The sequence below is a fragment of the Pan paniscus genome, chromosome 3 (assembly GCF_029289425.2).
Source record: "Pan paniscus chromosome 3, NHGRI_mPanPan1-v2.0_pri, whole genome shotgun sequence".
NCBI lineage: Eukaryota > Metazoa > Chordata > Mammalia > Primates > Hominidae > Pan > Pan paniscus.
Genome location: NC_073252.2, coordinates 18695671 through 18767759, shown reverse-complemented (window position 1 = coordinate 18767759; position 72089 = coordinate 18695671).

The window sequence follows — 72089 nt, the reverse complement described above, 5'->3', positions numbered from 1 at the left end:
TAGAAGAAATAATTCTGCTCTTTAGAGACTTTAACCTTTCTCACCAAGCTTCCTAAGGGTGAGACCAATTATATAATTTGTAATTGGAGTAAGATCCCTCCTAAATATGGAAATATCGTAAAAAAAATTTATTCTGCCTTTACATGATTTTGGCCTTGCCTTCATCCTCCATTCCCCTAGCTGTCCACACAGCCCCACAATTCAGTGGATGTCCCAGGTCCCTACCTGACACTAAAGCTCAACTAGCTTCTCTTTCCCCTAACAAAGCCTCTCTGTCTGGCCAAGCCTGGTCCTCCTCACACATCCAGAATCAGAAAATGCTCCAACGGAAACACGTGTCATCTCACATTGAAATAATTATCTCTCTCTGGAATTGTGGCTCATTTGTTCCTTGATTCTTTCTCTGCTCTTGATGTTTTTAAAGTTTTTTTAATTAAAATTATTTTGGACTTTTTCCAGTTGATATATTGGGGCCTTAAGCTGCCACTACTAACCACGTTGTACACAGAAATGGAAATATACACACACAAAAAGTGAGCACCCAGTGTTAAAGAGTTGAACTTTAATCCATGGGTGACTAAATGACTGCTTCTCCCCAGTGGCCTTCTGACCACCTGGAGTGCTTGTTAACAATAATGTTTCCTACGCCCCCTTCCAATCGTATTAAGCAAGAGTTTTCTTTTTCTTTTCTTCTTCTTTTTTTTGTTTTTTTTTGTTTTTTTTGACGGAGTTTCACCCTTGTTGCCCAGGCTGGAGTGCAATGGCGCAATCTCAGCTCACTGCAACCTCCGCCTCCCGGGTTCAAGTGATTCTCCTGCCTCCCACCTTCCGAGTAGCTACGATTACAGGTACCCACCACAATGCCCGGCTACTTTTTTGTATTTTTAGTAGAGATGGGGTTTCACCATTTGGCCAGGCTGTTCTCAAACTCCTGACCTTAGGTGATCCACCCTCCTCAGCCTCCCAAAATGCTGGGATTACAGACGTGAGCCACTGCGCCCAGTCATGAGCAAGTGTTTTCAAAAAAATAACATACATATTTTTCATGAACTTCTGAAATAACTCATATGCTCTATGATATCCAAGAGATCTGCACTACCAGCACAACATTGGACTATAAGTAAACTAAGAAGATGAACCTTTTATTTGGTCTCATATACACAGCATTTTTCACAGCTACAGACATGTGTAGCTCACACTTCCTGCTGGATTACTATATACCATGCACTTTTCTGAGCTCTTTACTAGATTTAACCCACTTGAAATTCATAACAACCCTATGAGATAGGTTCTATTATCATTCCCAATTCTCAAATTTAAAAAACTGGGGAACAGAGAGGGTAACTTGCACAAAGCTGAGTGATTCAGTGGGAGAGAAGAAATATGATGTAAGTAGCCAAAAAATGTGAAAAAGAGAAATGCAAATCAAAACCACAATGAGATACCATCTCACACCAGTCAGAATTGGCTATTATCAAAAAGTCAAAAAATAACAGATATTAGTGAGGCTGCAGAGAAAAGGGAATGCTTATACACTGTTGCTGGGAATGTAAATTAGTTCAACCACTGTGGAAAGCAGTTCGGAGATTTCTCAAAGAATTTGAAACAGAGCTAGCATTCAGCCCAGCAATCCCATTACTGGGTATATACATAAAAGAAAATAGATCATTATACCAAAAAGACACATGTACTTTTATGTTCATCGTCATGCTATTCACAATGGCAAAGACATGGAATCAACCTAGGTGCCCACCAACAGTGGACTGAAGAAAGAAAATGTAGTACGTATACACCATGGAATATTACTCAGCCATAAAAAGGAATAAATTCATGTTCTTTGCAGCAACATGAATGGAGCTGGAGGCTGTAACCCTAAGCGAAATAATGTAGGAACAGAAAACCAAATATTTCATGTTCTCATTGATAAGCAGGAACTAACCATTGAATACACATGGACATAAACATGGGAATAATAGACACTGTGTACTGCTAGAGGGGTGAGAGAGGCAGAAGAGCATGGGTTGAAAAATTAACTCTTGAGAATTATGCTTACAACTTGAGTACAATATACCCATGTAACAAACCTACACAGGTACGCCCTATAACTAAAATAAAAGCAGAAAATTCTTTTTTTTTCAAGTTATTTAGGGGCATCATCTGAAACATTTCAATAGAAAGTCTTTGGAATAAATATTGAATGCATCTAATTCTGTAACTTCAACTATCTTTACACTACAACAACTCATATTTCTATCTCATACCCATTAAGTCTTTTCATCAAATTTTTAAAATGATGAAACTTTGGTATAAAGGTTGATTGAATTCAGGTTAGTAATGCTGTAAGAGCTTTTGTAAGAGACCACCATTTAATTAACACATCAGATAAAGCAATGATACTTCTCATTTCCTCCATTAACTACAGAGCTATTATTGCCTGTGGCACCCTCACCCAGAGTCAATAGTCTACTGTCTAACATACCCATATACTTCTCCCATTATTTGAATGGTACATTTATCAGAAGTCTGTTCAACTGCTTCCCATTATAGTTGTAATTGTTGTTGTAAATTACTTAATTTAGTCGTTGGTTTTATATAAACCAATAAAGCAAGTATGAAAAGAGGAAAGATAATAAAAAGTTTGCTATAGAAACAACTATAAAAAATTGGGAGAAAATTGTCAAAATCCTGAAGATTAAGAATTCAAATTGCTTTCATCAATATCTTAGGTTCTTGGTCCACTTTAAAGAAAAGAAAAAATCTCAATGCATGATTAGTATCCTATCTGAAGGCTCATGTATTCAGAAATGGCTTGGACATTTATCAATGTTTAGTGAATAAATATACTTCATTTATTTTATGTTCAAGAAAAATGTTTAAAGTTTATGTCTTAGCCCACTTGAACTGCTATAACAGAATACCATAGGTAGGGTAGTTTATAAAAAACAAAACAGAATACCATAGGTAGGGTAGTTTATAAAAAATAAACAATGCAGGATCAAGGAGCCAGCAGGTAAGAAGTCTCTCATTCATAGATCGCTGCCTTCTCATTGTGTCCTCACCTGGTAAGGGATCTCTCTGGGGTCTCTTTCATAAGAGCACTAATCCCATTCATGAGAGATCTGCCCTCATGGCCTAATCACCTACCAAAGGCTTTACCTCCTAATGTCATCAACTTGGGGGTTAGGATGAATTTGTGGAGGTGGCAAAAGCATTTAGTCTTAGCAGTGTAGGTTTGTTAAATAATTTCTGCTTAAACCTAATTCAAGTGTCACTCAAATGTCGCCTTATCAGTGAGGACTTACTGGATTGCCCAGACAAATTGTAATCCCTTTTCCTCCCTGGAACTCTGTATTCCTTTTAGCTTGCTTTACTTAGTCTCTAACTCTTATCAATAACTCACACTACCTATTCATATTTATTTGCTCACATTTTGTTGTTTATAGTATATTTCCTGTGGTAGGCAGAATAATGTTCCCCCAAAGGGGTCCACAACCTAACCTCTGGAACATGGGAATATATTACCTCACATGGAAAAAGGGACTTGGCACTTGTGATTATGCTTAAGGACCCTTAGATGGGGAAATTATCCTAGAGTATCATGGTGGACCCAACTAAATCTTATGTCCTTCAAAGAATCTTTTCTGATTGAGATCAGAGTCAGAAAGAAATGTGGTAACAGAAGAATGGTCAAGGAGACACCAAGTTGCTGACTTTGATGACAGAAGAAGGGACTATGAGCCAAGGAATAGGAGCAGCCTCTAAAAAATGGAAAAGGCAAGGAAACGGACTCTCCCCTAGAGCTTCTAGAAAAGAAGACAACCCTGCTGATTTTAGCCCAGTGAGATGCATGTTGGACTTTTGACTTATAGAACTGGAAGATAATAAACTTGCATTATTTTAAGCCACTAAGGTGGTAGGCATTTGTTCCAGCAGCCACAAAAACTAACATATGTACCTTCACAAGAATGAGCCCCATGAAGGCAATATCAGTGTTACATTTTTAGGCTTTACTACTAAAACTTAGCACAATCCTTGATTCACAGAAAATATTCAATAAATATATGTTAAATGGATGAATGAATGAAGACACTGATTAACCAATAAATCATCTCCTTCTAGTTCTGATATCGTCGCATATGATACATTATTACTGAAATAATACCAACAATGATACCACTTATTGAGTGCCTTTTCTTAGTCATTCATGTGCACTCATTTCTTCATTTACTCATCACAGCAAATGTTAGGTATATTATCTCCACTTTCCACAGAAGCAGTCTGGAACTCAAAGGCACAAAGCAACTTGACTAGGTCTACTTGGCTAAAATGCTGAGAGTCTTCCATTAAGATACTACTTATAAGAATAATCAAATTGATCTTTCTAATTTATTTTCAGTAAAGCAAAAGTTAATTAAAAAGACAACCAAATGCAACATACATGAATGGTGGCCTTGAAATGTAAGAAGGGCTACTTATTTAATAAGTATATAGCAAAGCCATTCATGTTCAAGGCCACAGAGTTTGTGTACATAGTTATGAAAGTGAAATAACATGTTCAATAATCACATGATTTGGGTGTCTTGAAGCACAGCAATTAGGCACCCTGTCTAATTGGGTTTCCAATTAGAACTCCACATGTAAGTTAATGGACTGCACCTGCCCCTCACCCAAGAGGTCAGCTTACACACAGGTAAGCATAAACTTCCAGAGACTTCACGTCCCAAGCAATGGCTACTGGTTGATCCCTCTGCTCTCAGCTATACACCACACACAATGTGAAGCTCACTGTCCCCTGAATCCAACACACTCCTTTACACCCCTGCCTTTGCTGAGAGCACTTCATATACCTAAAACACACTTCCCTCCCACTAGCCAACTTCTCACATGAAAACCTCTACTTAGCTAAATATCCATCTCATATACTACCAACATCTAAAATTTCATCATTAGTGTGCTCTATTTTTATCTTAAGACTTCCTGACCATTCTAAAAATGTAAATCCTGCTGGGAGTGGCGATCTTTCCATTTTTGTATGTTTTATATACCATACCATGAATGACTTTGAAGATTTTTCCTAAGAAGGAGATTATACTAGAATATAGAAGTTTAGGTGTCATGAAAAACTGCAGACATTGGGATCTCAGAAAAACTGTTACAGGCAACAAAGCCAGGAAAACAAGCCTGGCCCTGAAAGGTGGGCCCAGGCCAAGGTAGCCTTGGTATTGGAATAATATTGACAATTATTAGAGGGAGTGAGAGAGAATCACCCATGTGATGCAGGTGTGGCTGAAATAACATGGAATTTGCAGTCATATTTGGCTTTGGTGGTCATTTCAGCCATTTCCTGACTCTATGGCTGTTAGTAAATTACTTAACTTCTCTAAGCCTCAGTTTTCTCATCTGTCAAATTAATGATATAATAGCTACTACACTTGATAAAATGAATAAACAGGACAAGATCATTGCCCTTGAGGATTTCACAGAGTTAAAATACACCTTTAAGGATTAAGGAAACTTAAATATTTGGAAAAGACTCAACTTCCCTAAAAAAAAAAGAAATTGACTAATCTCTGGTAAATCTCTAAAGTGGATTCTCACACTCTCAGTTAAATGATGCATTATTTTAATCGAAATAGGAAAACCATTAATGACATGAGATGTTCACTGTGTTTTTCTAAAAGTGGTTTAAAAATAATATGGATGATATAGTCCTATATTATCAAATATATATAAACCTACCTATAGTCACTGTATTAGCTAGAACAAAATCTGGCACATAATGATCACTAGTTGTTGAATAAATAGCTGGTGGATGCATATATAAATGGAGAGCAAGAGAGAATGATGAAAATGTTCATTATGATTACCACTTGGCAGTGCATTTTTGTCATAATTTTCTTGTATTGTTGTTCTCATCTGCGTTTTCCAAACTGACTGTGTATGCACATATATACACATACATACACATATATATGATCTTTAAAATAATTAAACTGTTTTCAATTGTCTTTAAAAGAAATTTAAAATTGTACTTAAATGTATTAGCAAGTTAGTAGAATATTTTCAGTTAAACTAAGAGAAGTTAGCAAATCAAGAAGCACAAGGACAAACTTATGTCATAAATTTCCTTAGAAGGTCATAGAGGGTGGAGAATTTGCAGTTTGAGCTTCCAGCTCTACACAGGAGGTTTTCAGTGAAATCTTCTGGGGCTTTCTTGTGCTTAGAAAGTTAAGCAAGTCCTTGGCGTTGAGAGCGGAATCAGGCATAGAACATTAAGTTATCTTTTGATTTTCCTACTATACCTCATTTCTAAACTATGAATGAGTATTCAAACTACATCACAGAATTGTCTGAGAATCCAAGGAGAGAATTCATTCATTCATTCATTCACCTGACAAATATTAAATCCATGCTATTTATCTTGTCTTATTATAGATCTAAACCAAAGTGCAAAAATGTCTGCCAACTTGAAGCTAACACTCCAAACTGGGGAGACAGGCCACGAACATAATAAATAAGTAAATTACAAAGTACATCATAAGGTAATAAGTGTTATGGAGAAATGAAAAAGGGGAAAAGAAGTGGTAAGTGATGAGAAAGATGGAGTTGCAATGTTCAAAGAAGGTCCCAAAGAGGAGTCACTAATGTAACATTAACACAGTCTCGAAGGGGGTTAAGAAGTTAATATCTACAGGTGAGTATCTAAAGGAAGAGCATTCCAAGCAGAGAAAACATACATGGAAAATCACCTCCAAAATTGAAAACTGTTAAGCAAATATATATAGAAGTAACCTGAAGTAACATTTAAACCTAAATATATCGGCGAAGTAATAAACCAGGATCTCAAAGTGGTTCAGTAACCCATAATGCCCCAGTTGTGCAGCTAGTTGCATGACAGAAACCCAGTCTTACATGACTCCATATTTCCATCCGGCTTTTTCCACCAAAACCTAATTATTACATTCTCTCTACATTTATTGTGTAAAACTCATTCTTCCTCTTTTGATGGAGATTTGAGCATTATACGCCCACATCTCTAAGTAGGGGAAAGAATGTATTCAATGTATTCAGATAAATAACATCTGTTTTTTTCCTTTACGTTCTGGGATAGCTGTGCAGAACGGGCAGGTTTGTTACACAGATTTATATGTGCCATGGTGGTTTGCTGCACCTGTCAACCCGTCATCTAGGTTTTAAGCCCCATGTGCATTCGGTATTTGTCCTAATGCTCTCCTTCCACTTGCCCCCCAACTCCCACAGACCTCAGTGTGTGATGCTCCCCTCCCTGTGTCCACGTGTTCTCATTGTTCAACTCCCACTTATGAGTGACAATATGCAGTGCCTGGGTTTCTGTTCCTGTGTTAGTTTGCTGCGAATGATGGTTTCCAGCTTCATCCATGTCCCTGCAAAGCACATGAACTCATTCTTTTTTATGGCTGCATAGTATTCCATGGTGTTTATGTGCCACATTTCTTTTATCCAGCCTATCATTGAAGGGCATTTGGGTTGGTTCCAAGTCTTTGCTATTGTAAATAGTGCTGCAATAAACATACATGTGCATGTGCCTTTATAGTAGAATGATTTATAATCCTTTGGGCATAGACCCAGTAATGGGATTGCTGGGTCAAATGGTATTTCTCGTCCTAGATCCTTGAGGAATCACCACACTGTCTTGCATAATGATTTAACTAATTTACGCTCCCACCAACAGTGAAAAAGCCTTCCTATCTCTCCACATCCTCTCCAGCATCTGTTGTTTTCTGATTTTTTAATGATCCCCATTCTAACTGGTATGAGATGGTATCACACTGTGGTTTTGATTTGCGTTTCTCTAATGACCAGTGATAGTGAGCTTTTTTTCATGTTTCTTGGCCAATAAATGTGTTCTTTTGAGAAGTGTCTGTTCATATCCTTTGCCCACTTTTTGATGGGGTTGTTTTTTTCTTTCTTGTAAATTTCTTTAAGTTCTTTATAGATTCTGGACCTACAAAGACCTTTGTCAGATGGATAGATTGCAAAAATTTTCTCCCATTCTGTAGGGTAACTGTTCACTCTGATGATAGTTTCTTTTGCTATATAGAAGCTCTTCCATTTAATTAGATCCCATTTGTCAATTTTGGCTTTTGTTGCAATTACTTTTGGTGTTTTAGTCATGAAGTCTTTGCCCATGCCTATGTCCTGAACGGTACTGCCTAGGTTTTCTTCTAGGATTGTTATGGTTTGAGGTTTTACATTTAAGTCTTTAATCCATCTTGAGTTGATTTTTGTATAAGGTGTAGGGAAGGGGTCCAGCTTCTGTTTTCTGCATACAGTTAGCCACTTTTCCCAGCACAATTTATTAAATAGGAATCCTTTCCCCATTGTTTGTTTTTGTCAGGTTTGTCAAAGATCAGATGGTTGTAGATGTGTGGCATTATTTCTGAGGCCTCTGTTCTGTTTCATTTGTCTATATATCTGTTTTGGTACCAATACCATGCTGTTTTGGTTACTGTAGCCTTGTAGTATAGTTTGGAGTCAGACAGCATGACGCTTCCAGCTTTGTTCTTTTTGCTTAGGATCGTCTTGGATATACAGACCCTTTTTTGGTTCCATATGAAATTTAAAGTGGTTTTTTTCTAATTCTGTGAAGAAAGTCAGTGGTAGCTTGATGGGAATAGCATTGAATCTATAAATTACTTTGGGCAGTATAACCATTTTCACGATATTGATTCTTCCTATCCATGAGCAGGGAATGTTTTTTCAATTGTTTGCTTTCTCCCTGATTTCTTTGAGCAGTGGTTTGTAGTTCTCCTCAAAGAGGTCCTTCACATCCCTTGTAAGTTGTATTCCTAGGTATTTAATTCTCTTTGGAGCAATTGTGAATGGGAGTTCACTCATGATTCGGCTCTCTGTTTGTCTGTTTGTCTATTATTGGTGTATAGGAATGCTTGTGATTTTTGCACATTGATTTTGTATCCTGAGACTTTGCTGAGGTTGCTTATCAGCTTAAGGAGTTTTGGGGCTGAGATGATGGGGTTTTCTAAATGTACCATTGTGTCATCTGCAAACAAAGACAATTTTACTTCCTCTATTTCTATTTGAACATGCTTTATTTCTTTCTTTTGCCTGATTGCCCTGGCCAGACCTTCCAATAGTAAGTTGAATAGGAGTGGTGAGAGAGGGCGTCTTCGTCTTGTGCTGGTTTTCAAAGGGAATGCTTCCAGCTTTTGCCCATTCAGTATGATATTGACTGTGAGCTTGTCATAAATAGCTCTTATTATTTTGAGATATGTTTCACCAATACCTAGCTTATTGAGAGTTTTTAGCATGAAGGGATGTTGAATTTTATCAAAGGCATTTTATGCATCTATTGAGATAATCATGTGGTTATGTCATTGGTTCTGTTTATGTGATGGATTGCATTTATTGATTTGCATATGTTGAACCAACTTTGCATCCCAGATATGAAGCCTACTTAATCGTGGTGGATAAGATTTTTGATGTGCTGCTGGCTGGCTTTGGTTTGCCAGTATTTTATTGAGGATTTTCAGATCAATGTTCATCACGGATACTGGCCTGAAATTTTGTTTGTGTGTGTGTCTCTGCTGGGTTTTAGTATCAGGATGATGCTAGCCTCATAAAATGAGTTAGCGAGGAGTCCTTCTTTTTCCATTATTTGAAATAGTTTCAGACAGAATGGTACCAACTCCTCTTTGTACTTCTGGTATAATTTGGCTGTGAATTCATCTGGTAGTGGGCTTTTTTTGGTTGGTAGGCTATTAATTACTGCCTCAATTTCAGAATTTGTTATTGGTCTATTCAGGGATTCGACTTCTTCCTGGCTTAGTCTTGGGAGGGTGTATGTGTCCAGGAATTTATCCATTTATTCTAGATTTTCCAGTTTATTTGCATAAAGGTGTTTTTAGTAATTTCTAACAGTAGTTTGTATTTCTGTGGGATCAGTGGCAATATCCCCTTTATCATTTTTTTGTGTGTCTATTTGATTCTTCTCTCTTTTCTTCTTTATTAGTCTGGCTAGCAGTCTATCTACTGTGTTAATCTTTAAAAAACCAGCTCCTGGATTCATTGATTTTTTAAAGGGTTATCTGTGTCTCTATCTCCTTCACTTCTGCTCTGATCTTAGTTCTTTCTTGTCTTCTGCTAGCTTTTGGATTTATTTGCCCTTGCTTCTCTAGTTCTTTTCATTGTGATGTAAAGGTGTTGTTTAGATCTCTCCTGCTTTTTCTTGTGGGCATTTAGTGCTATAAATTTTCCTCTAAACACTGCTTTAGCTGTGTCCCAGAGATTCTGGTACATTTCTATTTGTTCTCATTGGTTTCAAATAACTTCTTTATTTCTGCCTTAATTTTGTGATTTACCCAGTAGTCATTCAGGAGCAGGTTATTTAGTTTCCATGTAGTTTTGGGTGAGTTTCTTAATCCTGAGTTCTAATGTGATAGCACTAAGAGACTGTTTCTTATGATTTCAGTTCTTTTGCATTTGCTGAGGAGTGGTCAATTTTAGAATAAGTGCGATGAGGTCCTGAGAAGAATGTATATTCTGTTGATTTGGGGTGGAGAGTTCTGTAGATGTCTATTAAGTCTGCTTGGTTGAGAGCTGAGTTCAAGTCCTGAATATCCTTGTTGACTTTCTGTCTTGTTGATCTGTTGATACTATTGACAATGGGTTATTAAAGTCTCCCACTATCATTCTGTGGGAGTCTAAGTCTCTTTTTAGGTCTCTAAGAGCTTGTTTTATGAATCTGGGTGCTCCTGTTTTGAGTGCATATATATTTAGGATAGCTAGCTCTTTTTGTAGCATTGATGCCTTTACCATCATGTAATGTTCTTTTTTTTCTTTATTATTATTATTATTATTATTATTATACTTTAAGTTTTAGGGTACATGTGCACAATGTGCAGGTTTGTTACATACGTATACATGTGCCATGTTGGTGTGCTGCACCCATTAACTCGTCATTTAACATTACGTATATCTCCTAATGCTATCCCTCCCCCTCCCCCTCCCCCACCCCACAACAGTCCCCAGTGTATGATGTTCCCCTTCCTGTGTCCATGTGTTCTCACTGTTCAATTCCCACCTATGAGTGAGAACATGAGGTGTTTGGTTTTTGTCCTTGCGATAGTTTGCTGAGAATGATGGTTTCCAATTTCATCCATGTCCCTACAAAGGACATGAACTCATCATTTTTTATGGCTGCATAGTATTCCATGGTGTATATGTCCCATATTTTCTTAATCCAGTCTATCATTGTTGGACATTTGGCTTGGTTCCAAGTCTTTGCTATTGTGAATAGTGCCACAATAAACATAACATGTGCATGTGTCTTTATAGCAGCATGATTTATAATCCTTTGGGTATATACCCAGTAATGGGATGGCTGGGTCAAATGGTATTTCTAGTTCTAGATCCCTGAGGAATCACCACACTGACTTCCACAATGGTTGAACTAGTTTACAGTCCTACCAACAGTGTAAAAGTGTTCCTATTTCTCCACATCCTCTCCAGCACCTGTTGTTTCCTGACTTTTTAATGATCGCCATTCTAACTGGTGTGAGATGGTATCTCATTGCGGTTTTGATTTGCATTTCTCTGATAGGCCCCCAATCTCTTCTGGCTTGTAGGGTTTCAGCTGAGATGTCTGCTGTTAGCCTGAAGGTGATCACTTTGAAGGTGACCTGAGTTTTTTCTCTACCTGCCTTTAACATTCTTCCTTTCACTTTGACCTTGGAAAATCTGATGATTATGTGTTTGGGGATGATCTTCTTGTGTACCATCTTTCAGGAGTTCTTTACATTTCCTAAATTTGACCGTTGGCCTCTCTAGCAAGGTTGGCAAGGTTTTCATGGATGATATCCTGAAATATACTTTCCAAGTCGTTTGCTTTCTCCTCATCCCTTTAATGGATGCCAATGACTTGTAGATTTGTCCTCTTCACATAGTCCCATACTTCTCAGAGGTTTTGTTCAATCCTTATTCTTATTTTTTCTTTATTTTTGTTTCTTTTATTTCAGAGAACCAGTCTTCAGGTTCTGAGATTCTTTCCTCAGCTTGGTTTATTCTGCTGTTAATACTTGTGATTGCATTGTGAAATTCTTGTATTGGATTATTCCGCTCTGTCAGAGCCATTATGTTTCCTTTTTTATATGGACTATTTCATCCTTTAGCTCCTGTATCACTTTATTGTAATTCTTATTTTCCTTGGATTGGGTTTTGCCATCTTCTCGAATCTCGATGGTGTTTGTTCCTATCTGTATTCTGAATTCTATTTCTGCCATTGCAGCCAGTTTGGTCTGGTTAAGAACTCTTGTTGGAGAGCTGATGTGGCCATTTGGAGGATGTACGACACTGACCATTTGAGTTACTGGAGTTATTCCATTGGTTCCCTCTCATCTCTCTGTGTGGGTGTTCTTTTAACTGTGGTATAGATGTAATAAAGTCAGTAGACTTGTTTTCACTGGGCCGAGGCTTTGTGTAGGGTCTTTATTTGAAGCTGACTTCTTGTCTCTGGTTTCAGAGGGGGATAGGTCAGTGAGTTATTTTTGGTGTTGACGCTTTGGGGTGTGATCCAGCAGGTGGCACTTAGGTTATTGGTCAGTTGGTAGACTCTTGCTTGGTTGTGTGGTTGCCCTATGTTTCCTCACAGTTACAGTCATTTTCCCTCTCAATGCTCTGAAAGTGTGGGTTCCTCTTCTCCTTAAGTTCTGGCTGTAAATTGTGAGATGCACTCTTGGGCTGCCCACTGCATCTCTGGAGTGATCTCAGTGTTTATGCTCCTTCCCCAACTTACAGGCAGGAGAAGAAGAGATCTTAGTAGTGGTTGTTGCTGAGGGTCATTTGCTTGTGCCCTGGGGACTCTACCTCAGAGAGAAGCAGGTAAGCAATTGCTCAGTGCAATCAGCCCAGGATGGAGGGTGTGTGCTGCGGACTCAAGCCGAGGGTTTTCTGTCTAGTGATGAGTAGTTTGTGTGTGTGCATGTGAAGGGGGGTGCGACATGTATAGGATCTATGGGAGATGAACTAGTCTCCTCTCATTGGGTCAAGAAATGAAGGGCATCCAAATAGGAAGAGAGGAAGTCAAACTATCTCTGTTTGCAGATGACATAATTCTATATCTAGAAAATCCCATGGTCTTGGTCCACAAGCTCCTCCAGCTGATAAACAACTTCAGCAAAGTTTCAGGATACAAAATAAATATAAAAAATCACTAGCATTTCTATACACAAACAATAACCAAACTGAGAGCTAAATCAGAAAAGCAATCCCATTCACAATTACCACAAAAAAAATAAAATCCCTAGGTATACAACTAACCGGGGGGATGAAAGAGCTCTACAATGAGAATTACACTGCTTAAAGAAATCAGGGAAGACACAAACAAATGGAAAAACATCCCATGCTCATGGATAGAATCAATATCATTAAAATGGCCATACTGCCCAAAGTAATTTACAGTTTCAATGCTATTCCTATCAAACTATCAAGGACATTCTTCCCAGAACTAGAAAAATATATTTTATAATTTATATGGAATCACAAAAGGGCCCGAATAACCAAGGCATCCCTAAGCAAAAAGAACAAAGCTGAGACATCACAATACCTGACTTCAAACTACACTACAAGGCTACAGTAACCAAAACAGCATGGTACTGGTACAAAAACAAGCACATAGACCAATGAAACAGAAGAAGGATCCCAGAAATAAGACTGCATACCTATGACCATCTGATCTTTGAAAAAGCTGACAAAAACAAGCAATGAGGAAAAGACTCCCTATTGAACAAATGATGCTGGGATAACTGGCTAGCCATATGCAGAAGATTGAAGCTCGACCTCTTCCTTACACCATACACAAAAATCAACTCAAGATGAATTAAAGACTTAAATGTAAATCCACAACTATAAAAACCCTAGAAGACAACCTAAGCAATACCATACTGGACATAGGAATGGGCAAAGATTTCATGACAAAGACACCAAAAGCAAACACAACAAAAGCAAAAATTGACAAGTGGGACCTGAAGAAAATAACTATCAACAGAGTGAGCAGACAACCTACAAAATGGGAGAAAATTTTTGCAAAATATGCATCCAACAAAGGTCTGATATCCAGAGTCTACAAGGAACTTAAGCAAATTTACAAGAGAACAACAACCCCATTTAAAAGTGGGCAAAGGACATGAATGGATACTTCTCAAAAGAAGACATACATGCAGCCAACAAGCAAATGAAAAAAAAAGCTCAATATCACTAATAATTAGAGAAATGCAAATCAAAACCACAGTGAGATATCATCTCATACCAGTCAGAATGGCTTTTATTAAAACGTCAAAAAATTACAGACACTAGAGAGGTTGCAGAGAAAAGGGAATGCTTATACACTGTTGATGGGAGTGTAAATTTGATCAACTATTGTGGAAAGCAGTATGGTGATTCTTCAAAGAGCTAAAAGCAGAACAACCACTTGACCCAGCAACTCCATTACTGGGAATATACCCAGAGGAATATATAAAATTCTATCATAAAGACACATACAAACATATGTTCATTGCATGATATGGTTTGGCTGTGTCCCCACCAAAATCTCATCTTGAATTCCAGCTCCCACAATCTCCACATGTCATGGGAGGCACCCGGTGAAAAGTAATTGTATTATTGGGGAGGGTTTTTCCTGTGCTGTTCTCGTGATAGTCAACAGGTCTCACGAGAACTGATGGTTTTATAAGAGGGAGTTCTCCTGCACACTCCCTCTTACCTGTCGCCATTTAAGACATGATTTTGCCCCTCCTTTGCCTTCTGCCATGATTATGTGGCCTCCCCAGCCATATGGAAATGTGAGTTAATTAAATTTCTTTTTCTTTATAAATTACCCAGTCTTGGGTATGTCTTTTTTAGCAGCATGAGAACAGACTAATATATTGCAGCACTACTCACAATAGCTAAGACATGGAATCAACCTAAATGCCCATCAATGACCAACTGGATAAAGAAAATGTGGTATAAATCCACCATGGAATACTATGCAGCCATAAAAATAATGAGATCATATCTGTTGCAGGAACATGAATGGAGCTGCAGGCTATTATCCTTAGCAAATTAATGCCAGAACAGAAAATCAAATACTGCATGTTCTCACTTATAAGTGGGAGCTAAATGATAAGAACTTATCAACACAAAGAAGGAAATAATAGACACTGGGGTCAACTTGATGGGGGAGGGTGAGAGGAGAGGGAGAAGCACAAAAGGTAACTATTGGATACTGGGCTTGATACCTGTGTGATGAAATAAAATGTACAACAAACCCCTGTGACACCTGTTTACCTATATAACAAACCTTGATATGTAACCCCAAACCTAAAATAAAAGTTAAAAAAGCAAAGTTCTATTGGATAGAACTGATGGAGAATTCGTAAAAGTTAGCATAATCCCTCACATAGAGTAGATGCTCAATAAGTATTTTTAAATCATTGGATTAAGCTGGATCCAGAATAAGTAGGAAAGATAGTTGGGGGATTTGCTTGTAGGAAGCAAATATCTGCCACTGAAACTTTAGCAAATCTATTTATAATTGAGACTATGTCAACAGATTTGGTAATAAATCTTTCTCCCTGAGTTGTTAATTTATGGTATTTGTGGAATCTCATTATTGTTCCTGTTGTTATTTTTATAACTTAGAACTTCCATTTCTTTGAAAATAAAGGCAGAGCAAGAAAATATGTTCAGCCACATGCTGTCCTTATGTCTTTCTTGTATCAAGAATCCTGTATGTGTTCCTTCCATAGAAAGACCATAGGATATCTATCTTCTATCTAATGTCAGGCAAGTCTACATCCAGTTGCTATTCCTCTTGCCTACCTTACAGGGTTGTTGTGAAAAGTAAGTAAATAAACATGTGAAACTTCTTTGAAAACCATAATGGTCATTTTATAAAAATTATTCTTGTAATTTTTTCAGGGGCAGTCAAGTTGCTTATAAATCACCTGTTGGAGGTTGGTATGGCTCAAAATATTAAAAGTCTTTCCCAAGCTAATAATTAACTTACCTGCTCTGTTGCTTATTTCATTGAAACACCTGTCTGTTCTGTTAATGTTTAAAATCATTTGGAATACATCATTTATGTTTGTTTGGTTCTAATGAAAACACTGGAGCCCAGGTCCATTATCCTGTCTCCTGTCACCTGCTCCTGGCTCTTTCTACCTCTGCTTGAGTTTCAGAATTGTGCTTGTCCTCACCCTGCCACATCTTTAGGAACAAAGTTTTGGGTCTGGAGGTGAACAAAGCTATCTATATACAAAAGAAAATATCACTTTTTAAAGTATTCATTTGACAAGAAACAATAGCAAGAGAAAAGGGAGAAATTTTATCATCACTTCCATAACATCAGCCCCAATATTATTATGCTGATGGAGTTATCATTATTATTAGTATGCTTAATTATTCTATTTAGATCTCATCTTGATACATCTGATATATTTATATTTAAATTTTGTATTAATCTTACCCTTTGGTATTTTCAAAGCAATGCATAGTTAACTTAGCATTTTCACATTTATTATCTCATCTGAATCTCTTAGCTACCTTCTGAGTTTGGTATGGCAAGTACTTCTATCTCATTTCTTCTCTAGGCTCAGAGGGGAGAAGAGATTTGCTCAAGGTCACATGACTGGTAAATGTTAGAGCTGGGACCCAAATTCCACAGATGTTAACCAGGCAGATTTCAAATCACTCATTGTGTGGAAATCAGTACACATATCTTGTTTTCATTTGCCTTAAAGCTTTCAGTGTTACCTCTTAATTAAGTCTCTGTTAATGTTTTCTGTTATAAATCTTATAAACTTATAGAAGCATTAACTTCAAAAAATATTTTTAAAAATATATTCTCTAGATCACCCACTCTACATGCTAACCATAGATTGTAAAATAGCCTGAAAATACCAACTAGGAAGAGGAAGCTCACAAAGTCTCCCTTCAATAGAGGTTAAAAAAAAAACAAAAAAAAAAACCTTCACAGAAACATGAAATCAAATCAGTCCCTAGTGTAAAAGTATGTTTTGCTATAAAGATTTTTTTTCTATTCACGCTAAAAAGATTAAAATACTGTAGACAAGATAAATTTTCAGGAAATGGAAGTAAGGTCACTAACAGACACTGCACAGAAATGCCACAAGCCCCACTGGCACACACACAAAATGCAATTATTCATAAGGTTGACTTTTTAACACCTTCTCATTGATTGTTGTAGGAAAGCAGCCTTTTGGCCACAACACGTAACACCACAAATAAGCTGATCTGGGGAGGAGTTGTACTCTGACAAAATTCTTTTTGCCTTCTGTAGCTCCAAAAAGATGGAATGTGAAAAGTGGGCAGAACTCCTACTCACTAATGGGATGAAACAATGTAACAAAGTAGGCAGAGCATGGGATTTGGACTCAGAAAAACTGGCTCTTACAACAATTAAAAATTGAACTGTTTTAGTACTCATAACCAAGTATAGCTATACAAATGAATAAACAGACAGCAAAATATTTGAAGGTTGAGAAAACGGGTTTGGTCGACCGAATTAATCTCCTGTTGAACAAACTCTCTAAAACTATATCTTGACTCTCTTGCAATGGTGCTTAAAACTTTTTTTGTTCCAATCTAGAATGAAACAGCTTGTAATCTGAACAATAAAATAGTTTAGCTCAGCAACTCCTTAGCAGAGATGGATCTATAAATATATCATCAATATAGTTAGAACCTGGTTATTAATATTCCTCCAGAGGAAGTTTCTCTCTATTATTTTGCTACGCACAAAGGTATTTTCCCATGACTTTAACTGATCAACATTTTGAAGATTTTGTTTGAAATGCTCGAGGATATTTTCAAGGGTTTCTCATGTTCTTATCAAAATTAGAGTTGCCTGCTAACTAATGACTTGGGTACTGTTAATTGCAACAAGAACGCATACTTTTAAAGGTGTAGGATTGTCAGAAACCTGGGATTGAGTGCTAGTCTTGAAATTAATTGCCCCATAGTATTTTGCTTTTACAGCCAACTGGACTACTAAGAACAGTTATAAGAGCAGACTGTAGGCTTAGCTAACCTCAACCTGGGGTGACTGCCACAGTGACACCATTGTGATTGGAATTAAATATACAATGGCCTGCTTTTCTCATTCCAAAAGTTGGGTTATTGCCATATTTAACCCACACACGGAATTCCTCCACTCCTCCCACTTCATTCATTGTCCCTCCACCCCGATTTTGTATGCATTCACCTCCTCCAATAAAATTATAAATTAGAATTTAGACAGAAGAACAACACTATATTTTGCTTATCTTTGCCTATATACATTTCAGTCCTTTGTAAATAGTGTTTGTATTAAATGCTTGTTAAATAAATAAATGAATGGCATATTTCTGTGATCTTGAATAACTCATTCTTTACCCCTATACCTTAGTTGCCCTGTATATTTAAGTAAAGGTATAGAGATTGGAGATATGGTGTAAAAGTAAAGTTATTTTTTTAAGCCATTAAGTTTTAATCAAGTAATTTTAAATGCATATGTTGCCTAAAATGACTTATTTTTATTTTTATTTTTTTAGCACCCATCAGTAGTTTTTCAGTTTGCTACATCTGACCACTCCACTGCTTCTGAGGAAACAGCTCCTTTTGGTCCTTGTTCTATTCACTAGTCAAAAATATTTACTAAATATTTTCTATTTGATATGTTTTGTTGTATCTGTGTACCTGGAGCATACATTATACTAGGGAGGAGTCAGTCAGTAAGAAGTAAAAATCTAAAATAAAGCTTAGTATACAAATCATAAGGTAATTTTTGATAGTGATAAGTACTATAGGGAAATTATCAGTTTTCCTCTAGAAACTTTGTAGTTCTAGTTTTCAAATTTAGGTATTTGATGCATTTTGAGTTAATTTTAGGATATGTTGTGATGTGTGAATCAAAGTTTTGGGTTTTGTTTGTTTGCATATGAATATTCAATTTTTCCAGCACCATTTGTTGAAATGACTATTCTTCCAGCACTGAACTGCCTTTGAAAATATGTCAAAAAATTGTGGTCTATATATGTCTATGGGTAAATTTTAGATTCTGTCCTCTATTCAATTATCTGATCATCTATTTTGATGCCAATAATTTTTTATTGTAACTTCATAAGTCTTAAAATTGGGTGCTGTTAAACTTCCAACCTCGTTTTCCCTTTTCAAAGCTGTTGTGGCTATTCTAGATTTGTTGCATTTACACATGAATCTTAGAATCAGCTTGTTGATTTCTACAAAAAATAAATCCTGTTGGGATTGCATTACATTTATAGATCACTTTGGGGAGAATTGATGTCTTCTCCTGCCATAGAGATCTGTGGAACTTTGAACTTGAGAAAAATGATTTAGGGTATCTGGCAGAAAAAATATCTAAGTGGCAAAGCGTTCAAAAGGAAGCAGAGCATGAAAGTTTCGAAAATTGGCAGCCTGATGATGTGATAGAATATAAAAGCCCATTTTCTAGGAAAAAATTCAAGCCTGCTGCAGAAATTTGCATAAGCAACTGGGAGCCAAATATTAATCACCAAGACAATGGGGAAAATGTGCCCAGGGTATGTCAGAGACCTTCACAGCAGCCCCTCTCATCACAGGCTTGGAGGCCTAGGAGGGAAAAATGGTTTTGTGGGCTGGGCCAAGGGCATCTTGCTCTGTGAAGCCTGGGGACATGATGCCCTTTGCCCCAGCTGCTTCAGCTCCCACTGTGGCTAAAAGTGGCCAAGGTACAGCTCCGGTCATTGCTTCAGAGGGTGCAAGCCCCAAGCCTAGGTGGCTTCCATATAGTGTTAAGCCCATGGGTGCACAGGAGTCAAGAATTGAGGTTTGGGAACCTCTGCCTAGATTTCAGAGGATGTATGGAAACACCTGGATGTTCAGGAGTTTGTTGCAGGGGTGGAGCCCTCATGGAGAACATCTGGTAGGGCAGTTCAGAAGGGAAATGTGGGGTTGGAGCCCCCACACAGAGTCCCCACTGGGGCACTGCCTAGTGGAGCTGTGAGAAGAGGGCCACCATCCTCCAGACCCCAGAATGGTAGATCCACCAACAGCTTGCATCATGCAGCTGGAAAAGCCACAGCCCATGAAAGCAGCTGGGATGTGGGCTGTACCCTGCAAAGCCACAGGGGTGGAGCTGCCAAAGGCTGTGGGAGTCTGCCTCTTGCATCAGTATGACCTGGATGTGAGACATGGAATCAAAGGAGATCATTTGGGAACTTTAAGGTATAATGACTATGCTTTTGGATTTCAGACTTGCATGGGGCCTGTAACCCCTTTGTTTTGGCCAATTTATCCCATTTGGAATGGGTATATTTACCCAATGCCTGTACTCCCATTGTATCTAGGAAGTAACTAACTTGTTTTTGACTTTGCAGGCTCACAGGCAGAAGGGACTTGCCTTGTCTCAGATGAGACTTTGGACTTGGACTTTTGGGTTAATGCTAGAACAAGTTAAGACTTTGGGGGACTGTTGGAAGGGCATGATTGTGTTTTGAAATGTGAAGACATGAGATTTGAGAGGGGCAGAATTACATGGTTTGGCTGTGTCCCCACCCAAATCTCACCTTGACTTGTAATCCCCATAATCCCCATGAGTCAAGGGCAGGACAAGGTAGAGGTAATTCGATCATGGGGGTGGTTTCCCCCATGCTGTTCTCATGATAACGACTGAGTCTGATGAGATTTGATGGTTTTATAAGCATCTGTCATTACCAGAACTAGAACTAGAATATCTAAAATAATTTTGAAAAAGAATAAAGTAGGAAAAATTAGTCTGCTCAGTATCAAGACATTAGTTAGCCACACTAATCCAGATTGTGTGATATTGATGGAGGAACAGATACATAGATCAATACAACAGAATCCAGAATCCAGAGATCAGTGCAGTTGACTTTATAATGTTACAAAAGCAATTCAGGGGAGGAAACAGCCTTTTCAACAAATGACACTGAAGAAACTGGACATGCATAGGTCAAAACAATGAACTCCAACCTAAGCCTTACATCTTACACAAAATTTAACTCAAAATGGATTACAGAATTAAATGGAAACACACTTGTACCTTCAAACATTTTTATAATACTCCACTCCCCAGCCTTTGCCAACTGACATTTGCTTATCTTCAAATACCATTGCTGCAAAGGGGCTTTCATGAATTAATTTGTTTAAATGAAACCTTCTCTCTACCCTCATTGATTTCTGTCATGGCATCTGTTGATTTTTCCTATAGCTTTTCTCTCTCTCTCTCTCTCTGACACAGTCTTACACTGTCACTCAGGCTAGAGTGCAATGGTGTAATCGTGGCTCACTGCAGACTCGAACTCCCAGGCTTAAGCGATCCTCCCACCTCAGCTTCTTGAGTAGCTAGGATTACATGCATGAGCCACCATGGCTGGCTAATTTTTTAATTTTTTGTAGATATGGGGTGTCATGATGCTGCCCAAGCTGGTTTCGAACTTCTGGCCTTAAGCAATTCTCCCACTTCAGCCTCCCAAAGTGCTAAGATTACAGGATTTATCTCTTGATCCATTATTATTTAGTTTTATTAAATGTGTATTTACTTGATTACTGTTTGACTTTCTCACCAGGCTCTAAGTCTCACATCTACAAGAACCGTGTCTATTTTTTTTCAGGAATGTGTTTCCATCATCTGCCATTATGCTAGGAACATAGTGTATGTGCCAAGAAATATCTTTAGACAAAATAAATGAATCAATCTCAGATGGTCAAGGAGGACCTTGTAAAAAGAGTCAGAAGTCCAATTGTGAGGAAAGAACTCTGGGGTTTTCAACTGAGTTTGGTTACCTGGTTCCCACATTTAATAATTCAGTTAAAGTAAATGAGTAAATTATTTAAACTCTCTGAGCCTCCAAGGATTTATAGGTAATGAATGAAATAATAAATATAAAGTTTACATGGTATGCATTAGATAAAATGTTGGCTTCCTTCCTGAGACAGGTTGACTTCTTTTTGACCCCTAAATACAACAGAATGAATATCTGAGCAAAACTCTTTAAATTCGTAAATTCATTTGGAATGCACACAACAGCTTCATTTGAGAACATCTGTGGTTATTTGCAAAGGAGAATTATTAGCCCCAAAACAGAACTAAAAGAAATGATTTTTCCTAAATTACATGATACTTGATAGGCATAAGGAAGATAGTAATTTTAAATGGCCCACTTCTCTTTAAATTACACACATCTTTGTCTTCAGCACAGCAGTTTTTGGTTTCTTATGTCTATCTTGGGGAGAATGATGACATAGGTCAGGGGAAGGAAGATACTGCCAAACAACCACATTCCACCTGCTCCCTGAAAAAAAAAAAAGTATGTCTTTAAAGTGTCTTGATAGCCTTTATTGTCAGTAAATCCTCATCAGGATTTCATTCCTTCTGGGTGATTCCTCTCTAAAGAGAATAATAGTGGCCTTTGAACTGACTGACAAAGGATTTAATGAACCATTTCTGACCTGTTCCACAGAAGTAAACCTTGCTCAGTGGACTTGGAAAGAACGTCATTTCTTTGTGTTCAATGTCAAATACCCAGGGCTTGGTAAAATGTTAGCCATATGGTAGGTGATTCACAAATATTTATTGGATGCACAAATAAGCAAATCAAGAGAACCTGGGTTGCAGAATCAGATTGTCAACTCAGTAAAGACCCAGAAGGTGACAGTAAGAAGGGGCTATCAATAAAGACTATTCTAACCTTGTTATTTAGCATTTTACCTATTCTCCCATGTATAATAGACCTAAAAAGAGGTCTCTGTTTAAAATGTTCCAGATATGAGAAGCCAACTTCAGGCAAGCCATTTCATCTGCATCCCATTTAAATCACTAGTATATATTTTTTCCTCCATAACTCGAAGTCGGCCTTCCTTTAACTCTTATCCATAGACCCTAATTCTGACCTCTCTTCCACAAATAGCTTATCAAAAGTTTCAAGGAAGCTATTAAGCTCCTGATATTCTAAGGTTAATTTAAACACCCAACAGCCTACTAAAAAGGGAAAGGCTTTTTAAAAGTAGCTTCTGGATAAAGACATCAGGATTCATACTCAGTGAACACAAGCTGGCAAATAAAAAATCTCAGGATGGTGGTGAGAAACCAGTATTTAACTTTACCTTTTAATAAATGTTTTGTTTTAGATGTACTGAATTGTGAAAAGAGTGCAGAGTTCCCATATACCCACACAACCAGATCTCACATTATAAATATTTTATATTAATACATTACATTTGTCATAATTAATGAACCAATATTAATACATTATTATTAACTTTGGTTTTCATGCCATCAAGTATTGAAAAAGGGCAGGTTTTTTCCTAATTTTTTATGGCCACCTGTATTGGCCCCTAAATTCACAGGAATGGAGAGAAAGGCAAAAAGTCAGTTTTTTAATTCTTATTTAAAAAATAAAAATAGACTGGGCGCGGTGGCTCACGCCTGTAATCCCAGCACTTTGGGAAGCTGAGATGGGAGGATCACTTGAGGTCAGGAGTTGGAGACCAGACTGGCCAACATGGCGAACCTTGTCTTTACTAAAAATACAAAATTTAGCCAGGCATGGTGGCCTGCACCTGTAATTCCAGTTACTTGGGAGGCTGAGGCATGAGAATCACTTGAAGCTGGGAGACAGAAGTTGCAGTGAATTGAGATTGAGCCACTGCACACCAGCCTGGATGATGGAGTGAGACTCTCTCAAAAAAAGGTAAAATAAAACATTATGGACTGTGCTTATAAGCCAGAAGACTTTTATTTTAAACTCACAATTAGGCCAATAACACAGCTCGGTTTATAGCACATTGTCATTTATTTTGCTTTGCAAGGGAAAGAGAAAAATTATTTATAATTTTTCTCTTTCTCCATCCCCATTCCCATTTCTTCCATTCTCCAGCTCTCATTATAATACATAATATATTCCAATCCAACTTTATAAACTTATTTAGATATGTGCATATGCTTGTAACACATTATTTTTGTTGGGGGTTGTTATAATTTTACTCAAATGGTACATCATACTGACTGTAAATTATATTATTTCAACAATCTTCCTCAACACTATGTTATTTTAGATCATTCTCTATGTAAATCTATAAAGAGGAAATTTCAGCATTATATATATATGTACACATATGTACATTTTTTTCAAACATATTTAGAGGCATGTATATACACACATACATATGCATATGCACATATATATATATACATACATATATAGTCAATCCTTATTTGCAGTTTTTATGTTCTAAAAAGCCACTGTGGATACTGAATTAGTAAATACTTACTCATTACTTTTAGAGGAAGTACAGGGTTAGGTTCCTGTAAGTCTCTGGTCACAATATTTTTATCAATTGATCAATACATAACCTTGTATTATGTATATTTCTGTTTAAAGACATTTTAATATATATTGTTGATTCATCAACATTGAACTCACAGTCAACGGCAAGTCTGAACCACACATATCTAACACACTTATTTTTTTCTATAAGGCACATCACAGCCTTCTTCTACTTAGGAATGCCAGACAGCATTATGCTTCAGGGCAGCTTTAAACAGCAAAAAGAAATGCAAATCAAAACCACAATGAGATACCATTTCACACCAGTTAGAATGGCGATCATTAAAAAATCAGGAAACAACAGGTGCTGGAGAGGATGTGGAGAAATAGGAACACTTTTACACTGTTGGTGGGACTGTAAACTAGTTCAACCGTTGTGGAAGTCAGTGTGGTGATTCCTCAGGGATCTAGAACTAGAAATACCATTTGACCCAGCAATACCAAAGGATTATAAATCATGCTGCTATAAAGACACATGCACACGTTATGTTTATTGTAGCACTATTCACGATAGCAAAGACTTGGAACCAACCCAAATGTCCAACAATGATAGACTGGATTAAGAAAATGTGGCACATATACACCATGGAATACTATGCAGCCATAGAAAATGATGAGTTCATGTCCTTTGTAGGGACATGGATGAAGCTGGAAACCATCATTCTCAGCAAACTATCGCAAGGACAAAAAACCAAACACCGCATGTTCTCACTCATAGGTGGGAACTGAACAATGAGAACACATGGACACAGGTAGGGGAACATCATACACTGGGGACTGTTGTGGGGTGGGGGAAGGGGGGAGGGATAGCATTAGGATTTATACCTAATGCTAAATGACGAGTTAATGTGTGCAGCACACCAACATGGTACATGTATACGTATGTAACAAACCTGCACATTGTGCACATGTACCCTAAACTTAAAGCATAATAAAAAATTTTAAAAAATAAACAGCAAAATCAACATAAAGAACAGAAATGCAATAAATGTGGCACTGAATAGGCCACGAAAAGGACACTTGTTTATCTTATGAGAGACAAAACACAAAGAATGTGGCCATGTTCGACCTCAGCTGGGAATATCCACATTGAACAACTCAAAGCTTTCCCTTCTCAGCAAATGTCATGTCCATAATGACTATGAAAGTGCCAAGAGTATTGATTTGGGGAATACTAATAAATTTTAGCAAGTAGACAAATTTACAAATATGGAATCCATAAATAGTGAAGAACAACTGTACATTTACATATATAATTATTTTTGAAGCTGCCTAGTTTTCTATTGTATGCATATGCCACATGTTATATATCCATTTTGCTAGGATGACCAATTGAAGGATTGCTTCCAACTCTGCTACCAAAAGTGACTACTGCAATAACCATTTTTGCACATTTATCCTTACAGACCTGTGTGAGAGGTTTTCTGTATACAGATGAAGAGATTATCCGCGTACTGATTTCCACCGAGCACTACTGGCTGGTCCTTTCAAATGACTACATCAATTTGCACTCCCACCAACCTCAGGATACCCATTTCTCCCACATTTTGCTAGAGCTGATACTACCTGACTTTCTAATGTTTAATAAATCTTTGGGTGCAGGAGAGTGTTTCTTGATTTTAACTTGCATTCTCTAAATACCTGTCAAGATCTCTTCACATTCTTATTAAATCAGCATCCACCGTTCTGCAATAGTTTAATCCTATCGTTTACTCTTCTGTTGAATGTCTTGCATTTATCTTGCTGATTTCCAGGCAATTCATGTATACACTAAATATTGATGCCTTTAAAATTTTATAGACATTGCAAATATCTTCTGCTAGTCACCTATCTCCACTAAATTTTGTCTATGTATAATTTACTGAAGAAAAAAATTGAAAAGTAGATGTAATCACATTTGTCATTTTTTTGTCTTTATGTTTGAACTTGAGGATCTTGTTTTAAATATCCTTCCCTATCCTGAGGTCACATTGTCCTAAATTTTCTTAAATTGTTAGGTATTTTCTTTTATTTTATATCATATTTATTTTGTTTTTCATATTTAGTAATTGTAAATAATTTTAATATAATAGATGATAAGTATCCAACCTAATGTTTTTAAAGTAGAGTAGCCAACTATCTTCACATATTTGCATTTTTATTAATTACCAATTTGTTTAAACATGAGTTTGTTTCTGAGCTGTCTATTCTGTTTCTTTTGTCTATTTGCCTGTTGCTGCAGCAATACTTCATTGTTTTGTTACTATATATATTTTGGATTATTTATTAGTATGTGAGACTGGCTCCCTCTATTTTATTCTAATTTTTCAAAATTGTTTTATCCATTTGAGGAAGTTGATTCTTCCATATACAGTTTTAAAGTAATTTTCCAAGTCACTCCTCCCCCCCCAATTATGCTGGAATTTTGGTTAGAATTGCTTTGGATTTATTAATATAGAGAAAATTTATGTTTACAATGCAAAATTATTTTCTCAGGAATGAGGTATATTTCATTTTTAGATTTTTCTTTTAGATCCTTTCAAGTAACTTTAACATTGTCTCCATAAAGTTTTTAGTAGACTTTGTTAGACAACCCCTAGATACCCCACAATTTTTATTGCTTTTATAAATGATATTCAGTCTACATTTCCTAGTTGGTTATTAAGAAATCCTATTAATCTGTTTTGCTGATTGTTGATCCAGTATTTTCGTTGCCATTATATTATTGATCTTAGCAGTTTAATGACTTTCTTACATTTTGTAAGTTTGTTATCTCTCAATAAATAATTTAAAACATTTACCTCTTTTTTCCCATTTTCATACTTTATGTGTCTTCTTATTCTATATAGCTCTAGTCAGGATCTGTAGTTGCTGTGTAGTTTGCCTGAGGCTGAAAAGGGTTCTGGGACATGGGACTTTAGCTTTAAAACTCTAACTGTGCCATTCTAATCATCCAGTTTGCCTGGGACTGAGGAGTTTCCCCAGACACAAGATTTTCAGAGCTAAACTCAGAAAAGTCTCTAGCAAACCTGAGTCGATTACCCTACCTCTAAAAATCAGTTGACTAGTAACAGGAAGACTGAAAATTATTGTCTTTTTTCTTACATTAAATGTAATGTGGCTAAAACATTTTCACTAAAAATGTTTTTCATATGAGGTTTTTTTTTGTTTTTTGTTTGTTTGTTTGTTTTTTGTGATGGAGGTTGGAGTGCAATGGCACGATCTTGGCTCACTGCAACCTCCGCCCTCCTGGATTCAGGCAATTCTCCCACTTTAGCCTCCCAAGTAGTGGGATTACAGGCACCCGCCATCATGCCCGGCTAATTTTTGTCTTTGTGTAGAGACGGGGTTTCACCGTGTTGGCCAGGCTGGTCTCAAACTCCCGACCTCAGGTGACCCGCCTGCCTTGGCCTCCCAAGTGCTGAGATTACAGGTGTGACGTTGTCTACCATTTTGTTGACATTTATCAATTTTTTTTCTACACCATCAAGATGATAGATTTTGTTCAGTGTCGAATCATCCTGCATTTTTATAATCAATGCTATTATATCATAATGCAATTCTAATGCATTGCTGTATTTACTTAGTTAATTTTTGTATATTTACATCTATGTTCTTAAATGGAATTGGCCCATAAACCTAATTTCTCACATTTCCCTTTTATTTTTTATATTTTAGTATAATAATGTACATAAGAAAAATTATCTGATTCTTGACAATTTGATCGAATCCATCTGTAAAACTATTCAGTGTTGGAGGCCAAGGGACATTTTAAGAATCCATTTTAATCACTTTGGTGGTTATTAATCTATTTTAATTTCCATCTGCTTTTGTTCATTTTGTTATTTGAGGGGAAATTTGTCTTCTACATCAATGTTTTCAAAATTATTTAAGTATTATTTTCATAATATTTTAATGATTCTTAAATCTGTATTCTATGTGTATTTATTTTCAATTTTCACTCCATATTTTATTTAAATATCTTGTCAATTTTTTCTTATTAAATCCCACCAGTGGTTTATTTGTCTTTTAAAAGAACAGGGGTTTTTTGAAATTGTTACCCTCTCTAATTTTCTTTATATAATCTCATTTTATTCAATTCTGCCTTCACTTTTATTAATTTCCCTCTTGTTTCTTACGATTTATTCTGTTGTTCTTTATTTCTTAAGTTGAACACTTAGCTAATTTATTTCAGTAGTTCTTATTATTTGCTAAATGTTCTAAGTCCATTAATTTCTTCCTAATCTGCCTCCCCAGGTATTGACACGTAGTGCTTTCATTGCTATTTAGCCTATTTTAGTTTCCCTTATTATTTTTTCTTTTTATTGTTTATTTAGTATATTTTTAGTTATTTAGCTATGTTAGTGTTTAAGTTTTATTATTAGTTTCCATTTTTCTTAAATTACAGACATATTTTATGTCATGAATGATATTAATTTGGGGAATTTATTAAGACTTTTATTTAGTCTGCTTTATAAGACCTTCTATACTCAATAACAATTTTTATTTTATTTTATTTTATTTCTTAGAGACAGGGTCTCACTGTGTTGCCCAGGCTAGGTGAAGTGATGCAATCATAGTTCACTGTAGCCTCAGCCTCCTGAGCTCAAGCAGTCTTCCCATCTCAGCCTCCCAAGTAGTGAAGACTATGGGCACATGCCACTCTACCTGGCTAATTAAAAAAAATTTTTTTTTGTAGTGATAGGGTCTTACTGTGTTGCCCAGATGGCTCCTAAATTGCTGGTCTCGGACAACGTGCTGCTATTAAAGGCATGCCCAGCTGGTAATTTTAAATAATAGCTTTAATGAATATAGTTCAAAGTCATTTTCCATCAACAATTTGAAAATATATTTTTACTGTCTTCTTGCAGCAAGTGTTATTATTGAAAAGATTATCATCACTTATTTACTAGGGGTCTGGTTTTTCCTCTCTGGAGCTTTTAGAAACATTTGTGGTTTTTCATGTCCTCAAATATCATTGTCATGGGTCTAGATGTAGTTTTCTTCTTATCAGTTCTACCAGCATTCTATGATTCTTTTCTGCCTAAGGCTGCATGTCTTGTTCATTACTTCTACCACTTTCTCTCCTCTGTTTACTCTTCGTTCTCTTCTGAAATTCCTTTTTATTTAGCTGTTGGCACTTCTATCCTCTCTATCTCTCAATCTTTTATTCTTTCGAGTTGTTTGTCATTTTCTGATGTCTTTCAGGAGAGTTCCTCAATGTGATCTTCCAGCTCACTTGTTCGTTCTTCAGCTATATCAATGCTGTGAGTCAGCATATCCATGCAGCAATTTAGTTCAACATTATTATTTCGTTCTAATACCTCCAGTTGTTTATTTATAACTATCTGATCTACTGTTTCCAATTGTCTATCTTATCTCTGTGATAACATAGAATATGTTTAATTTAAAGCCTTGCTGTATGTGTTCCATCAATTTTGCATCCTCTTATATGTGTTCTACTTGTGCCTTTTATTCCTACAGCTTGTTCTCTTTAGATGTCTCATGATTTTTCTGTGACACCTTTTTTTCTTATTCCTCTGGACTAAGGCATGTCTTTGCCAGTAAGTAAGTAGTGTTTCCCTGGGAATGGAGGTGAGATCCTAGACACTAGACTGAAACTCAGGGTGGAGACTCTCAAACAGATCAATTACCTAAGAGCCTCCCAAATACTCTTCTTTTGCACGTATGATGCAATCTTGGCACCTATTTCTGGAAACTGGGGATTGGTATATAAATATCCTAGGTGATTAATGTAGCTTTTTGGGGAGCTGAAAAGACCTGCAAAATAAATGAAAATTAGAAGGGTCTACCTGAAGAATCTTGGTAAATTAAATGAACTCGTTTCTTATTCTTATCACTTTCTTTGATACCTTCAGCTTTGCGATTGGCTTCACGTGAATGTGTTCTATGAATGCTAACAGAACACACTGGAATGTGGCAAAGATTATTGATTTGCTTATACAAAGGTCTGTCTTAGATATGAAATTTATTTACATATTGTCCTAAATATTCCCCAGAGTTATCCCTAATTTTGAGGAAAAACCAGAAAATCCCTTTTTTCTAATCAGCAATAGGAGACAATCTAAAGATTTGTCCAGTGGGTTAAAAAAAAAACCTCTATTAGCTGAAACAAAATGTATAGACTATAACAATTTATGGAAATTGGTTACCTGCCATAATACAGCTTTCATAGAACAAGGAAATGAAAGGATAGTTATACAATTATGAATATTAGATATCTGACTAGGGCAACTATGGTACTCAATTTCCTGTCAATAAAGCAATAGTAATATTTGATCCACATATGCCCCCATATTAATGGTAAAATAGCCACTTTAAAAAGGAATAAATTTCATGAGGCATTTATGGCCAAATGGCTCAGGGCAGAGGCATTCTTGTCAGTGAGCTAAAGTTTCTTTGCTGATACTTCACAGCTACATGACTGAACAAATGACTTCGGCCCCCTGTGATTTTTTATTTTCTGATTTATATAACAGAATTGACAGCAGCACATACTCCCATAGGTATGTTGTAAGAATTCAAGGAAAAAGTTTGTATAAAACACATAGCACATTGTTACCATCCCCAAGACATTGCTGATTATTATACTGAGTAATCATGAATATCAAGTGCGATGTACAGATTTTTTTATACAATGGCTATTGTCTAAAGACTATTACGGGTTGAAGCAGCTCAAAGAAATGTTTTCTTTCCTTTAAGCAACTGAATAAGCATTTCAACTCAGAGCCAGTAGATAGCATGAAATTCAAAGTTGATTTAGAGTTCTGAGAAGATAAACGATGTGGTCAAAGTAAACATGCACCGATAGGCATAAAATAGTTTGAAAAGCAAAATCTTAATCACTATAATCTTGGAAAAATAGTTGATAGCATGAGCCTAGAAGCACATTTGGAATGTTTATTTTTTAAATCCCTTTTGAAGTAGCATTAAAAGAGTAATTTATTCTTACAACCTCAAAACGACGGTACTATAGAGAAAAGATAGACCAGATTTTTTTTTTTACAAGTCGATGTAATTCCTTATATAATTAGTGGTCAGTTGAAAATAACCTTAAAAAAATAGAATGGGATGGGACATTCAGCACACCATTCAGGGGTAGAGACCTCCTGGGAGGGGAGAGGGACTATAGTTTGGCTTAATCACCATAAGGCCAATGATTCAATCATTCATGCCTACGTGATGAGGCCTCTATAAAAACCCAAAAGTTCAGAGAGCTTCTGGGTTGAGCACATCAAGGTGTTGGAAGAGTGGTGTGCCCAGAGAGAGCATGGCAGCTCTGCACCACTGCCCCCACACATTGTCCTTTATGTCTCTTCCATCTGACTGTTCCTGAGTTGTATCCTTTATAATAAACTGCTAAACATAAGTAAATGTTTCCCTGACGTTCGTGATCCACTATAGAAAACGATCAAACTCAAGGAGGGGGTCTTGGGAACCCCCAATTTATAGCTGGTCGGTCAGAAGTGGAGCTCAGACTGGCAACTGGCATCTAAAATTGGGGCAGTCTTGTTAGACCAAGCCCTTAACTTGTGGGGATCTGAGGCTAGCTCCAGGAAGACAGTTTCAGAACTGAATTGAATTGTAGGACACCTAGTTGGAATCTGCAAATAATTGAAAAATTGCTTGGTGTGGAAAAAATAATATCCCAAACATTTGGTGTCAGAAGTGTGTGAGAGCAGAAGAGACCAACTGGGTTTCATTTTCCTTTTTCATAATTTGAATAATTAAGTGGAAAGGGGCAAAAAATGAATGTGAGCCAGTTTTGTGTGTGTGTGTGTGTGTGTGTGTGTGTGTGTGTGTGTACATGTCTGCGCATGTGGTGTAAGGAAGAAAAATGGTTCCTTAAGATATTCATGTTTCACTACTCAAATTTGTGAATTTGTATGTTACACAGCAATTTTTTCACATAATTCTTTCTGTTCAGTTTCAGAGAGAATGAATGTTGCTAACCAGCTAAAAATTAAAAGGCAAGATTATCCCGAATTATTTGGGTGGATCCAATCTAATAACGAGTCCTTAAAAGTGGAGAATAGTTCACAGGGGGTCAGACAGATGTGATATGAGAAGAACTCGACCTGCCATTTCTGGTTTAAAAATGGAAGAAGGAGCCATAACCCAAGGAATACAATGGCCTCTGAAGGCAGGGAACTACCCTGAACTGACAGCCAGCCAGAAGAAAGGATCTTACTATCACTACTGCAAAGAATGAGATTCTGTTAAGAACCTGAGTAAGACAAAAGACCAATTCTCAGCTAGAGGATTCAGAAAAAAGTGCATTTTAGCCTTGTGAAAACTGTCAGTACCAAAATGGAGTCACTTATGTTAAAACCAAACTAAATGGAGCTGGGAGGTTATGAAGGCAGGGCTCTCATTCACAATTTACCTGATAAGATTTTTTTCCAACCACAGCTTGCTCCATGAGTCACACAAGGACAGCTAACCATTTGTACAAGAACACTTGTCTGACACTGTCTCCACTAATGAACTAACGTCAACTCCTGCAATAAAGCCCCTGTAACCAATGTTCTCTTTCATTCAAAACAACTTATGCAAACTTCTCTGTTTGCTTTTAAAAGCTTCCTCTTACCTCAATCTCTTTGAATATGCCCAGCATCGGTCATAACATGCATATTCCAGATTGCAACATTCTGCTCATTCCCCAATATATATACACGCACATATATATGTGTATATCCCTCACCTAAATTATCATAATTGTTCACTTACTGGTCTCCCTGTCTCACCCTTGAATGCCTATTCTCAACACAGCAGCCAGAGTGACACTGTTAGAACACATCAGATCATGTCACCCCTCTGCCCAAAATGCTCCAATGGCTCCCATCTCAGAGTAAACACCAAATTCCTTTCAAAGACCTACAGAGACCTGCTACACCCAGCTCCCATTTCCTCTCTCACTCCATCTCCTACATGGTCCCCTGGCTCACTCAGCTGCAGAAACTCCGACCTCCTTATAATCCCTCGGACCCCTCAGGTGCATTTCAATGTCAGGGCCTTGCGCTTGCTCTTCTCTGTGCCTGGAGTGCTCATTCCCCAAATCCCCATGAGATTTATTCTCTCACTTCTTCAGGTCTTTACTTACGTGTGATCTTCTTAAAAACACCATCCCTGCCCAAACTCTCTATAATCACAACCCATGCCTTCCTTTCCTTTCCGTAGCACGTACCACTACCAAACATATTTACTAATTCATTTTATTCATTGCCTCTCTGCTCTTCTAGCATGTAACAGTGATGAGGGCAGGGATTATTTTCAATCCTTTTTGTTTGCTACCATACTTCTAGCACCTAAACAGTGTCTGGCTTATAGTTGGTGGTCAATAAATATTTGTCAAATGAATGAATAAATGAATACATACAGATCCTTCATGGATTTCATTAACTTGTCTCTACAGAAAGGTGAGAAAAAGTTGATTGGTAATGAGCAATTGGTAAATTGGTCATGAACAATTACCAATTAATATGCTACATGTTTACCAGATACAGTTTCTTGAGTGAAAAAATTGCATATGTTATACAGTTAATTGAATTAAATTATTCAAATGTGAAGAGTATACAGGAATTCTTACACCTATCTCTGATTACTCTTAACCAGCAATAACCTCAACCAATTTGGCTGTTATTAACAGATCCTATGGAAGCCCCCATGTTTCCTGCTCTGCTAATATTTATACCCTGTAAAATCCCTTCCCCTTGAGTATGAGCGGGAGCTGTAATTTGCATCTAACCAAGGGAATATGGCAAAGGATGTCACTCCTTTAATTAGGTTATCTTATATGGCAAAGGTGGGGAAATTAGTAGATGTAATTCAAGTTTATTTTGAATTAATCAAAAGGGTAATTATCCTGAGTAGGTCTGACTTAAACAGGTGGGAGCCCTTAGAAAAGGGACTGGGTCTTCCTTCAGGTGATAGATTCTCCTTGCTAGCTTAATGAAGTAAGCAGCTATGCTGAGGAAGCCCAACTAGGCGAGGACCTGTGGGTGTCTTCCAGGACCTGAGGGAGGCCTTCAACCTACAACCAGCAAAAACTGGACCTTCATTCATAACTGACAAGAAAAATGAATTTTACCAGCAACCTGAATGAGTTAGGAAGTAGATTTTTCCCCATGCGAGCCTTCGGATGATAATGCAGCCTGTGTGACACCTTGATTGCAGCCTCGTAGGACCTGAGCAGAAGACTCAGCTAAGCTATGCCAAGACTTCTCATGCCATGGAAACTTCAAGACAATAAATGTATGTTGTTTTAAGTCACTGAGTTTGTGGTAACTTGTTACACAGCAATAGAAGACATAATATAGTGGTTATGGGAGTAATTCTAGTCCAGGCTAGATCTCCACACTGCCATTTGCTGGAATGCCTACACTTTGCTTTACTTATTACCGGTTGCAGGAAGTCTGTGATTTTGGTCATGCTGTTGCTCAAAGTAATCTTTGGGTTCTGAGTCTGTATTTCATTATTTCCAAGGAAGGATTTTCCTTTAACATGTACTCCTTCATATGATTACCAGCATTATGTATTATCAAAAATGGCTTTAGGAAACAGTACTCTACCTTAGCCACCTATAGTGTTTTGATCTGTGTCCTTTCTGGCATTACCAGTAATAGTATGCCTGCCATGATTAGAGTAAAGAGGCTTTAAACCTTCTTTGCTAGGGAGAGTTACTTCTTATTGGGAGTTCAAGCTGAGACTAAATCCACCAGTGCACAGGATCCTGAGCACTGTAATACATTCTCTATAAGTCTAGTCATCCCTTCTTTCATTTCTGAAGTAGCTAAGGGGCAGCACCATCTAAGAAGTCCATTTCCCAAAATAATTCCAGTCTTATCAAAACAAGACTCATTTCACTTTCTCCTCCTCCATTTTTCTTCTCTCTGCTCTGCAGTGTGACCTAAAGAAGTGGACATAGAGAGGAGTAAAAGAAGAAAAATGGAGAATGGAAGCAAGGGAAGAAGGGGGGAAGGAAGTTGAATAAAGCTTCTACTCTATGTCATCCTCTGTCCTTAATATTTCCATATAAATAATTTCATCTCATTTTTGCAGAATAGATATTATTTCCTCTATTTTACAGAAGACAAAAGGTTGAATGAATTATCCAGTGTCGTAATAAGAATAAATGGGTCCATCAATGTTTCTATAAGTTGTCTTCAAAAGTAAGCTATGCTCTAAATTGCTTTTATTGTGTGTGTTGTTCTGTTGTTGGCTTTTAATTTATTTTTGGCAATTATTATATGTGACAAAGATATGTATTTTTCACAAATCCTTTTTAAATTCTAAGAAAGAAAATGTATTAAAATTATAAATACTGACATACACAATTAGCTAATTTTTAAAGAAAAACTATTTACAGTACTGCAACATAGCGAATGTGGCATCTGAAATAACCTAATATTAAACAACTTTAAATGCATAATACTTCTAATATTTTCCTCCTATCTCTAGGTTAAAAATCATCATGACAGACCCAGAGTTCTCTCTTTTACACATATTATTAGATTTTTACCACCAATGCAACTATGTAAAAGTATCTCTTCCAGCTAAAGCTAAAACTCAGAAAATAAGACAAAAAAAGCCAAAGATATTGTAGGTATATTAATATGTAAAAGTTTGCTTTAATGAAGCACCCATTGGAATAAATTACTGGTAATTTTTCATTGTTAGATTTCCAATGAAACATGACAAAAAGGAAATTCATTCTTTTATAATTTAGGAGAGTGAAGATTTTTTTTCTGAAAAAAGGTAGCTTTTGAGCTGGACTTTTAATTATAGTTTAGGAATTATCAAGAGCATCAATAAATGAAGAAGGAGAGAAAAATATTCCAGGCCAAGAAAATAGCCAAGACTTGTCCTCATTCCTAAGTGACCTGGAAGGAGAAACAGGCAAGGGCACAGGACTCGTGGTTCTTGGTTTCAAGGGAATTTTCTTTTATCTATGACTGGAAAAATCCTGCATCTCAACTACTAAGAGGATATCTGCTTCAATAGTAAACTACAAAGCTCTGCACCCAAGTCTGCCTGAGTTTTGGCACAGCTTCTGTCTCTTCTTGTTTCCAAACGCCTCCTGGTTATTTCTCTCTTATTCCCTGTCTCATCTTTACAATAAGACTAATAATAGTACCTATTCGTAAGGTGGTTTAGAGCATTGAAAAAACAGTACGTGTAAATTTAGAACAATGCCTGACACATAGTAAACAATAAATCATAGTTGTTGGATGGTGTCTTTATTAATTAGCAAAAGCATCACAGCATGGCAAAGCAGTGACATGCTTGGGATCTGGAGCCAGACGCCCTGGGTTCAAATCCTGGTTCCAACACTTTTTAGATGTGCAATCTTGGGAAATGTATAATCTTAAACTCTCTATGCTTCAGTTTTCTCGTCTTTAAAATGAAGACAATTAAGTATCTCATAAGGTATTGATGAATATTAAGGAGGTTTATATTCATGAAGTGCTTTGGATAGTTCTTGGATCATTAGTGTTCATTATATTAAAAAAAAATAATTCAAACTAGAGTCATCTTACACCATCCAACAGCTGTAACAAGAGGTCTACTCTTACCAAATGGTGCCAACTGCCAGTGCACTTAAGGCTTCTCTTGTGTGTAAACATCCTTAAGGAAAATACATAAGACTCAGCAAATTTAAAAGTCTCTAAGGTGCAGGTTTCTGAGCCCATCCTAACTTTACTCCAACTCCAAAGAGTAGGTATAATTTTACAGGTGCTTTATCTGATGCCCTTTCTTTACAACTTGTGTTTCCATGCAATAATTATCATCTAATTCTCTTCTACATGAAAGTGAACTTTTAAACTTCTCTAACTCATTGCTGAAAGAGGGCCAAAGACATAAATTCACCTGGAACTGTTTCCTAGTTTTAACATTCCACTTTCTATTTCAATTAAAGGAGCTTTGATATATAAAGAAAAAATCCAGAAAGAGAAAGGTGAAAACAGAAAAGGATGAATTATCTTAAGACTCACCTTACACATCTCTTTTTATAGGAAACATCCCATAATTCCCCAGGATAACAGAGTTGTTGTCCTTGGTGACAGCATAATATTTGAAAAAATTTCACTGGGAAGCAATTCCATTGTCTTGTAGTCATGTATAGTATAAAATATCTTATTCTACAGTACAAATATACCCAAATTTAAATGGCTCAAGACAACAAAGTTTTGCTTTTCATTCAAGTCACAATCCAATAAACATTGGGAGGCTATCCTCAGCAGCTCACTTCCATGCAATAGCTCAACGATCCAGATACCTCTTATCACATGAGTTCATCATAACATGATTATATGATCACATCATTACATGATCAGTCACATGAACTGGAAAGAGAGAGGTATGTTTTAAGGCCAGTTCTAGAAATCCCTTCTGCCAACATTTGAAGGGCCGTATTGAGCCACATGGCCCCAACCTAACAATGTAAAGAGAGCTGAAAAGTATAGTTTTGCTGAGTGTCCATGGAACAGAAGTGGGATTGCTGAGCCTCTACCCAGCCTCTGCACACTAAGAGTTTCACTCACTCTATGCTCAGTTCCTTGTGGGCCAGGGCTGTCTTATCAATCCTACAAACATGTCACCAACAATACTTATGGGTATCAATAATTTATTTCTGCTAAGTCTGCTTTCTGGGCTCTTCCTAGCTAAAATCTCTGGGAATTTATTTGTGATTTACATCTATGATTTAATAGAAGAGATATCTCCCTTCTAATTTCCGCCCTCTCACCTGCTCAGCCTGGGACCCTGGGCATCCCCTGTTGGCTGGCCTCTGAAGCAGGGCTGTAGGCAGTTATCAAAGTCAAGTCAGAAACAAAGCAACAGGAGATGCCATAGGGCAGAGTGAGGCATCAGCAGCTGGGTAGAATGTGGGCTAGGAACAAAGAGTGAAGGATTTTTAGATATCAGATGAGAGACCACAAAATTCTCACTGTATGAACAACAGAGATGGTGGAAGCTCTGGAATCATTCTGATGTCAAAAAACAGAGAGAAAATATACAAGACATTTACTAAGGTAAGAACATGATCTAGTCAAGATAGCTTCCTTTAATAACAGCTGTTGGTCTCTTACAATAACACCATGGCACATGCTCTATTTAGTTAATCACTAGGCCAAAACGTAATCATATCTGACATGCTTTTGCAGAGTCAGCAAACTTCTGTGTTCAGCAATTTATTTTTCTTGTCTTGCTTTTTATCAAAAAAGAAGACCTGAAGCACTCACTATCACCCTTCTTGAATTCTGTTCTAGTACTCCATATTACATAACTACCATGAGTACAGAATGTGAGATAAAACAAAGCCTATAGTGCCATCTCCATCCTCAAGTATTCTATCATCCCATCAAGTGGAGGAAGTACTAGAGAAGACAAATAATTGGCCACTTGAGCCAAAATACGTATCATTAACTGCATGTATAAGTGAGGGCAAGTCCCTTAATCTCTCTGAATCTCAATATCTTAAAGGACAAAATGAAAATATTGAATCAGATGATTTATCAGATCCCTTCTCAGTCCAAAGTTCTAGATTACTGTGTCTGATAAAATCATGATTTAAAGTCTCAGAATCCTGTTTAGGTACAGTGGGACCAAAAGAACGTATTCATTGAACAAATTAGAAAAAAAATTGTTAAGGATATTGGAGTCTTTGGTGGCTTGTCTCTTTAACCTGTTCTTAAAAGGTTACCACCTCCTTAAAACAAACAAACAAAACATCCTTCTCCACAAGACAAAGAATCTCTGCATTTACAAAATACTGAATGGGTCCCATAGGCATTGATTTATAACTGCCCTGAGCTCCAATCAGGTGATTCAGTGGCTTGCATTACTATTCCCATATCTTTTATACAATGGCCCCCACAAGTATTAGGTTTCTCTTCCATCTTGAGAATGTTTAAAAATGCAAGTTGCTTTTATTCAATTTGCCAATTTTGTGGTCAAGAGAGATCTCGATCTCTGAAGTCAAGCAGGCTTGGATTTGAATCCCTAGTGTGCTGCTTACTAGCTGTGTGACCTGGGGCAAATGGGTGACCTCCCTGAGCTACATGTTTTAAAATATGTCTATGTACAAATAATACAGATTTGATAGAATTTCTTTGGAGATAATATATGTGGGGCATCTTCAACATAGTAGGCACTCAAAGAACAGCAGTTGGGTTTATCTGTTATTGTTTTAAGAGAGAGAACCCTATGTGTTGTGATAAACAGCAAAGAGTTGCATTTAGTGAGAAGATAGGGTATAAGCTGAACCTCAAATATTTGAAACAGTGTGGAAGTGAAACAGTACTCTAGCTGGGAAGAATGATGAAAGAAAGGCAGAGATGAAGAAGGTAGACTCATGTCTTGTTGAAAAATAGGAAAGGAGGCAACTCTCGTGTAAGTGAGATTTCATATAGTGGCAAGGAAAGGAGAAGCAATGTCTAGCCCCGTGCCAGACATTTTGCATACCTTAACTCATTTAAAGCTCACAATAATCCTATCAGGAAAAGCATCCTTAACTCCACTTTGGAGATAATGAAACTGAGGTTTGGATATTAAATAAATTAACCAAGTCTGAGTCCATATAGCTAGTATACGGCATGAACTTTAAAAATACATCTGCCTGATTCTTTCCATTTTTCTATCATCCTCCTATCCCAATGACCCTTTTCAATGATTTTATCGAAGAATATTCCTTGTATAGTAAGTCTTCACTTTGTAGATAGGTTCTTGGAAACTGTGACTAAATGAAACAATGTTATCTCAAAACTAATTTTACCATAGGCTAATTGGTATAAACAAGCATTAATTTCCTACCTCACATTTCTTGTCACAAACACGTCACCAAACTTCTAAAGAAAAACCCAAACACTTCTAATATTAAACACTGAAATAAATGTGAGGTGCATATGCATATAAGAAAGATTAATAAAAATGACTTAGATAATTATTTACCAAATTCTTCCAGTTCAGGGTTACAGGGGGCCAGAGTCTGGTCCAACAGCTCAAGGTGCAAGGCAGGAAGCAGTCCTGGGTAGGACACCATCCCATCTCAGGGTGCACTCACACACACCCACACTCACTCAGACCAGGAACACATTTAGACATACCAGTGAACCTAATGTGCACAGCTTTGGGATGTGGGAAGAACAAGGGTATCCATAGAAAACCCACACAGACATGGGGAAAATGTACAAACTCCCCACAGAGAACGGTCCTAGCTGGGAATCTTTTTTTTTTTTTTTTTTTTTTTTTTTGCTCATCAGCATTATTGGAAAGATGCTGAATGAAATTGTTACTTGAGAACCTGCTGTAGTTTATTCTGATCAAAGTTTTAGAGAGTTGCAAGGGAATGGTTTATTATAGGACCTGCCCTGCAAATATTATTAGAATAAACAGTCATAACCTCACCAAGATGACCTGGCTGCTTGGGGGCAGGAATCTTCAGACTCAGCATTTACTTGAGTTGTGTTTTCCTAAGCAGAGTAAATATTTATTTATAATAGAGAAGGTTATGTCACATTATCAATGACTTGATCACACTATTGCTTTAAATGATAAATTATTCCAAGCCCTACACATAATCTCTGTATTATGTAACAATCTGTGTATTTCCATTTTAAAGAATTTAATAACAATTGCTTAATAATGAGTCTGTTTTATACAAATTTGTGTTAGATGCAAACTTTCAAAAACAAATCTACTTTGCAAAGACAGGTAAACTTAGAGAGATCAGGTCATAAATCCAGCATGAAACTATATTTAAATGTATCTCAAAGTTGGAAACATGTGGGTATAGTTTTTTCAGAGTGATAAATGGATTTTCTCAAATGCAGAACTTGAAGTAGAAGTTTCCCTGAACTTTTTGCTTCTCTGTTCAGTTCTCTGGATGGCTGACCTTGAGCAATGTAACCTGATTGTAAATGAGAATAATTTCTATCAGACTATTTTTAGTCAAGGAAACTGATTTTCAATTTTAAGAAGTTTCTTCCTATTAAAAGCTTTACCAAAGACTGGAGCCAATATCTCTTGCAATGCTGCAGACTAATAAAGCTAGACCTTCACACTGTTTGCAAGGTCAAGTGTGTCACTTCTCATGGTCTACATTTTGCTCCCTGCTGACTTTCCCCTCAGGATAAGGGGAACAAGCTTGGCAAAGACTAATTGGAAAATATCATTTTCAAAACCAAGAGCAAACAGTTATAGAATCTACGGATATCTTCAAGAGCTTTTTTTTGCCTCAAGTGGTTAAGAACAACTATTGAAAGCTCCCCAGAAACTGAACCTGCTGTCAGGCACTGAAGGAGCAACACAAAGAAGATTGAGATTAAAAACAACACCTATCACTGGACACATCTTGCTGTGAATCTAAGGAGAAAGAAGGCTACTGTGGAATGGAACGAACATCATTAACAGGTGAGCGTGGCCAAGGTTTCCCTCCCAAGACAACTCAAGGGGCTTCTGCCTCTCTCTGCTATAGTTCTTCCTATCTCCACTTTCTGAGGAAAATCATTCTTGCAGAGAATAACTATATACTGCCATGATCAGGTGGGAATGGACATGTGCAGGGCAAGGGATGAGCATATAAGCTAAGGCTGGGCAGGAGTTCTCAGGGAAGCCTAGGAGATCAGGAGGGGCAAGGGCAGTGGGGTATCTATGAGGAGACATAGAGGGAAGAAAAATAAAACAATAGGGAGATACTCCTAGCCTCTTTATAGGGATTGCAATGTGCAATTAGGAAATGGTTTCTTTGAAATGTCTTCCTTTGTTGCTGAATCATAGTTTTTTGATGCCATTGCCACTCTGAGAATGAACCTATGAATGGGGCTCTTTATGAGTTACCCAGAAATTTGGCTAAGGAAGAAGTCTCTTGAAGTAATATGTAGTGAAGTTTAATTTATGGATCAGAATTTCTTTGACCTGAACATTTTTTTGGTGTGGCATATCCAATATCTTAGGAAAAGATATTGAAACAAGTTAATATAGGCAGGATTAATTCATATACAACATCTGGCTGTGTCCTGGGTTCAGGTAAGAGTGTGTCTTTCTCCTTTAAGACAGTAATTGGACAGGGTTGCATGAGAGGGGAGGCCTCTCACAACAGGAGACTGCTCAGAGGCTTAAGGGCAGGTGGCCATCATTCAGAAGGAAGGCAAGGTAACTCCCAAGGGAGAAGAGGATCAATCATACTGGGGGCCTTAACAAGCATGGCTCAGCAGCACAGCAGGGAATTCCCAGGTCAGAGTGCTCTGAAGGGCAGCAGTGGCTTGGGACCGTATAACCGCTAGGCTTTATATTATCAGTAGGAACACCTACCAGGTGAGGTTTTATAGGGTATATAAAACAGGCAGTTTCTACGTGGTTAAATATGTGCTTGTTTGGGCTATATTTCTAAACAATCAGATGTATAAAAGTTTGAGTTTGGAGCCAGTGGCTTTTGAGCTAACAGGTTTCAGCCTGCAGTGAAGAAATGGACAAACTGGGGGCCAATACACATTGGCCATCTTTGCCTCATTTTTATGACAAACCTGATCTCAAGACATGAACATACTTGGAGCAACAGCCTATGTGGGGCATCCTGATATTTTAAAAGAATTCTGTGAAGATTTGAAATGGATATTTCAAATAAGGCAGTGAGGACATCATAACTGGAAATCATAACTTTGTTGGACTTCTTTACATTTACCTTATGGTTTGATATTGATATTTTTGTGAATTATGTATGAGGAAGAGGTGGCAGTACAATCTGTGTAGAATTTGGATCTTCTAAGGGTTTTAATTTGGCTGTAATCTTTCGTCCCCAGTTAAATGTCTCAGTCAAAGAATGATGTATCTACACCTCTTTAAAGTTTATTGATGAAATAAATGGTTTCTGTGTTATCAAGAAAGACAACTACATCCTAACAAAGGTGCCTCAAAGGCGATGAAGCCCAGCATCAAGTAAAGACCTTACCTCTTTAAAACACTTTAAAATTTTAGAAGGACTGATCCTTAAAAGAGAAGCAAAATGATGCAGTAAACCACTAGGCAGGTTTAAAAGAACTAGCCCCAGTTCTGTCGCTTATCTGCTGTGTGACCTTGTGCAGTATATTTAAATTTGCTGGGTCTTTTTTCTCATCTGCAAAATGAAGATATGGGGCTAAAAGGGTGTTTTTTTAAACCTCTATTCCAATCTTGCATACCTGTGATCTACAACATACCCTTATCAGAAACAAAGAGCAATCTTACCACATTATGAGAGCAATCCTTTTGGGAAGGTAAAGAAAACCCAAAAAGGAGGAGGAAAAAAAATCTCAGAGCTTTGTAAAACCTCTCAAATCATTTAAAAAATTTCTTCCCTGAACCCTAATGAAAACATCATTGCAAGGCCGGGCGCGGTGGCTCACACCTGTAATCCCAGCACTTTGGGAGGCTGAGGCGGGTGGATCACCTGAGGTCAGGAGTTCGAGACCAGCCTGGCCAACATGGTGAAACCCCATCTCTACTGAAAATACAAAAATTATCTGGGCGTGGTTGTGGGTGCCAGTAATCCCAGCTACTTGGGAGGCTGAGGCAGAAGAATTGCTTGAACCTGGGAGGTGGAGGTTGCAGTGAGCCCAGATCATGCCATTGCACTCTAGCCTGGGCAACAAGAGCAAAACTCTGTCTCAAAAAAAAAAAAAAGGAAAGGAAAGAAAAGAAAAGAAAACATCATTGCATCTGGGCATATCTGGAATCTCTTGTGGCTCTGAAATGTCTATGACTATATTATTTATTTTTTAAACTTTATATTTTCTGCTGAAGATATACTGAGATGTCACTTTAAGGATAAGGCAATCTAGGTTTAAAGAGACATAGTTTTTTGTGTGCGCAAAGCAGCACAGTTTCTGGATAGAATAGCCGTGCAACACTGACTCTGAGGTTCTGGTCTTCTTACGGCACGATGCGGGGCTTCGTCGCCTTTGAGGCACCTTTGTTAAGATGTAGTTGTCTTTCTTGATATCAACACAGAAACCATTTATTTCATTAGGTGCAATAAACAACAGCTAATATTTAGTAAGTGCCTACTATGCATCAGGCATTTTTATATGTGCTTCATGTCTATAAACTCACTTAATCCTCCTAAAACCCTAAATTGGAGATTATCTTATTTCTGTTTTAGATATAGGTCAACCGAAGCATAGAGCCTGAAGATACACAGCTAGTAAATGATGGAGGCAGAATATGAACTCAAGCATTTGCACGCCAGGGCCCTTGCTCATTACCACCCTGCCATGCAGATTCTCAAAAGATCTTCTTGAAGATTGTATACCTCTTATTATTCAGGCTGTAAATACAGAATGGTGAAATCAGGAGACCAACAGAAGAACATTAGAAAAAGACAGTGAAGTTTCATGAGATAAAGATGTAAAGAAGAGGAGATGAGGATTTGAGATGGAATTCTGATCCTTCCCCTCACCAGCTGTGTGATCTCAGTCCAGTCACTTAATCTCTCTGTCTCCAAGTCTTCTCAATATTATGTGGTATTTACCAGAGCACTATTTCAAGGGATTATTGTCAGGATGAAAAGAGTTAATGCAGAGTGCCCTACACTTAGTATGACACCTAACAACCCCCCACCGCCCACAGGAGCCAAACTTTCTTTCTTTACATCCCTCTGGAGCTGCTGCTGCTATCTCTCCTACTAAACAACTCTAGTCTGTGTAAAAATGAAGTATTCCAGGTAAAACAATGTGTGCAGCAATATGGATCACCCAATACAAGGCTATATGCTGTAACCATGGAGATAGTATTATATTTTATCTTTAGGAGATACAGTTTTTTAAAAGCCTTCCCATGAGGTCTGTATCCTTGACTAGTGCCAACAGTAGCTCTCCTTTTGTTCATTCAATGAAATGCAACAGCATTTATCATGCACTGCCCTCTTCTCTTTTCCTCCAAGTTCAAGTTCTAATTGTTTCCAACTTGAATTTTTTTCACCTCCTCCTACCTTGTTCCACTGCCTCCTGCCACTAAATTCTCATTCCAAAATCCATCTCACCCTTCTACATTGCTGCCAGTGATAACTCTATGGCAGAAGAAATCCAACCGGATCCTATCCATCCTTAAAATATTCCAGTAGCTCCTCACAGTTCCCGGGACATGCTTATATTTCTTTGTTTCCTTTCATGAACTGTTTCATGCTTTCCTCTCAAGCCTCATCTTGAACCATTCTCCTAATCTCCAGGCCTTTGACCACACTGTTTTGTTAGGTGTACTGCCTCCCCACCCCCACCATACTTACTGCTTTGCATGTTTGTGATTGGCACATACAGCTATGTCTTTTAGTGAGGCTTTTCTTCCCTGATGCTTTCCCAACCCTTCACCAGGGCCATTAAACAACATTTTTTCATCTACCAAACCTTAATATCAGCAATGGTGACTCCTAGAAGACTTTATTGACCACCTCCCTAATCTTACTGAATTTGCTTTTCTATATACGCCTATATCCGCTGTGCTAATCTCGGTCACTACTCCTGGTATATTGACCTATGGCATCTTTGAGAACAGAAACTGTGGTTTTCATCGCTATATTTCCAGGCATGGCTTGACACTTTAGTAGGCACTAAATTCTCCTGTGCTGAATGTATGACTATCAACCAAACTCATGTGTAACAGATAAGTTTACACAGAAATTTGTAAACTAACCCATAAGACCCTCCTCCAAGAAATAAGCATAAGTTTGTATTTCTATGCTAACAAATGAAGAAAAGTGGTAAACTTGTGTTGTTTATTAAAACATCTATAAGCCTGCATCTGGCACAAGTCAGTGATTTAATTGTAGAAAGGGTGTAAGTTCCATTCATACACTAATACACGAGATACATGAGCAACCTGCAACCCGTCTTTGTCAATCTGTTATATTAGAAAAGAACCTGGTGGAAATTAATTTTTTCTATGAAATAGGAATGACAGTAACTTCACTTAAAATAATTTGACTTGAAGGAATACATTTATGAATTATATGTGTTCATAATTTTTATACCATTATAGACCTTTGATTTTTATTACCTCCCCCTCCCCATGTTTTAAGTTCTGCACAATGCAGGCACAGACATCATGCCAACAGTAGCATATGTGCTGCTAAATCCAACATATGGGGAGAGGTGAAAGAGGAACTTTAAAAATGATCAATTTATCGTTTTTAGAATTTTTCAAGATATGAGTACTGACACCTCATTTTTCATCACTCATGAAAAGCACGCCTACAAAGCTATATCTGTAAGTGTTAAAGGGACAAATCAAGTATTGATCATGGTGCGGTGAATGATCTGTTCAGGAGTTTAACCATTTTGAGTTGTGATGTCTTGTCTGAGGTGGAACAGATTAGGGGTAGGGGTAGGGAGAGGAGGACAGGCGATAGTGGGAGGCTGGAGTCTGACCAAGGTGAGGCCAATCCACACAAGGCCTCCTCCTCTGTGTTATCATTGAGCATCACTGTTCAAATCCCACAGGGCTTTTGAACAAGCTCCAACTTCATCCTCTTCCTTTTCATTACCACCATCTCCCATGAACTACTGACCCAGCTTCAGGAGCCCTTTTCTTCTTTCCACTGCCACAGGCTTTGAAATCTAAGGATTTGTTTGCTAATACACAAAATATGTCAAGGATATGGCTACACCCCGTGTTAATTTAATTAAGGGTTTTAATGAAGCAGAAAATTAATCAAAAGGTTGTCAGAGGAATATGTCAAGATCAGTCTTTACCAATTTCAACATACTGTTTCATGATCCTTCAGACCCTTTAGCTGTTTCTGGCAGCTTCCTTTATGAAAATACTGAAACAGACTGGATGGAAGAGAAACAGAAACCTTCAGAAAAGGACAGGGAGGAAGTCCATTTCCTTTGCATGTGAAATAGTAAGGTAAGGTTTATTTCCCCTTAGGCTAATGGTAAAGAATAAGTCATAGCATTTTGAAGAACTGGAAGATATGGACAGATTTCTAATAATGCAAGTCTTGCTAGTTACCTTCTTTTTCTCCAGGAAGCCCTTCAGGATACCCATGGATACTTTTCTCGGGAGGGTTGGATACTCATTTTCTGTGTCATCATCATAACCCCACTTGCGAAATACATTTATTTTAATTACAGTCTTTGTTTCCATCTCTTAATAAAGAGGAAATTGCCCTAATAATTTGTACAACCCCCATTTGGGGTCTGAGTCATTTTTCAACTTGAAAAAAATTAAGGTGCAATTTATACACAGCAAAACTTACGCTTTCTGTATTATACTTCTGCAAGTTTTCACCAACCTATACAATCATGTAGCCACCAGCACAAGCAAGATATAGAACAGGTTCCTCACGCCAAAAAATTTCCCCATTTGTAATCATTCCCTTTGCAATCAATCCCTGCAACCACCTTTCCTGGCAAAGACTGATCTGTCCCTATGTTTTTGCTTTTTAAAAAACATCAATGGAATCGTACAACACGTAGCCTGTTGAGCTTGACTTATTTCACTGAGCATAATACATCTGAGATTTATCCATGTCGTTGTGTGCAGTTCCCTCATTTTATTGCTGGGTAGTATTTCATTTGACGGGAATTTTTGCATGTACCTGTGTTTATCCATCATCCTGCTGAGAAACATTTGGACTAATTCCAAATAAAGAGATTTTTGTATGAACATAGGTTTTCATTCCACTTGGGTAAATAACTAAGAATGAGATCACTGGATTGTATATTGTATAATATGTGTAAGTTTAACTTTGTAAGAAAATTTCAAACTGTTTTCTAAAGTAGCTGTACCTTTTTGCAATCCTACCAACAATGAATTCTCACCAGCACTTGGCATTTCACTTTTTTTTTTTGAAATTATATACATTCTAATAGCTGTATAGTGGTATCTTGTAGTTTTAATTTGCATTTTCCTAATGACTGATATTGAGAAGTTTTTTATACAATTATTTTATATCCACGTCTTTTGTAGCAGTCTTAGTCTGTTCAGGTTGCTATAACAAAATACCATAGACTGGGTGAGTTGTAAACCGAAATTTATTTCTCACACTTCTGGAGGCTGGGAAGCCCAAGATCAAGGAGTTGACAGATGCAATGTTTGGTAAGGGCCTGCTTCCTGGTTCATAGATGACCATCTTCTTACTGTCACTTCACATGGCAGAAGGGACATAGAAGCCTGAGGGGTCTCTTAGAAGGGCACTAATCCCATTCATGAGGGCTCTACCTCACAACCTAATCACCTTGCAAAGGTTCCACCTCCAAATACCATCACATTCAACATTAGGATTTATCATACGAATTTTGCGGGGACACAAACATTTAGTCTACAGAACAGTGTGTGTTCAAATCACATCATCTGCAAGTAGGGACTGTCTTAATCTTTTTGTCCAAGCTCTATGCATTGTATTTCTTTTTCTTGATTTATTATACTGACTAAGACCTCCAGTACCACATGGAATAGAAGTAGTGAGAACATAAATCTTTGATTATTCTTGATCATAGGTGATATGGTTTGGCTCTGTGTCCCCACCCAAATCTTACCTTGAATTATAACAATCCCCATGTGTCCTGGAAGGGACCTGGTGGGAGGTGATTGAACCACAGGGGTGGGTTTTTCCCATGTTGTTCTTGTGATAGTGAATACGCCTCATGAGTTCTGATGGTTGGATAAAAGGGAGTTTCTCTGCACATGCCCTCTTGCCTGCTGCCATGTAAGATGTGACTTTGCCTCTCCTTTGCCTTCCGCCATAATTGTGAGGCCTCCCCAGCCATGTGGAACTGTGAATCAATTAAACCTCTTTCCTTTATAAATTATGCAGCCTCAGGTATGTCTTTATCAGCAGCATAAGAACAGACTAATACAATAGGGAATAAGCATTCAGTCTTTCTACATTAAATATATTATTACCTGTAGGCTTTTTGTAGTTGTTCTAAGTCAGGTTAAGGAAGTTAGTTTCCTTCTATTAATAGTTTCCTGAGTTTCTCTTAGACTATCCTATGGATATTTTTGTTCTTTATCTATTAATGTAAATTATAGATTGATTTTGGAATACTGAATTGGTATTATTACATCCCTGGGATGAACTTCCCTTGGTCATGATATGTTATTCTTTCTATATATTGCCAGGTTTGTTAAGAATTTTTGCATGTATCTTTGTTTATAAGAGAGATGGGTTTTCTTTTCTTTATCTTTGTCTGGATTTTGTATCATGGTAATGACAGCCTCATAGAATGGGAAGTGTCCCTTCCTCTAAATTTTTCTGGACTTTTTATATAGACTTTTACTTTTTATAACATTCTCTTTTATTATATAGACTTCTGGACTTTATATAGACTTTTTATTATGTCTTACTTAAATATTTAGTCAAATTTACCTGTGAAGCCATGTGAGCCTGAGTTTTGTTTCTGGAAAGGTTTAAACAGCAAATACTAATTGTTTACTAGATATAGAGATTCCAGGTTTTTAATTCTTTTTGAATGACCTTTGGAAGTTTGTGTCTTTCAAGGAATTAGGTCATTTTACTTAAGTTGTTGAATTGGTTGAAATGAAGTTGATATAATCCCTAAATATTTATTTAATGTTCATAGTATCTATAGTGATATGCCTCTCTCATTTATGTTATTGGTGATTTGTGTCTTCTATACTTTTCTCCTGATCAGTTTAGCTACAGTTTATCAGTGTTATTGATCTCAAAGAACCACTTTTTGGCTTCATTGATTTTTCTCTATTTTTAATTCTATTTTGTTAATTTCAGCTCTTAGCCTTGTCATTTCTTTTCTTCTACTTATATGGTGTTTAATTTGCTCTTAATTTTGTGGTGACTTAATGTGGAAGCTTAGATCATTGATTTAAATTCTTTTCTAAAATAGGTGTTTAGTGCTATAAATGTCCATGTAGGTATTGCTTTATCTGTATTTCACAAATTTTGAAATTTGGAGAGGCTTATTTCCATTCAGTTTAAAATACTTTAAACTTTGTTTGTGGGTTATTTAAAGAATGTTAGTTTTAAAATACATGAGGATTTTCTAAATATGTTTATATTATTGATTTCTAAATTCCATGTGGTCATGCTTTTTATGTCTTGAATATTTTCAAATTTTGAGATTTGGTTTATAGTCCATAATATAATTATATCTTGATAACTGTTCCATCTATATTTGAAATTAACATATATTCTGCTCTTGTTGGGTGTAATATTTTATAAATAAAATTGTTATTTTGTTGCTAGTATTGATAAACTTTTCTATATGCTTACTGAGTTTCAGACATCTCTCAACTATTGAGAGAGGGATACTGAAATTTCCCAATATATTTGTAAATCTCATTATTTCTTATAGTTCTATCAGTTTTTGCTTCATGTATTTTGAAGCTCTGTTGATTGGTACAATATGTTTAACATACATATGTTCTCTTGATGAATTGATCACCTTATGTGTATAAATAAAACTACGCTCTTTATCCCTGGTCATTTTATTTGCTTTGAAATCCTCTTAATCTAATGTGAATATCAGCACTCCAGCTTTTTTTAAAATTAGTTTGCCATGATATTAGTTTGGTGCAAACGCAATTGTAGTTTTTGCTTTGAAAGTAATGGGAAAAGCCACAATCACTTTTGCACCAACATAATACACTTGCTTCCACTGTTTCCCATTTTAGTCTATTTTTGTCTTTATATTTAAAGTGCATATCTTATAGGCAGTATATAGTTGGGTCTTGTTTTTTAAGTAATCTGAAATATCTGCCTTTTATTTGGCATGTTTAGTTTATTTAAATTTAATGTGATTATTGATTTTGTTGTATTTAAATATACAATGGTTGTATTTGTTTTCTATTTATCTCATCTATTCTTTGTTCCCCTTTTCTGTTTTTCTACAAACTGTGATTGTGTTTTTTTTAATAATTCCATTTTTTTCTCTTTGGTATATGAGTTACACATTATAGTGGTTAGTTTGGTGTTTTCATTATACAAATTTACCTTATCACAATGTACCTTCAAATAATATTATGCCGTTTTACATATGGTATTATTAACATTACGATACTATACTTCCATTTCCCTTCAGCTTTTTTGATTTTGTGAACATGTTATACATTACCTTCACAGTTGGTATAAAACATATGATATATTGTAATGATCTTTCCTCAAGTGGCCAATTATATTTTAGAGTAATTTTAAATATAAAAAGAAAATATTTTATATTTACCCATATATTTACCATTTCTGCTGCACTTCATTATATTGTATAAATCCAGAACACCATTGATATTATTCTCTGTATGAAAGATTTTTAATATTTATTGTAATACTATTGCAATACAGAACTGCTAATGATGACTTCTTTCATTTATTGTACACCTGAAAAAGTCTTTCTTTTCCTTCTCTTTTGAAAAATACTTTCACTCGGCAAGAATTCTAAGACAATTGTTTTGTCTCAGTACTTAAAGATGTTATTCCACTGCCTTCATATCTGTCGTTTCCATTGTGAAGTCTGCTGTCACTCTTACTGCTGTTCTTCTGTATGTACTGTCTTTTTTTCTAGGGCTGCTTTAAGACTTTTCTCTTTATCATCAGTTTTAATTTGATTGTAGCCTGTGTTGGTGTGGCTTTGCTTGAGGTTCATTAAGATTCTTAGATCTGTGAATTTGTATTTTTCATCACATTTATAAACATTTCAAGCTTCCAAAAATATATGTTTTCTTCTCTTTCCTTTATCCTTCTACTCTCTCCTTTGGGGACTCACATTTATGCATATTAGTCTGCTTGAAATTCTTCCTCAGGTCACTTGATACTCTGTTAATTTTTATTCAGTTTTTTTCCTGTTTGTATTTTATTTTGGATAGTTTCTATTACTGTGGATTTAAGTTCACTAAACATTTACTTTGTTGTTTCTAGTGTTCTACTAATTCTACCCAGTGTATTTTTCACCTCAGCGATTATGTTATCATCTCTAGATGTTTGATTTGGGTCTTTTTAATGTATTCCATGTCTCTCTTTAACATACTTATAAGCTGTTTTAATGGTCTTGTTTACTAATCATTCATATAATTTTTGGTTAAGTTTTGATTTACTGATCTTTTTCCTCATTATGGTATTTCCTACTCCTTTAGATGCCATGTAATTTTTCACTGGATGTCAGAATATGTGCATTTTGAATTAAATAATAGGCATTCTTTTCTTTTTTAAATTCTTGAGGTTTGTTCTGAGACACAGCTAACTTATACTGAATTTATTTGATCCTTTCAAGCCTTGCTTGAAATCTTAGCAGCGCTAGTCCAGCCTTTAATCTAGGGCAAACTTTGCCCCACTACAGTTGTGAAATCTTTCTTACAACTGAGCACAGTGCTGAGCTGTTTCCACTCTCGCTGATCATCAAACTATTCCTGGCCTTGTGTGACCTCCAGGATTGGTCCTTCTACTCCTTTCAAGTAGTTCTAGTTTTGGGTAGTTTTCTCACATGCAGGTATGGAGTAGTACTCACATGAACACTTGGGCAGGGGACCTTCTGCAGACCTCTTCAGCTATCTCTTTCTCTGTTCAGTCCTCTCCTACCCATAAATCTTCCTTGTGATTAGCCTCCATTTTATCTCTGAACTCTGCACTTTGTCTCTTCAATTCGAGCTTCTCCTTGGTTTCCTCTTTCTATGCTCTAGTCATTAATCTCTCCTCAGTAAGCTTGGGCTATTTTAGAGTTCACATTGTTTATTTCTTCTCTCTCAAGTATCATTGTCATGAACTGCCCTCTCTCCAATATCTGAAAATAGCTGATTTGTACATTTTTGTCAAATTTGTACATTTTGTCAAATGTTTTAATTGGTTGAGAGAGTAAATTTTTTCTCTTTACTTCATCTTGCTTGAAAGCAGAAGTCAATAAATGGGTTTTGAATAGAATATAAAGAAATAAAATGTAGTCTGCAAAATTAAAAAAGAAAAAATGTAGGAATAAAACAACAGTGGTAGTAATTTATGTTCGAGACCTTAAGAAATAAGATAACGTGTATAAAAGTATCTAGCATATGCCTACCATAAAGTCTTCATTCAACAAATGTTAGTTTAATACCATTCATCTCTAAGAGCCAAGTACTGACTACAGATTTAGTGATCTAAACAGTCATCTGTTTTTCCTCAAGTAAAGTAGACAATCCCATTCATAGCTATAAGTATAAATGCAATGAAAGCCCAAGGGGGCTCCATCTATCTTATTCTTCATTCTGTGTTACATTTTGATGCAGGAAATTACTAAAATAGAAGGAAAATAGAAGCCGTAAGATAAAATTTTAAGATGAGATCAAAGGACATTTTCTAGTTTATGTGTAGTAACTTAATGAATTTGGTGGGTTTATCATGCTGATGATATAAGGTATGCAGCAACTGACAAACTATGGCCCACAGGCCAAATCCAGGCCAAAACCTTCTACAGACCCCAGGAAGTAGGCCTGGTATAGAGTAGGCACGTTATTTTCTTTCATTTTCATGAATATGCTCTCAGTTGGCTATAGTTGTAGTTATTTTTATTCCCACTTTATAGATGAAGAAACTGAGGCTTTCAGAAGCTTAGGTAACTTGCCCAAGACCACATAGCTAATAATTAATGCCACTAGGAAGTGAACACTTGTCATTTGTTTACAAATCACCTGTTATATGGCATATTTACATATGGCAGGTTTCACACTACATCAGAGCTGAGTAGGTGAGATAGAGAGCATATGCCTTTCAGTACTACAGATACTTACTACTTGACCATTTGCAAAAAAGAAAAACAAAGTTGGCCATCCCTGGTGTGGACTAAGGAAACATCTCCACCTAATTTTCCAACCACCTTTATGAACAGCCTCCTCACTGTGATTGCTTCAATGTTTGAAATCCATACTTTAGTTTACGTATTTCTCCAAGTATGGAAAACTCTTCCCAATTATTTACCTAACCCACTTTGCTCCCTCTTCATGTCTCTTTATGCATCTCCCTCTACCAGCCTTCTCTGGTCTTCCAAGATGAACTGAGGGCTCCCATCAATACCTGCTACTGTCCTAACACTCACCACATTAAATTAAAAGTGTCTATTTACATCCCAAATCTTCTACTTGAAATGTTGAGATCCTTTTGGTAGGGATGGTGACATAATCATATTAGGAACATAATGGGCACCCAACAGAAATTTTGTGGCCTGTGCTGAAAAGTCTTCTTGAAAATAAGCTTTAAGAAATGTACTTGGCCGGGCACGGTGGCTCACGCCTGTAATCCCAGCACTTTGGGAGGCCAAGGCGTGCAGATCACAAGGTCAGGTGATCGAGACCATCCTGGCTAACACGGTGAAACCCCGTCTCTACTAAAAGTACAAAAACTTAGCCAGGCGTGGTGGCAGGCGCCTGTAGTCCCAGCTACTAGGGAGGCTGAGGCAGGAGAATGGTGTGAACCCTGGAGGCAGAGACTGCAGTGAACTGAGATGGCACCACTGCACTCCAGCCTGGGCGACAGAGTGAGACTCCGTCTCAAAAAAAAAAAAAAATGTACCCACACCAAGAGTTTATCACTTTATTCATACAACAAGGTGTCCACTCCCTTGGTGGAGTGCACTGATAAGCTACAGTTAATCTTGGTAGGGATGGTGACATAATCATATTAGGAACATAATGGGCACACAACAGAAATTTTGTGGCCTGTGCTGAAAAGTCTTCTTGAAAATAAGCTTTAAGAAATGTACTTGTCCAAGATCACACAGCTAATAATTAATGAAACTAGGAAGCAAAATCAGGTCAGAAAAACTTCAAAAGTCCTAATGACTATATTAAACTACCTTGCACACGGAGATGTAAGTTTAAATGTCAAGAAATTCTTTCTGCAGATGACTTTTCAGGAAGACACCTCTCATAACAAAACTTGCAGTAACAGTAGCCGGGACCACAGTTCCTATATTAGGATTACACTTTCCTGCTCACAAAGCATTTCCTTATATTGTTTTTGTTTCCTTAGAATTGAGGCACCCCTGGGGCCCTGAGATTTTCCCTCTAGGGTCTGATTTGTCCTTTCAGAGTGAGAGACCATGTTATTGCAATTTAGTTCTTAAACCAAACCAAATGAGTATGAAAAGTGGATCCTACCACAGGGTTTAAGTGGTCCAGACAAATATTTCTTTAAATAAATAATAAGATTAATATCATCAGAGTATAGCAGTAAATAGCAAATTAAGGTTTTCATTCTGCTTGGTCTTATTTCTCCTTAAGATGATGTGGAATGTAATTTAAGTTGCTCACTATCACACATCTTAATTGAAAGACCTCTTCTTTATGTTTTGTTCCCAAGAATTAATGTTTGTATTTAATATCATACTGTCATTATCTTGTTTCCTCTACACTGAAAGGAGTTGTCTGTTATTTGCAGGTGTAGAGGGCCAGCTGGAAACACAATTCCCTTCTCGCCTTCCCTCCTCCCTCTGATCACTGGTTATTACGCATAATTACATAGAAGCATGTATTAGGCTTTATTATAATGCACGACAGTGTGCTTTAAGTAAATTAGGAATTTGCATATCAATTCAGAGAAAGAAACTAAAATGCCATTCAGGACTTTTTATTTACATCCACAGGATTCCTAGATTTTAGAGGATTGCTTCTCTTCTCAGGTTGATAATCGGAGTCTAAAATTTGAAAGCACAATGAATCCAGGTTGAAGGTGGGATGGGGATTCTATATCTTGTACTGGTTTTTCTTCCTGTCTTTCCTCCTCCCTGTCTTACTTAGTAACCAGCTGGGCAAATTGTTCCTTAGTAACCAGACAGGTCATGCTTTGGCTACCTGGGGCACTTAGCATTTACCTTTCAAGGTTTCAGCCTTCTGGAGACAGCAGGTAGCTAGCTGGTGGTTTCAGTATTTCCACAGCCAAAAGAAATCAGGGCCATCCAAAACAGACACAGCCATATTCCCCGGAGTGTCCAAAAATAACAAGTCACAGTGAGCTCCACAATTAAGTCTATCCCCACCCTGCCTGTCTTTTTGTTTTTGTTTTTGTTTTTGTTTTTGTTTTTTGTATGGAGACTCATCCTCCTTGACCCTGGAGAGAACAGACCCACGCTAAAGAATTGCCTGGGGACGTTTAGACCATGGATAGTGGTGCTAGAGGGAGTCAGCTCCAAGCCAGGACAGGGGAAGGAATCTGGTTGCCTCCTAAATTGCCCATGTGGATGTTAAATCATTCCTGATGGAAACGTATGTCCCTCAACTCATTAAAATAATTTGTGGAGTATATTTTTGCCTTTGGAGAGCTCTGGGGGCTATTAGAGGGTGTCATTTTTCACAGTAAAGTTCTTCATAGATTTCATTTTGCAAAGGCTTTGTTTCCACTCCATTTCACTGTGTTTACTTATGATTCAAAAGTCAAGGACCAGGAAAGTCTTATTGGCATACTTATTTTAAATCTATGTCGTCTTTTTTTTAAAAAAATATAACTTAAACTTTTTAATTTTTTACCTTGGAAGAAGTGGATTTATTCAAAATTACATTGCTTTAATATATATATGTATATATCTGTATATATATACAGATATATATATATATATTTGTTTGAATTTTAAAATATCGTCTAATAGCCAAATGTTTTTCCAAGTAAAACATATGGCTGAGGAGAAACTCCAAATGATATAAGCTTTAAAACCAAAGATTTCTATTTTGTAACCAGACTAAAAACTTCTATATTAGGTTGAACCATTAAAAATTATCTATATTTGACCTTTTTTGACCTGAAAAGCAGCAATTTCATATGGTTCAACCTAAAACACCTAACCTGTCAATAACCTTTTAGCTTCAACAACATAAAAAGGCAGTATTTATTCAGTTTATTTGTTTGTTTGTAACTTTGCTGTATTCCATGTAGGACTTAAGAAGGATAATGCCATTTTATAATTGCTTTTCTTCCCCTTAGGATTAAAAATTACAACAGTTAGGAAGGAAAAGCAACCAATATTCTTTTGTTGTTATTGCTTTGTTTTGCCTTTTTCTAGTAATTTTCATGCAAGTGTCTTCAGAATCATTCCATCTGATAAAACATACTAGGATGGTTTATAAAGGGCTCACAACTCAGTGCCCTGAAAGACGGCATCTTGTGTGGCCTGTGGAGCAGTCAACAAGCAGCACAAAGCAAGTCCTAGGAAGAGTTTACCAAGTGCTCCATAACAGCTGTCCCAAGGCAAAGAACTACAACCAGTTGAAACCATGGGAAATAGGAGACAGAGAAAATGCAATACCCATATCACTATTTCCCAGGAACACCAGCATTAATATGTCCAGGCATTCCAAAGTGCAATGGACTCTGTTGCATCACATACTTAAGAACACAAATTCCAATTCCTCCAGGTCACGGGTTCCTACAGAAGCTGATGAGCAAAACACAACAGTAATGCAACCAAGAAAAACGGGAGAGGGACCTGTTCTTTAGGATGAAAAGTTTACTTCTAATTTGAACGAGGACAATTATGCCCCATATTCAGTCTCTCAGCATTTAATTCGCATGCAAGATACCATTCTTTTCATTTAGAGCAAGGAGGGTGAAAATGCAAAAATATTAAACAAGTAGCTCTCCACTAATATGGCTGTTATGTATACCTTTTATTTCTATAGAAACAAGTGTTTTAATGATATACCATATAATTATATATGAGTGTATATGGACAGCTTTGCTGTAAAATTTCAGAAACCAGATTAGGAAATAAGAATTGAAAGGAATCCTAGAGGACCTATAATACAAACTCCCTATTTAGAGATGAGGACACCAAAGCCGAGCATCACGTTAAGTTGGAATTAGAATCCAGTACCCCAGAACTCATTCGACCACACCACGCCACACCATTACACTCAGTAAAACCAACTGAATTTAAAGCAAATCAACTTCTCCACCTTCTGAAAGAAGTATTTCAAATCAACCTGAAGTAAATACTATGGCAGAAGTTGCAAATGACTTCTGGTACTCATTCTCCCTATCTTCCTCAGTCACAGAAAGGTAAATTTTTTTAGCTGGATGCATTGTCACAAAAATTATTTTTCCCAGTCTTCCTTTCAGCTGGCTACATGTTGTATGACTAATCTCTTGTCAATGAAACATAAACAGAAGGGGTTAGTGAGATTTCTAAGAAGTCTCCTCAAAAGTGGAATATATACCTTTCTTCTTCCCTTGCTCCTTCCTGCAAAGGAGTGTTAATATGTTGGCTGGAACCCTAGCAGTCATTTTGGACCAAGACGCAACCTGCTCCAGATAGCAGAGCAACAAGACAGAAGGAGCCTGGGGCTAGGCATGGTGGCTCATGCCTGTAATCTTAGCACCTTGGGAGGCCGAGGCAGGCAGATTGCCTGAGGACAGGAGTTCGAGACCAGCCTGGCCAACATGGTGAAACCCTGTCTCTACTAAAAATACAAAAAATTAGCCAGGGATGGTGACAGGCACCTGTAATCCCATCTACTTAGAAGGCTGAGGCAGGAGAATTGCTTGAACCTGGGAGGTGGAGGTTGCAGTGAGCCGAGACTGCGCCATTGCACTCCAACCTGGGCAACAAGAGCAAAAGTCCATCCCCCCCCCGCAAAAAAAAGAAGGAGCCTGGGTCCCTAATAACTGGGGAGCCCCTAACCTGGCCCTACCTACATCCAATTCTTTTAAATTGAGAAAGAATTTCCATCTAAGCTCCTGGTTTTTGGTGTTTTTCTGTTGTATGCAGTCAAATTTAATCCTAACTAGTATAAATATAGTCAAAGTATATAATCTAAAGGATCTTAGAATAATTTAATTAATGTACCGGAATAATAGAAAAAAGATTAATTTAACCTGTGATTTTTTTTTTTTAGCCTAAAGGGATCAAAGCATTAATCAAACTTTATATCATGCCTCCATTCCCATTCTTAACCCTTGGGCATAACAAATGTTGAAAACCCACAAGGTACCAGTATCCAGGGCAAGCTCTTTGATGGAAGGCAGACAAGTAAAAGCTCATTTTTTCTGCACCTTAAATTAAAGACACTACAATCATAATTATGTCATTTTGTTCTTTGTTTATCAGCTGCATGGAGGCCAAAGTAAAATAGATGTTTCAAATAATTTGTAGTTTTAAGTAATTTGTGTGTGTGTGTGTGTTTGCACACACTCACACACCAGTAAATCACTGCTCTCAGGGTCTGATTTATAAAGGAACCTAAGAAAAAAATGTCTGCTCAACAATAATCAAGAAATAATTTCTGCCCAGATATGGTGGCTCACATTTGTAACCCCAACACTTTGGGAGGCCAAGGCAGGAGGATCACTGGAGGCTAGGAGTTTGAGACCAGCCTGAGGAACATAGTGAAACCCCATCTCTAAAAAAAATTTTTTTTTAAATAGCCAGGCATGGTGGCACATGCCTATAGTCCCAACTACTTGAGGGGCTGAGGCAGGAGGATCCCTTGAGCCCAGGAGTTCAAAGTTGCAGTGAGCTATGATCACATCACTGCACTCCAGCCTGGATGACAGAGTGAGACTTTCTCTCTTTCTCTCTCTCTCTCTCTCTGTGTATATATGTGTGTGTGTGTGTATAAATTCAAGGAAAAACAAATTATATATATACACACACACATAATTCAAGGAATATAATCATGTATTATATTCCTTACAATATATAAGGAATATAATATTATAAAGAAAAACAAATGTCATACACTACTCAATCTTATCTATTTTGACAGATCAGCCGTAATTTTTATGTTTGTCCAATCTATTTCTTCTTCTCTTTGTGATCAACAGTTCTGCTTTGAATTATTAGTTCAAAAACTAATATCTCATATGAGAACAGGATAAAATAAGCTAATAACAACATAAATAATAATAATTTTACCTTTCCAACGTGCTCTTATACAAAAAGCTTCAAGTGCTTTATAAATTATATATGCACAAATCACTTAATCTCCTACTAAAAGGCTGCTACTCTTAAAAAAACTATTCTCTGTAGTGTTGTGCAGCAGAAAAGAAAGTCTGCTATGTCCATGCACAATTGCTGGAGTAGTTTTAGGGAAGTAAAGTGTAATTCGCTACTCAGACATACTAAAAGCTTTGAACAATCCCTTTTAAAAATCATCAAGGGAGCTTTTAATCACCAGAAGTAGTCAACTCTTTGTTTTGTGTCTCATCCATCCAATCAAAGTGGAAACGTCAGCCATAGAACAGCACGCAGATCATCAGGGGTTATGAAGTCAGCTCGACTTCATTAGGAATAGTCTCTTTGCCAATGACTACACCGAATAAGGGGAATGGAAAAGAAGATCAGAACACAGGCCAAAAAAAGGTTACTTTTGAAGCTGCTAAGAACTATACTGTGAAAGACACACAACTGGCTGCATTTTGCACACTTTTGCTCTGTTTCTAGTTCTTCAGCCCAGACCCAAGATCTGAGAACTTACCCTCAATCCCAGCCACCCACCACAAAGAACAACAGCAGGGAATATTCCTTATACTCTTGGCCACCTGTCCACTTTTCTCAACTTTGGAGACCATGATCCAGCTAATTACTGTCTCCTCTGTAAAGCCTCCTGGCTACAGCTACACCAGGGATGATCACTCCCTTCCCTGAGTTGCCTTGGCTCATTTTTCATGCTGCTAATAAACTATGTGTCAATCCTTTAAGAGATGTTTTTGAATGTTTCTCTTCCACTAAAGGATTTGTTCTTTATGTGTTGTGATGATGTCTTATCATATTTCAATCCTAGCAAAAGATCTGTGCGCAGTGGGTGCTGAGTGTTTTATTAATGGCTGACTAGTCCTGTCTGCTATCAGTTCTGGTCTTGACAATTACAACCAGATAATAACAGACTTCCCTGTGGCTGTGCTTGCCCTCCACTCAGCTGTGCTGAATGCAGCAGCCAGAGAGAGCTTCTGAAATGGAAGATTATGCCACCAGCACTTCCCCACTGCATCTCCCTCTTCCACCCCACCTTCATCATCATGCCGTCCCTTCCCCAGATTTTTATATGCATTAACCCTTCCAGTTAGAATGCTGTTCCCCACATACTATTCTCATTCTTCAGATCTCAGCCTCAATGTCACCTTCAGAGAAGCCTCCAGTGTCTACCACGTTAAGTAAAGTTTATTACATCCTATCCATCTTCTTGGGCCCTGGATTATTCCTTTGTACTTTATTATAATTTTTTTTCAGTTTACCTTTTCACTGATAGCCTCCCCAAATAGAATGTAAGTTCCATGATGGCAGGGAAAGTGGTCAGTTTTGTTCTCCATTATATTCTCAACAAGTAGCACAGTGTTTGGCATTTTTAAATACTCAGCAACTATGTGTTGAATTAATAGGTAACTTAGTGTAGGCTTTTCCACCAAAGACCTGTGTCCCATAAAGAGAATTCCATTAGACTAGAGAGAATCTCCAAGGGAAATCAAATGTAGACAGGCTGACAGAGAGAAAAAGCAACAAAAATGAGTATTTGTGAAAGTTAGGACCTATTAGAAAAATGAGGCTTCCTAGTATTAATGTTATTTGCCTGTGTAAATAAGCAATTATAATTTGTTATATACATCTCATAACAGAGGTCCTCCCATTTTGCCTAGAATTTTTCTTTGAATCCTTTCTTGGACATGACACAAATGTCATCTCCAAGAAGACTTTCCTGGCTCTCTCCACTAGGGTAGGGTGCCTTTTGCTGTACTCTAGGGATATGCAGTGTTTGTCTCTAAGAGCAGTGAATTGTCAGAAGATATGGGTGGGGAAAAGTGTTAGGAATAGACTGTGCAAATTTTTACATTACATGGTAGAATATTTGGAATTTATCTAGGGAACAACAAGAATATAATTGAAAGCATGATCAGATTTGTAGTTCAGAAAAAAAATGTTCTAACTAACCTGTGAGTAGAGTGGATTCAAAGAAAGGGAGGCTAAAAAGTGAGAGGTGATTGACATGCTAGGGTCAAAGATGATGAGAATCTGAACTAGGTCAATAGCAAAAGCAATAAAAAGATGGGTATGGATTCAAGAATTATAAAGAAGTGGATTCTACAACACCAGGCAATCGTTCTATTAGGAACGAGCCAAAAAACTAGTTGTTTAAGAGAAGCAACTGGGTTTGTAGAAAAGAGAGAGAATTTTACTTGGGACAAGTAGAGTTTGAAGTGTTGAGGGATATGCAGGTAAAGATGTTTAGTGGACAATCATAGATACATACCTGGAACTCAGGCAAGCTAGTGATATAAATTGGGAAGCCATTAGTAATGATATAGATGACTTTGTTGATGACCCTTTGTACAATGAAAATGCTAGGCATAGTGATTATGAAATTTATCAGAATATTCTCCAGAGCAGAGCAACCTAAAATAAATGGCATCCTAATTGTAAAGTAAAAAAAAACCTACAAACTTTATGCTCAATAAATAAAAGATACTTACTCGTATGAATTACTAAAACTGAAGACAGAACCATAGATCATTAACCTTTGTTTCCCACAATTTCTAGCACTTGGTAATTACCTCGAGGTACCCAAGAGAAAGCCCTCTGACTGTAGAAATACAGATATAAAATGCTGGAGTTCACTGAAATATGTTAAACACTAATTTGCTGATGTGTTTCAGATGTGTTTGGCACTTACTATAATGAAGATGAGTTTGTTTATACATTTTGCTCCTTTTGCTCAAAAGTTGCCATTACAAGTTTCATAAAGCACACGAATACATTCTTTGCATCCACCTAAGTCTAATCATGAATTTTAGCTATTTATAATATATGGTAATACTGTGACTGAATTCAACTAACTTACTTAAAGAAAATGGCATTGAAGAGAAAATTAATTGTGTACAAGTACAAAATTATAAGAATTTACTATAAACCCAGTTCACTCATTTGGTCTTTGAAACAACCATATGACATGTTAACATCATCCCAATTTTACATCCCCACAAAAAATAAATCCAAAACACAGAGAAGTTAATAACTTATCAAAGTCACAGAGCTGATAAATAGTAAACCCGAGTGTATTAGTCCCTTCTTACACTGCTGATAAAGACATACCTGAGATTAGGCAATTTACAAAAAAAAAAAAAAAAAAAAGAGGTTTATTGGACTTACAGTTCCATGTGGCTGGGGAGGCTGCACAATCATGGCAGAAGGTGAAAGGCACGTCTCAGATGGCGGCAGACAAGAGAAGAGAGCTTGTGCAAGGAAACTCCCCTTTTTGAAACCATCAGATCTCAGGGACTCATTCACTATCGCGAGAACAACACAGTAAAGACCCATCCCCCATAATTCAATCACCTCCCACCAGGTTCCTCCCATATGGGAGTTACAATTCAAGATGAGATTTGAGTGGGGACACAGCCAAACCATATCACTGAGCTTCCAACTCCATACCTCTCTCTAAAATTTCTCAAGGTCTTCCTTTATGTCATACTCTGAAAAAGTCAATGACTTCTCCTTCCAACACAAAGTAGGAACCAACAAATTAAATGCCAATTTGATGCACTAATAAATAATGCATGGACATTCTATTCTATTGCGTCCTTCACTCCAAAATTCTACTGCATTGACATTCTGCTGTTTCCTACTCAGCCAGTCTCAGCCTCATTCTACTTTCTTGTTGTAACCTATTCTGTTCTAAGCACAGTGGTTCATCATTTCAACACTGTCCTTAGTAGCATTGCAGAGTGCCTTAACTCTTAAACTCCCATTGAGTCAATCAGCCAATTCATGGGTTAAATCCAGAGAATTCATAGTCCCTGTCTGCAGCAGGAGAAGCTCACACAGGGCTGCTTTGTGGGTAGATGACCCAGGCGGTCACACAAAGCTTCATGATCAGATGTCCCTGTGCTTGGTTTCATGCTCTGCTGTCATTGTCTTGAATTTCTTAATAATTTTTGAGCAAGACACTCACATTTTTATTTTGCACTGGGACCTACAAATTATACTACCAATCCTGAACTCACATGACTTATTCTTATTTCTCTTCCTACCTTCTCTTGATTTATCTTTACAATGATTTACTTAATTACATTTAGGACAAAATATAAAGGAAGAGAGGGGTGCTATGCAAGGGGTGGGGAACAAAACTAGTCAGATAGATTAGGGAAGCATTCTTGAGAAAGTCAGATTTCCTCTGCATTCTGAAGAAGAAGCAGTTGCTAACTAGGCCAAGAGCTGGGAGACTGTATTGCAGGCTGAGCCTTTGAGCTTAAAGCACAGGGTGGGCTGGCAACACTAACAAAGGATATTTAACACAGTGACTGACGACTGGAACAAGGCGAGGCCACTAAGGAGGACAGCCCAGATTATGGAGGGACTGCAAAACAGCTAAGAATTTTGATCTTTATCCCCAAAAGCAGTGAGTGGCCGTCATAGCATTTAAATCAAGAAAGTGACAAGATACGACACAATATATCACACCAAGGGTATGATATCACACCAAGCCCTCACTTCTTTAAGCTTTGAGTGACCCATTCTGCATTGGCATTGACCACATCTGCAGTTCCTTGTCTCACAGTTCTCCATCTCTGAGGATGTCACCTTTTCACACCTAGCAGTTGACTTCATCTACCATTTCTGAGAAGGGTGAAGCTTCCCAGTTTCATTATTTCCATCTCTTCTCTCCTTCTCATCACGATGCTTGTAACTTTAAAGTGGCCATGTTTTTCTGTAGGCTTACCTCCACCCCTCTTGTCTAGGAAGACACACAACCTTCATTTCTTCCCAGGCTAATCTTTCCAACTATGCCCTTAATACTACCTTCATTCTTCCCCACTGGGCCTCACTCCCCGCCCTCAAGATAATCAGATCTCCTTGTTCTGGCATCTGCAATCTCACACTATCTATCCTCTCCCTCTTCTCAGCATATAGCTACAGCTCTATGCTTTCATGGAAAGCGAAAGAATATGCATCTCTTGAACTGCCATCCCTGCTTTTCTCTTCCCTTACCCACCACTTTCCTAAAATACTAAAGTAGCCACCTCTTCTATAACTCTATGGTTTGGATTTGTATCTTTCCTTTATATATGGCATCCCAGGCTCTTATCTCCAAATGTATACTTGTGTGATTGATTTCTTGGAACCAAATAAAACCATCTTAAGATGATATTTTAGCTTGAATCCATTGCCTCAGCTTGTCAAGGTCTTTTGGGATTCTTAATCTGATAGCCCAACTATTTCCTTCTTCTTGCAGCAGTGTGTGATCTGCAACTTTACAATGGATGCCTTCTGTGTGATAATGACCTTGTAAGTGAATGGGCATGGGTAACAAGCACAATTTAACACTAGTTCAGGATATAGCTTATTCCATCCATAGAAAGCGTGTTGTGGCTGGGCCCAGTGGTCCACGCCTGTAATCCCAGCACTTTGGGAGGCTGAGGCAGGCAGATTACCTGAAGTCAGGAGTTCGAGACCAGCTTGGCCAACATAGTGAAACCCTGTCTCTACTAAAAATACAAAAAAAAAAAATTAGCCGGGTGTGGTGGTGGGCACCTGTAATCCCAGCTACTTGGGAGGCTGAGGCGGGAGAATCACTTGAACCCAGGAGGCAGAGATTGCAGTGAGCCAAGACCATGCCATTGCACTCCAGCCTCGGCAACAAGAACGAAACTCCATCTCAAAAAAAACAAAAAAAATGTGTTGTAATTCTTTGCCTATTTTCAAATTCATTCTTCTGGACAGTTACATTTTCCACTAATGCAATTACATTTAAATTTTTACTAAACAAATGGAAGGTCCAACTGCTCCTATCATTTTGGATGCCAGAAACATTATCAAAAATCTAATTAAATAAAATTATTTTTAAAAAATATCTATAAGGTATACATTTGAACAAGAACATACAAATAGCTAACCCAAGAGGAAAAATATATTCATGGTTAGAAAATCTAACTAGAAACAAAAGCACAAGAGTATTATATCCTATCAGACAGTCCTCATTTTAGACAACAATGGTTTCCCCAGCATGCTCAGGGCTCATGCTGCCTGGTCTCATCAAAGCAGGGAGTGTGACTGGAGTCAACCCATTTGTGTACATAGGTTGCCCCAACAGCCAAATGAGAGGGGTGCTGAATGGGACAGTATTAAGATAACAATGCCTATTCAACCTTTTGCTTTTTGAAAATTCTACAGGCCTAAAACTAGGCAAACGAAGAATCTAATAACCTTGCCTCATAATTAGGGTAATCTTTAACAGAGCATTGTATGTGACTTCAATAACCACATAGCAATTAGGCGATTATTTGTGCCCAGTAAAAATATACCATTAATCATTAAGAAAAAAAATACAGATGAACAATAATCACACTGTATTTTTCATGGAGCTGTAACCTGAAGCATAACAATTATCATGTGCTATAATGTCCAGAATATAAACAACAGTGTAAAGACAATTTGAGAGAGAAAAACAGAAAAAAAAAAGAAAAGAAAAACTCAATCTGGACTAACTAGGGAACATATGCCAACAAAAAGAAGCACAGACAATGGAGAAAAACCAAATAATAACAAGCATCATCATCTTTCCTTATAGATTCCCACAAGCAAGTCCTATGGACTCTACCTCTTGGATCCATGCCTGTTGCTGCTGCCCTAACTCAAGCCATCAATATGTCTCATCTGGACTACTTCAATACTCTAGTATTCTTCTAAGCAGTCTCCTTGCTTCTGTCCTCTATCTGCTCCTTTCTAATCTCCATCCTGCTACTAGAATTCTCTTTCTAAAATAAAATCCTGTTCACTCCACTACCCGATTTGGAAATCCTCCATGGCTCTTCACAGTTTACAGAATAAAGTCCATATTCCTTAGTATGGCAACCAAAGTCCCTCACTAGTAAACCCTCACTACCCTCTTCAGTCTCACCTCTAGGCAATTGCCATCCTCACTCATCAAGCTCCTTCCCTCATATATGCTACCATGGTACCCTCCTCATGTATTTCAAGCATGATGGACAGTCTGCTAGGTTCTCCCACTGCCCTGCTCTGGATGGTTCCTCTTCAGGTAGCAGAGTAGAGTGCCTAGGAGCATGGACTCTGGAGCCTAAGCGCCTAGATCCAACCTCCGTTGTGCTTCTTCTTAGCTGTGTGACCTTGGAGAAGTTACTTCTTTGTGCCCATTCTTCTCACCTGCAAACTAGGAACTTAATTAAACTGCCTACCACGTAGCACTTCTGAAAGGTTCAAATGAGCTATCACAGGTACAATACTTAGAACAGTGAGAAATAAATGAGCATGTAAGTTTCCTTTTTATTATTGTCCTTGATTTTGCCATCCATTCTCTAAATTCTTAATGATCATTTAACACTCCAGTTGAATGACATTTTTCTGTAGGCCTCACCTATTCAACTTTCTCAACATTCGTCATTAGGCACTTCATTTTCTCTTCTCCCACAGCACCAAAGAACTTTGATCATATAATCAAATGACACTAATTCATTTATTGAACACCTGTTAAGGGCTATGCAAATACTAACCACAAATAAAAGAAGCTGACATAATCATTACCATTATACAGATAAAAAGACTGAAAATCGGAGAGGCAAATGAATGTCCCCTTTATACCACCAGCAGGTAGAAGAATTAGAATTCAAATTCAGCCCCATATGACCCAACCTCATACCTTTTTTCCACACAATACTGCCACCCAAGTGCACACTCATTACCCTGCATCATAGATAGGTGCTTATACATCTGTTTCTGTCTCAAACTGTGAGATTCATCTTATTTATCTTTTAATTGCAAACAACTTGCACAAGGCCTAGCACATCATATGTACTCAATAAGTTTTTATAGCCTTTCAAAATCATACTTTAAGGGAAAGTTGTCCAAGGGAAATATAATGTGGGCCACACGTATAATTTTAAATGTTTTAGTAGCCACTTTAGAAAAGATAAAAAGAAACAAGTAAAATTAATGTTTAAAATATATTTTATTTACCTTAATGCATCTGCAATATTATCATTTTAACATGTAATCTACATAAAAAGATTAATAAGATATTCTATCTTCTTTCATACTAAGTCTTTGAAATCCAATGTGTCTTTTATACTTACAACACATCTCAACTCAGAATGACCACATTTCAAGTGCTCAGAAATCACATGTGACTAGTTTACTCTATTGGACATTGCAAATTGAAGGCATATAAACTGTAAACATAAAACTAACAGGGAATTTCATCCACCCTGTGCAGGTCGACTCCAACAGTCCAAGTAGACAACACACACCCACAATCTAATCAAATCTCTCTCCTACATTCAAACAATGCCTCTACTTTCCACTCTAGGTCACTGGGACCTTCTCACAATCCTCTGAGAGTCAGGATTACTTTAGCTCTTCACTGCCTTAGACAAAGTCCACATAGGACTACTGAACAAATATTTTAACATTTTTTTAATCTTTAAATTTTTAATTTTACTAGTAAAATTTTTAAAGATTTAAATTTAAAACATTTAGAATTTTTGTTGTCCAAAGTAATGAGGATTCCCTGTGGTCTTAGAGAGTTCCCACTACCTAGGGGGATTAAGCACACATCTACATACATAGTAATTGATTTGTGCCTCTCTTGAGGAATTTTTTAAGTTCTTCCTTGTTCTTAGACCATCTGCCTGCAGAATATCTCTGCACATAAGATTTTTAATTAGAAAATTCCATGGGTTTGGCTTGACACATGGCTAAGCCCCTGATAGTTGTCCCTTGAGTCACTGTTTGACACCCAATAGACAGTAATGGAGTAAAGAGTGTCAAGGAATTTACCATGTGTTTGGGCTATAATTCAAATTTAGGAAATGTGACTGAGGCAGGATTGATCATCAAAGTCTTCAAGGTTGAAATAGAATGCAACTAAAAATAAACCCCTAAGTAGAAAAAAAGCATGAATAAGAACATTTCAGGCAGAAAACTATGTCCCAAAAGACTCAAGGGAAGGTACTGATTTCATAAATAGTTACATAGCATTTCTTACTATGTACAAGGCACTGTTCTAAGAAATTATCAAACAGTAACTCATGTATATTTTATGGACAACCCACTAAGGTAGGCCCATTTTTGCAGATGAGGAAAAGTTGTTAAGAGACTTGGAATGCATACTCTGTTAGAAAGCAACATCCCTGAGATTTGAACATAGAACCTCTACTTCCAGGGCCCATCTTCTTAAATACTACACTTTGCTGCCTCTGTGGCAATTATATGTTACATCTTGACCTTAAATTATGTTGGTTCTTGATGGTGGGTTCAAGACCAGCCTGGCCAAAATGGTGAAACCCCAACTTTAATAAAAATGCAAAAATTAGCTGGGCATAGTGGTGTGTGCCTGTAGTCCCAGCTACTCGGGAGGCTGAGGCAGGAGAATCACTTGAACCTGAGACGTAGGTTGCAGTGAGCTGAGATCGCACCACTGCACTCCAGCCTGGGTGACAGAGCAAGACTCTGTCTCAAAAAAAAAAGAACCAACTACCTCAGGTAGATGGGCTACCTGCAGTAAAAAGAAACATAGGTTAATTCTAATTGAGCCATCTTAAGAGACAACTGAACATTTTAATAGAAGACTCATTTTATATCCTAAGAGAATCTCTGGAGTATTTGATCTGGAGCAGAAGTTTGGAATATTTGAACTCAACATTGTTTTTTCATAGCCATTAACTCACTTTACTAGCAACGCATAAACAAGTTCTGTCTATAAGTTCCCACTGCAGAGTACATGTAGCTCCAGCACAGGAGCCATAATAGAGAGAACTTTATTTTTAAACTTTAGGGACATTCTAGTGACAAGTCAACAATAATACAGGCTCTTGTTTTATTTCAGAAATGTTTCCAGTTGTCAAATAGGCACAACCAAAAGCTATTCTTTTTTTTTTTTTTTTTTAATCTTCCTCCTATGGCTACTTTGGTAAAATCAAGGAGGAAGGTAAAATCACTATTCTCAAACATCTTATAGTTTTGTTCATTTGTTCATTTTGTTCATTTGTTCATTTCAATTCAATTTAACATATAATTGCTTAGCACCTATGTGCCAGGTGTCCTCGTAGGCAATAAGAAAAGTAAGATGAATAAAGCACAAATCTTCCCTCAAGGAGCTTAACATGTTATAGATACATAAGCAAATAACTATTATACTCTAAGACAAGTTATATGGAAGGATTAGAAATACATGCTATGAACCTACAAAAGAAGCTACAACTAATTCTGGTAGAATGAAGGAAATGGGCATTTATTTGCTTAATAATGATTTTTATTCTATTTTATTTATTTTTATTATTATACTTTAAGCTCTGGGATACATGTGCAGAACATGCAGGTTTGTTTCATAAGTAAAGTGACATGGTGGTCTGCGGCGCCCATCAACCTATCATGTACATTAGGTAGATGCTATTCCTAATGCTATCCCTCCCCTAGCCTCCCACTCACCAACAGGCTCCAGTGTGTGATGTTCCCCCTCCTTGTGTCCATGTGTTCTCATTGTTCAACTCCCACTTATGAGTAAGAACATGCAGTGTTTGGTTTTCTGTTCCTGTGTTAGTTTGCTGAGAATGATGGTTTCCAGCTTCATCCATGTCCCTGCAAAGAAGATCAACTCATCCTTTTCATGGCTGCATAGTATTCCATGATGTATATGTGCCACATTTTCTTTATCCAATCTATCATTGTTGGGCATTTGGGTTGGTTCCAAGTATTTGCTATTGTGAACAGTGCTGCAATAAACATACGTGTGCATGTATCTTTATAGTAGAATGATTTATAATCCTAATGCTATTTCTGGTTCTAGATCCCTGAGGAATCACCACACTGTCTTCCACAATGATTGAACTAATTTACGCTTCATGATTTTTAAAGGATTGTTTAGAAAAACATTGAGCTAACTACAATAAAAGAATGAAATAAGTATACAGATTGTACAGGGAGAAATCCAAGGAAAGAATGATTAATTTTACCTAGGAAAGTAAAGAAAGGCTTCAAGGTGGCAATGATATTTGAGCTAAGAAGAGTACATAGGACTTCTTCAAGGGACAAGTGGCATGGTCACAAGCAGAGGAAACGTGTGCAAAGAATCAAAGATATAAAGCATCATAGGAGGAGTGAGTAATTTCTTTGCATTTAAAAAAGCTCTCACTAACTCCTTGTTGGCAATGAGATTTGGGAGGTAATCACTTCATATAATTCTAAAACATTTACTGAGAATTTATTATGCATCACCACCTTGCAAAGTGATAGGTATATAATAATATATAAGACATGATTCCTCTTCCTAAAGATTCAAAGCTAGTAGCAGAACAATCCTTTAAGTAACTAAATGTAATTCAGTGGGACACTTGCTATAATAGAGGCAGAGTATAAGGAAAATGATGCTATTAAATTCAAATTAGGGATAAAAGACTGGTCTAAAGGTGTGATATTTGAATTGGATCTTGAGGGATGAATAAGAGTTTTCCAAGGGACAAAAAAAGAAAACATTATTTCAGACAAAGGGAACATGTGCAACGATATAATTATACAAAATATTATAGCATATTTCTGGAGAAGCAAGACTTTGGCATTGCTTCAAAGAACAGAATGACTATGAAAAAGATTGCATAGGTACACAGAGCTTATATAATGGACAGCTTTATTTTTCTTTAATAATTTCAACTTTCATTTTAGATTCAGAGGAGTATATGGGCAGGTTTGTTACCTGAGTATATTGCATGATGCTAAGGTTTAGGGTACAATTGATCTCATCACCCAAATACTGAGCATTGTGTCCAACAGTTATTATTTCAACCCTTGCCCCCGCTGCCCTAAGTAGTCT